Raw genomic sequence first — 72,089 nt, 5'->3', positions numbered from 1 at the left:
GCAGCATAGCAGAAAATCTTTTTGGGAGCATAGCCTACGATAGCACTCTCTTGTGTCTCTCTTTCCCCCTCTCTTGAATTGACCTCTCTACCAAAGTTATAAAATACGGGAACGGTTAAGGCCAATATCATTCCGTAACGGAGTGGATTGGACTGTATTAAATAGATCTACCCTTGTTTTCTTAAAAAATAAAAAAAGTTTTTATTACGATTTTACCCTTAAAACATACATGTGGAACGAGATTGGAAAGGTCAGGAATAAGGATCGGTCAACGCTGATACTCCAATTATAACATTCCATTCCATTTTTCAGAACCATGCTCTCTACACCTGAAATTGTTCGTTCCGATGGTAATCATTGGGTGTGTCATCTGGCATAAGTTACTATCCCCATAGGAAACTCTCCCAAGTTTCTTAGTTTGGTGTAAACTTACAGTCTTAGGTGCTAGGTGAGGCTGTCGTTGCAGCTTCATGTGGTGGTTAATTAGTGAAGGTGAAGGTGTTCAATTTTTTTCGATCTATTGGAATGTTGAGTAACAAATCAGCATGGGTAAGCCTGAGCCACTAGGAGTGAGTAAACAGAAACATTAAGAGTTATTCTTGTTATATGGCCATTCTTCAATAAGAGAAATTGTTGTTTCATGATGCTCTAATGGGGGGATAGCAGGGCTGTGTAAGTGTTATATTTAATGCTTTCCATTTCTTGGCCTTGTGAAGTAGACAAAGGACTAACTAAAATGCGGAGGGGCAAGACTTCTCTTTACCCACCATTCCCTTAGTTTGCTTCGGATAGAAATCAGACCCCACTAACGTGGTTAGGAGTATGGGATAGAAAGAGATTCAATGGATAGCTAGTTGGCTTAAAAGACAAGCATCCTCCAGGCATTTAAATTTTTTTTTTTTTTTTGAGAAATAAGATACTAGTGCCAAATATTTTTTTTTTTTTTTTTGTGAAAGTACTAATAACAGGTCAATCAGAAAAATACAAAACGAGGGTTCTAATTTTTTGGCATGGTTTTCTATTTAATTATTCATTTTGTCATTTAATTTTAAATAACCAATTAAAAAAAAGAAAAAACTTCTCAGTCCACCAATTGCCCTTTTTTTTTTTTCAAAATTGACAGATTCGTGTCCCTGCCTCAGGGCAGCCATGTGTACAGCCCCAATTTTTAAGGTTGAATCCAAATCTATGGGAACATGCTCCTTAAGCCTCATCATTAATTAATATTTAATACCTACTTTATCCTTTTTTTTAGGTAAAATAAAAATTAAAACCCCCAATCTCCCTTCTGTCTTTTTCTGTCTTCTTCTTCTGTTGCCGATAACCTCTCCTCTACCTCTTCTCTTCTTGTTCTTTTGCAAACAACCTCTGTAGGTAAAGTTGTGTCAGATTATTGAGAGAGCAAACCTTAGTGTCGCCTTTTTGATAAGAGAACTTTCAATTTATCACCTGTATGAAATATTCCTGATACCTAAAACAAAGATTTTTAAAAAATTGGTGGGCTGAGTCGTGTCACTTAACACTGTCCTTAAGACCGTAGATGCCCCTTATGGTGCAACCGGGAATATTGTAAATCGGCCTCCAAGATAAAATGGCCTGATGGCTCATCCAGTAATCGTGCACTCGACTACTAGACCCCTTCGAATGCTATAGGGCTATGCTCAAACTAGAAAACAAAACACCAAGAATGGATATGTGAAATCCAATGAAACTCAAGAAAATCAAAGCTTGACAACACACACTTGAATGCTTCAAGTGACTTGATCCGTGTTTTTGCAAATGCTAAAGCTCCCCCTATTTGTAAGACAATTTGGATGAGGAGTAAAAGAAAGGAATTAAAGAACTTTAAAATCAAAGTGAATAAATTGATACTTAAAGATATGAGATTAAAGATCTCTCAAATTTAATCTCTAAAAAACTGAAGAATTGCTTCCTCAAGAAGCTTCTGTGTAGAGACATAAAGTGTCTCAAAAACTTAAAAGAGAAATTGCCATAAGGAGCTTCAAAGGATAAATTACGTACTAGCAATTGTAGTATTTAATAACCATTTTATGGAGAGACTTAAATAATCTCCAAAACTAAATGAAGTACATAATCCCTCTAGCTTCAACAATAGGCTACATAAATAAACTAGCCAATTAAGAAGCAATTAAGGGGAGATGTAAATAAGCTTAAAGAAAAACTGCAGGGGCAAGTGTTTTGAATCTTAATTTGTTTTTTAAAACTTGCATTAAAAACCAACAATTCCCCCATAAGATTTAAAATACTGGTAAAAATATAAATACAAAAAAAATATAGTTTGAGCACATGAGAATGGTAGGACATATCATTACAGATGTCTTTCAGGCTTGAATCCACACTAGGTCTGATAAGCCACGCTACAGAGTACGGGTGAAATCAGACTTCTTGAATCTTTCTTCATTGGTGTAGCCAACTAACTTACCATCTATATCCTACCATCCGACGCCATAGTCACTCTTTTATATATTATGGACAATTTTGGCCTTTGTCCCCATCTTGGAATCATGAATGTTTAGAGAACCTGCCCGTAAAATTCTCATCGGAGGTGGCCTCACCCCCTACATCCACTTAGGTCGTCAGCCCACAGTATGCACCACAGTTAACATACCCTCATCTGACATGAGCCTTGGACGATTAAGAGTTTTATAAACTCATCCTCCTTGTCATTGTGGTGAGTATTATCTTCCATATCTAATCCGGAATAGGCACATGATAGTACTAATCAAGTCATCCAGTGATTTCATTTTTACCCTTTGAACCTAATTCCAGGTATCTCCTATCACATAGGTTGGGTGTCCATCACTTTGACTTATGACATGGGCTTCACGCCTATTCCTTTAGATGTCTCATGAATAACTTTGGTGGATTGAGGCTTTGTAAGCATGTCTGCTACATTCCTCTCTGACTTTACAAAGTTGATAGCATTGGTACCATTATTTATATATTCCCTCACCAAGTTGTGTTTAAGGCATATATACCTTTTCTTACCATTATACACTTTGCTTTTAGCCTTGGCAATGGTTGCTTGACTGTCACAATGTAGATATAAAGAAGGCACAGGCTTAGGCCATAATGGTATATTTTTGCTACTAGATTCCTTAGCCATTCAGCTTCAGATCCAGCCTTCTCTAAAGCTATAAATTCAGCTTCCATGGTGGAACTTGTACCACAAGTTTGTTTAACCGATTTCCATGAAATCGCTCCACCACCTAAAGTGAACACATAATCACTAGTAGCCAATGTTTCATTTGAATTAGATATCCAGTTAGCATCACAATATCCTTCAAGCACAATAGGGTTACCACAAAAATGTAAATCATAATTCATAGTACCCTTTAAATAACTTAACAACCTTTCTAAGGCATCCCAATGTTCCATTCCTGGATTCTTGGTATGTTGGCTTAATTTTCCAACAGCAAGAGCTATATTAGGTCTTGTGCAATTCATTAGATAAGAGACAGAACCAATAATTTGGGAATATGCTTTTTTGTGAAATTGGTTCTCCCTTATTTCTTTGTATATGACTTCCAACAATTAAAGGTGTTTTCATGATTTTCCTATCAAAATAGCCATATTTTTTTAGTAGGTTTTCCACATAATGGGCTTGAGATAAAATTATTTCACCTTCTTTTCTAATAATATTGATTCCTAAAATCACATCAGCTTCTCCCATATCTTTAGTATCGAAATGGGACATTAGAAAGGTCTTAGTAGATTTCACTAAATCAAGACTAGTGCCTAAAATTAACATATCGACAACATATAAAACAATAAAAACACCTTTGTTGTTATGAAACTTACTATAAACACACCTATTAGAATCATTTACCTGAAAATCATTTGAAATTAAAATATTATCAAATTTTTCATACCATTGTTTATGTGCCTGTTTTAAACCATATAATGATAGCACAAGTTTGTAGATTTTATGCTCTTGTCCAAGAATGACACATCCTTTTGGTTGTTTGATATAGATTTCTTCCTCTAAATTTCCATTTAGAAATGTCGTCTTTACATCCATTTGATGTATGATAAGCTTATAGATTGATGCAATAGCAATCAATAATCTTATGGTTGCAATTCTAGCAACTGAAAAAAAAGTATCAAAGAAATCTATATCCTTCTTTTGCTTGAATCCTTTGACCACTAATCCAGCCTTAAACTTGTCAAGTGTACCATTAGGCTTTAGTTTCTTTTTAAATATCCACTTGGTATCTAGAACCTTAGTTCCAGGTGAAAGATCAACTACTTCCCAAGTGTGGTTTGCAATTATAGAGTCTAACTCGCTCTTGATTGCTTCTTTCCAGAATATAGCACCAGGAGATGTAATGGCATGTTAGTATATAATAGGATCATCATTGACAAAACATATAAACATACCATCACCTAAATTAGGCTCTCTCCTTTGCCTTTTACTCATTCTAAGTTGATTTTCACCACTACGTTCAACAAGACTTGGTGTCAATAAGTCTTTAGTCGCCTTTTCAAGTGAATCATTATTATTGGCCAAATGTGTATTAACACTTTGTAAATCTTTCCTCAAAGGAAATATATGCTCAAAGAAATCAGCATCTCTAGATTCAATGATGGTATTTGTTTCAAATATGCCATCTATAGATTTACTCACTATGAATCTATATGCCACACTATGTTGAGCATAGCCAATAAAGACATAGTCACAAGTTTTAGGTCCTAACTTCTTTATCTTGGGTTCAGGTAATCCAACTTTGGGTAAACAACCCCAAACTTTTAGATATTTAAGGTTAGGTTTCCTACCATGCCATAACTTAAATGGTATAGAGCCAGTTTTCTTATGAGGTATTCTGTTGAAGACATAACAAGCTGATAATATGGCTTCCCCCCACAAATTTAGGGGTAATCCCGAACTTATAAGCATAGAGTTCATCATCTCTTTCATAGATCTATTTTTCCTTTCGACAACTCCATTTGATTGAGGTTGATATGGGTCCGTTGTCTCATGAATGATTCCATTATATTCACAAAATTTTGATAGATATTGGGTATCATATTTTGTCCCTCTATCAGTTCTAAGTCTTTTTATTTTTCTTTCCAACTGATTTTCAACCTCAGCTTTATATGTTAAGAATGCTTGTTTAGCTTCATCTTTGGTTCGAAGAAGGTATGCCTTAGTATACCTGGAATAATCATCTATAAAGGTTACAAAGTACCTCTTACCACCTCTTGACTCATGTGATTTGAAGTCACCTAAGTCACTGTGAACCAATTTCAATAGCTCACTTTTTCTTTCTACAGAAGCATGAGGCTTCCTAGTGAATTCCGCCTCAATACAAATGGGACATTTAAATGATGGAGGTTCTGGGTTACCATCTATCAGACCTAGTTTGCATAACTTCTTTATGTATGATGCATTATAATGTCCTAACCTATCATGCCAAATATCATACGAATCAACCAAGTAAACAGAACTATTAGCTTCCTCATTAATAATATTGGCAACATTCAAAACAAATAACCCACCTGAGTTATACCCTTTACCAACAAATATATTGTTTTTGGAGACAATAGCTTTAGCTGCCTCAAATGATAACTTAAATCCTGCCTTGATGAGAACAGCACTAGATACAAAATTCCGTTGAATGTCGGGCACATGCAACACATCCTTGAGAACAAGGGTTTTTTCTGAAGTTAACTTCAATTGAACCTGCCCCTTGCCATAAACCTGAGATGACTGAGAATTTCACATGTATACTTGTTCACCTGATCCAACCGTTGAATAGTTGAAAAAGACATTCTGATCCCCACAGATGTGCTTGGTAGCAACTGTGTCTATGATCCATTCTGTTGGTTTTTCAACCAATTTTACCTCGGTCACCATGGCAATGAAGACATCAACCTCAGTGAGGTTGACTTTAGTTTTGTTCTTCCCTTTTCGCATTCTTTCTTGTGGTGCCTGGGTTTGTCACATACGAAATAATTTCCCTTCTTTTTCTTGAAGGAAGTCCACTCCTTGGTCTTTAGACTTTTCTTAAATTGTTTGTGTTTTTTCGACTCAACCAAATTCGCTTTAGATTGAAATTCTTTAGCCTTTTTGGTTTTGTCATTTTCCTGGTTTTTCTCTTCAATTTTAATCCGGACTAAGATTTGATCCAGGGTCCAGTCCTTCCTTTTGTGCTTCTTATTCATTTTGAAGTCACTCCAGGATGATGGTAATTTCTCTAATAGAGAACCAACAATAAATTCATCTGGAAATACCATCCCTTCTTTGGCCAATTTTGCCACCAGGACTTGGAATTCATCAACTTGGGCAGATATGTTCTTGTCATCCTTTATCACAAATTCTAAATAATTTGCAACAATATATTTTTTGTTTCTAGCATCCTCTAGGGTATACTTTTTATCCAATGCAGTCCAAATAGACTGAGCCAAATCATAGGATGCATAGACATGGTAAAGTTCATTGGATAAAGAATTCAAAAGGTGGTTTTTGCACTGATAATCTGCTTGGATCCATGCTTGTCTATGAGCTTTGAGGATATGATCATCACTTTCAGCAGGTAAGGGTGAGGTCATAGCAAATGACACATTTAATTGTTCTAGGGCAAACAACAATCTTTGTTTCCACCTCTTGTAATTTGAACCATTAAATGGTTCAACTTTGTCAAGGTCAGAAATGATCCTCTGGTTTTCCATTGCCGACACAATATTATTAGCCATATCAAATATTTGGTTCTCTCAATAAACTGGATCTACGGTCTTAAGAATTGTAGGTAAATTTGTGTCAGATTATTGAGAGAGCAAACCTCAGTGTTGCCTTCTTGGTAAGAGAATTTTCAATCTATCACCTGTATGAAATATTCCTGATACCTGAAACAAAGATTGTTAGAAAAATTAGTGGGCTGAGTCATGTCACTTGACACTGTCCTTAAGACCGTAGATGCACCCTATGGTGCAATCGAAAATATTGAAAATCGGCCTCCAAGATAAAACAGCCCGATGGCTCCCCCAGTAATCGTGCACCCGACTACTGAACTCCTTCGAATGCTATAGGGCTGTGCTCAAACTAGAAAACAAAACACCAAGAAATGGACATGTGAAATCCAATGAAACTCAAGAAAATCAAAGCTTGACAACACACACTTGAATGCTTCAAGTGACTTGATCCGTGTTTTTGCAAATGCTAAAGCTCCTCCTATTTATAAACAATTTGGATGAGGAGTAAAAGAAAGGAATTAAAGAACTTTAAAATCAAAGTGAATAAATTGATACTTAAAGATATGAGATTAAAGATCTCTCAAATTTAATCTCTCAAAAACTGAAGAATTGCTTCCTCAAGAAGCTTCTGTGTAGAGACATAAAGTGTCTCAAAAACTTAAAAGAGAAATTGCCTTAAGGAGCTTCAAAGGATAAATTACGTGCTAGCAACTGTAGTATTTAATAACCATTTTATGGAGAGACTTAAATAATTTCCAAAACTGAAGGTAGTACATAATCCCTCTAGCTTCAACAATAGGCTACATAAACAAACTAGCCAATTAAGAAGCAACTAAGGGGAGATGTAAATAAGCTTAAAGAAAAACTGAAGGGCCAAGTGTTTTGAATCTTAATTTGTTTTTTAAAACTTGCATTAAAAACCAACAACCTCTCCTAAAGGTTTTGTGAAGGCTTGAAGGCTTTTCATTAGACCCTGTTATTGAACTTGGCCATTCTTGTTATCTTTGATGCAATGAGTCTACTGTTGTTGTTTCTGGTTGTGGTTGGATTTCGCAGACCAAAGCTCTATATGTTTACCTGGTTGCAGTATCAACAATTCTTGAGATGTGACCTTTTGTTACTCTGCATTTATGCTTACTTTAAGAACACCTGAAACCAAGCAAAAGAAATAAGTTAAAAAGAATAATCATAAACAGTTTAAACATTAAAGTCAAAAGTAACAAACAAGATGAACAATACTACAAAACAACAATTACCTAGCATAGTTGGTGAATTGTGGTGCCCAAAAATCCCATACTCACTAGGAGGTCTCAAGTTCGAGCCTCCTGACTGTTACCTACTTCCCTTCCCTACCTATCAAAAAAAAAATAATAATAATAATAATGAAGAACAATACTACAAGGAAAAGGAGAAGAATAAGGAAAAACATTTTGATTTTATGACATCTTTGCACTATTCTCGGTCATGTGCTTCTTCAGTGACAGGAAAAAAAAAAATCGGTTCTAAAACTCAAGAAAAATCTAGTCCTCCAAACGTTTGCAAAAGAGTAAAATAGGTATTAAATACTAATTAACGATAAAGGTCAAGGAGATTGTTCCGTTAGGTTTGGTTTCAACTTGGGATTGTATACCTGGCTGCCCTGAGGTTGGGACACTTACGGGTAGTAGCTTAAGAAATTATTTTCCGGCCTTATGCCAAATTAGTTCCTTATCAAGTTCTGAGTTCTGAAATTAAATTGAAGAACTCACCACCATATGGTTCCATACTCCATGATCTCCATTTCCAGTATTGTTACTCGATCCTCCTTAAATTATGGAATGAATCTAAAATTTGATGCATTAACATTGATAGATTTCTGTATTTCCATGTTAGTTGAGTAGTTTTGTTTTCATTTCTATGCTTATGACTGATTTCTTGTGGGATATGACTGGAAAGCCAGAATGGATATATATAAGTGATCATGAAAGCATGGGAGATTAGAATTTATTATAAATAAGCTTTAGATCATTATTAATACTAGATTAAACCCATTTTTTTGCTCCTACGTGTTTATAGAGAAATCGTATTAAACATGTACTATGTCATTACCGTACATATTTTATTGTGTCAGATTTCTAAAAGGTACTATTGTCGCATAAGCTGTTTAATTGCCATACATATCTCCTCCTCAATTTTTGTCATTCTCAAATTTACTATGTGATAAAGAAAGATTATGACAGTAAAATGCCCTGTAACAAAAGGCTGCAGATGACTCCTCTATTTTCGTCACTGAACTTTACGGTGGTGTTCCCTAGTGTCCAGGGAAGGCAGACTTTTATCATTTCACTTCCCACATAATGTAGAAAATTCAGGGGAAACTCACCTCCCTTTCCAGGAAAAGACTTCTGACAATGCAGTATTTTGATGGACGATCAGGATCTTATATCCAATTAATTTTAATTTTCCAATGAGCAATTAGCAATACTCACTAGGCCTCATTGGCATAAAGTCCAAATCAAAACAATGTTTTTATTGAAAATAGAAAAAGAGGCCAATCCATACACAACTCAAACATCTCAACACTTTTTTTCTTGGAGGGGGTAAAAATGTATCTTGACACCTTTTTATTTTTTTCCATGGACAAAAAGGATTCTGCTCCGCTTCATCGTGCTGATTATTCAGAGCTTGCCCATAATTAATTGGACGACCTGACACCTATTCCAAATGCATCGAATGTTTGTTGTTCTATTCCAAAAAAAAAAATCCATCCATCTGAATGGATTCAACTCATACCCGATTGAACAAAATTGGATCCCTGATGATACCATTTATTTATTTATTTTTTATTTTTTTTTTTTTTTTGAAATTATTGTTGTAATATTCATTCTGCCACTTTTTGTTTTGTTAGCCATGGCACATGGGTCATTACCAGAGTCACACTCTTTACGCTTCAGAGGACTTTGTCTTTGTCATGTAGGATTCAAACCACTTGGTAGGACCTGTCATTTATCCAATTTGGCTAATATTCTTTGCCATTATCTCTTTTTCTTCTTGATGATATAGCTACTCTTTATGTCTCCTTTCTCTCATTTTCTCTCTCACGCTGACTTTATTTGGAGGAATCGGATCGGATGGTTACGATTAAGGTAGTACGCTTTTCTCGGTTTATTTACCCTTTTCTTTTTTCTTTTTTATTTTTTTTTAAATTATTGTTTTTCGATTCATTCTGCCACTTTTGTTTTGTTAGCAATGGTACATGGGTCACATGATCAGAGTCGCATGCTTTACATTTTAGAGGACTTATTCAAGTCAAGTCAGATCCAAGCCAAACCACTTTATTGGACCTGTCTCCTAAAGTCACAGGGTTTTGGCCAGCTAGCTCTTCCCCTCACTTACCAATTTGTTAATATAATTGGCCAGTTAGCTCTCACTCTTTCTTTCTTGATGACAAAGTTCCTCTGTCTCTCTTTCTCTCGGGGTGAAGTTAAAAAAATGAGATTTCACAAATAAAATAAAATAAATAATGGGAGAAAATCTATGGTTAATTCTGCCTTCTCTTGATGGTAATGTCAAGATGAATAACCATATAATTGGTTCTCACATCATGGGTTCTGCAGGTTCACTATCATTTGGAGTTGACGACGGAGGGTTAGGACTCGTAGAGAGAGAGAGAGAGAGAGGGGAGGGTTTTTTTTTTATAGGATAAAAGGAGGAGGGGTATTGTACGGATTGATCGATGACTACATACTTATCTCATGGACAAAGTAAGAAGTGTAATTAGTTTCTTGGCTAGGGGACCAAGTACAGGGTGGTTATTTTGGTCTTTTTCGGTACTTAGCTTGAGGACAAAGTATGAGGGTATTTTGATAAATTTATCCCTTACTTCTGGGACAAAGAAATAAGAGTATGGTAACCAAATCAAAACCATTTACCAATTACACTAAAATTGTGAAATTGTTTAAGAAATGGTTCAGTTTAAACCAGTGAAGGTAAACTTTGTTGTTAAACAGTTTAAACTAAATCTAACCGATGATGGTAAACCATTAAACTGATTAATGTATATACATAGTAAGTTTGGGTATAATGCTTTGCGAAAAAGGACAGGAGATGCTCTTTTGTCAGCTGATATTGGTTCGGATACTTACTCTTCTCGGAAAGAAGCCTAATCGAAGGAGTTGTTCCAGTCGTCAATCTCGGGTTGGTAGGCTCATCGGTATGGTGGTATGGAATAATCGATTCACTCGACTGGCCTAGTACGGTTCTGTACGGTTAGATTCACAATGAAAGTCATTCAATGTTTAGTTTACATCAATTTCCAAAAAAAAAATAAAAATGTTAACATTAAACAATTATATAAATAATAAATAATTCAATTCAATGTTAGGTTTACATGAATTTCAATAAAAATCGTTTAAATTGAAACCACTTAAAAATGGTTCCAATTTCAATATCTGAAATTGTTTATTAAATAGTTCAATTTTGATTTTTCCTAAAAAATCTTGCATTGAATCAAACCAAACCGCTTAACATCCTTGTAAAGAAAAGAATGAAGATGTGGCAGGAAGAGAGAGTAAAAGGGCGAAGGGTGATGTGGCTGCACATGCATGCACATAAAATATATGGGACAGCAAGCTGTTGGGTTTGTTGGCCTGTAGCCTGGCTGCATGGGCTAGGGCATGTGCTAGGTCGTGGCTTATGTGTTGGGCTGGTTTTGGGATGCTTTGGTTTGGGTTAGGTTTGGTCTAGCCTTGGTTGACTAAGGTCAAATCATATTATTAGATATTTATTGGAAGAAAACGACTCTATCCCAGATTGCGGCACCTGTGCCCAGACTCACGAGGGGGCATAATGACCGCTCCACCCCCAATGAAAAGTGGAAATTCTGCCCAACTGATAACTCCCAATGTGTTCCCATTGGCCCCTACATTGGTGCAACAGGGCCATGCTTCTGGATAGAAATCTCTCCCCCCATATTTATTTGTGTATTTATTTTTTATTCTTCCCCCTATTGCTTTTGTTTCATTACTATCCCTGACTTAAAAGAAATTCATATCTTCTCAACTATTAGTCCAATTTTTGGCAGCCAAGTGTTGTTGGAAAGATTTTGATGAGTGCTTTATGTAACAATTGGGCACAGATTTGGTTGGGAGTTAAGCTCAATTGATCAAATTTGCAATCTCTATCTGCTTCGAAGTAGTATTGATGACAATGACAAACTAATACTCAGATATTCAGGGATGATAGCACATTACAGAGGCTTATCAATAAGGTTTGTACCATGATTTGATACTTAACAATGTTTCAATCAAGGTTTTTGGCGAATGCGAGGAAAATTCACAAATTCTCACTTTCCTTATCGTAAAATCTCAATGAAAAACTAAAAGGAAATCCAAAAAAAAAATCTTATTAATGCTGACATTTAGAAATACTTCAACAGTTCCTCAGTTCTTGGCTATATTTGTAAATCCAATAATGTAATAGAATATTGTAATTCAAATAGCTTTGACAGTTGAGAAATTTAAATACTTGTGTATGAGACTGCCTATGGAGCACCTAGAGGAGGATATAGATCATTTTCCTTTCTGATTCTTTAATATGTTGTATAGTATGGATAGATATGTATATATGATACGTCATGTTATTGAATAGACTTTCGTGTATATTTATAACTTATCAATAGATGATCACCAATTGTGTTATAATTATAATTTCATATATATATATATATATATATATTAATGGATTTTAGTTCATTTCATATAATTGAGACATTAAAGTACTGCATTGATGATCCTGAAAGGATTGTTTGGATATAGAAGTATGTCCAAGTCACACGCCTTTAGGAACGTGAAGGTGGGGTGTGATGGGTACAATGGAGAACAATTATAGTTATTCATTTTTCTACTTCTTCCAAGCGTAGGATAACCCCAAGGGGCTTTAGGTTGTTTTCGACCAATTAGGCCTTCCCTTCACCACCCCGAGAAAAAGGATCTCTTGTTTCTGGTTTCCATTCCCATAAGAATGAATACTATGATTCACATTTCTAACATGCATGAATACGTCTATAGGATAACTTCCTTCTTAAGAGTTATTGAAGTGTTTTCATACGATATCTATGATTCCTCTCAATTTGTAATCCAATACACAAATTAATTGAGTCTATCATGCTAGCTATATGCTTTGTAGTATCAACTATCCACAGAAGACAGTAAGATGCTGTCTTGAGCAGTTACTACTATCCAGGACCCCCTATTAAATGCACTTGGTTCAACTAAGGTCTGTAAACTGACAGGTGAGTATAACTCGTTCGATTGCCACAGCTCATTCAATTGCCGAACAAAAATCCACTAAGACCTGCCTGAAACAAGAAACGCATATGAGAAACAATGTACCATAGTTCCTCTATAAGCTTTTCATACACCCTAAGACAAATGCTACATCTGGCTTTATTAGAGAATGGCGAAATCCCTTACTGATTAGTAGCTCCACCCAAAACTTCCAAAGCCGTACTGTCCTAATTGGATCCCCTACCCATTCGGTCTTGGAAGGCACCAACAGCATCACCGTCTCTCCCCCCCCCCATTTGGCTTCCTCATGCTGTCTTTTAAGAACAGCAAATTTGGCATGGATTAGGTACCAAGTACTAACCTAGAAGAGGAATGTTTCACAAAATTTCTATGCCCAAAGGGGGAAAAATAAAAACACCTATTTTGTTATAGATGCTGGTCGGTGGCATAGAGTGTAGCAAACAACAAATCAAATCAGCAAAATGTCAAACAGCAAAAATTATCACTCACAAGTGCAACATGAGAAGTAGACATTTAAAAGACGAAAGGAAAAAAGCAAATGAACAACAAATGTTGGCTCTACCTGTGATCAGATTGCAACCAAAGGTGGCAAAAAACACTTGATACCTTATGGACAACCCAAATAGAGTGATTAATACAGTATTTCTACACTAAAATGAAGACATTAGGTATTTCTAGACAAAAATGAAGACATTTTATAAACCTTATATAATCACTCATTTTTTCAGATTGCAATAAAACATGGACCAAAATGAAATCTATGGACCATCCACTGAGCTAGGCCTATCACCTATGCGGTGCTTCTTTTAAACTTAGGTCAACTTTTTATCTCCATTAGAATAAATAGACTTCAGTTTACAGAAATATTCAATCACCTTATCATTGTGACACTTGTTTTACCTATGAATTTAAATTCTGCAGACTAGTTACATAAGCAAAAGCACAGCTTCTATTCAGTAAATTCTCTCAGCTGTACATACTGGACGGAGGAAGATGACGATGACTGTAATGTTATCTTTGCTCCCACGTTCAGCAGCTTCTGTTGCTAATCTCTTGGAACACATTCCAGGCTCTTTAACAGTGTCTCTGATTATTGATATGACCTCCTTATTACTCACCACATCCCAAAGCCCATCACTAGCCATTACCTGACAATTCAAGCAACACAAAAACCAGTTAACCCTTATTTCATATATCTTTGTGTGTTCAGAAGCCATTTTAAGGCATCAGACATGATAGTAAACAAGTGGGCGAGCCTGTGGCGCAACAGTTAAGTTACACTACTGCAACAAGTTGGTCACAGGTTTGAAACTTGGAAACAGCCTCTCCTCCAAAGGAGTAAGGCTGCATACATTATTTGCCCCTCCCAGTCCCTGCAGTAGCAGGAGCCTCGTGCACTGGGTTGCTCTTTAGACATGATAGTAAACAAGTAAACGGATGCATTACAGGAAACTTCTTATCTATGTGAATCAAGGAAATGCAAAAAAGAAAGGTCCATATAGAACAAAGTAACACAGTCAACTCATAATATCAAATGAAAGTCCAGAAACCAGTCAGTAGATCATGAATTCAAATGTGAAACTATGATTTTCAATATAAATCTTTTTCTTAAGAATACTTTACTTTGAAGTGGCCAATGTGGTTTCCCCCCACAACGCCCCCCAAAAAAAAAAAAAATGGTTAACAATAAGTGGTTCTAGAAAATTGTAGAGTGAGCCACGATGCAAGAAGAAGTAATCTATAGCTATTTTAAGAGCCAGAATAAGTAATGTTTTGATTTAGTTATAGCCAGGAAATCTTCCACCCCTTTCTACTGGATTGGCCAGGTTCTGATGTAAAAGAGAATGGCGTCCCACCATGCCTATACATGGAAGCCGTTTCACCACTCTCAACAGCTGCTACATAGCAGTTCATTTATGGCCCAAATTTGGTGGACATATCGTCCACTTCATCCAACCATGACTAAAGTTTGAGACCAATCTGACATATCAATGATTAATATTGAGTTCTAAAAACTCAATAGGAACTATTGGAAAGCCCCATACACGAGCAGACCATACATAGGAAAACAAATACCCAGATGGCACATCCAAGGCATCCCCCCCATTTATAAGCAGAAAAGTAGTGGGCAAGTTGGTAAGGCTTTTGTGTATGTCATGGCATAAAATTTTGAACCGAGTTTTCCTTGAGCCACGTCCCGTGACCGTTGGGGCTTCAGACGCGCATGGAAGGGTAATTTGGGGAATATACTAAAACCGAACCTTAGGACTAGGATGGTGTGGAGAACCTTCCCACGCGGTGGAGGAAAACTTTCTTTTAATTTTTTCCACAAAAATAATACAAATTCCCTCTTATAATCATCAGAAGCGCATCTGTTCTAGTGATTCAAGTGAAAGTCCATTGTACAATTTAAAATTACAAAATAAATGATTCATCAAAATATCCACTATTAATTGCAAAATCTTTAAAGCCATCAAGATTATGTCCTTACCAGGAATTCATCCTCAGCTGACAAATTAATCTCAGCTATCTCAGGTTCCGATGTTACAGCAGGCTTCAGATCATCATCACCAATAGAGCGCGTAACCTGTCATATAAAACACCTTGAGAAATGTAATTAGCATATAAATTTGGTAATGACTTGGGTTTTTTTTTCCCTATTTTGATATTGCAAAGACCTACACTTGACAAAAAGACAAAGCCCATAGCACTACAGCAGAAAGATCCAGTGATCTTATTTAACAACATATTGTTATTATTTTAGTGGTGTGCTACTGAAATGTGAGTATCATCATGATCATAACAAGTGGTGTAGGGTAGCCGTTGCATGGATAGTACATGATATGAAAACCATGACAACCAATCTGGAATAACATTTGCCCCCAAATCATCCTCGGTAACAGTGAAGTCCACTCCCCTCAACCCCCACCACACCCCCCAACCCTCCCCCCACCCCCCCCCCCCCCCCCCCCCCCCCCCAAAAAAAAAAAAAGCCACTCCATTAGTCTGTTAGAAAAGAGGTTAAAAATACAATCTGATGGTTTGACCCAAGAATAAAAGCCTTGATGACCACCTCAAGGGACTAAATGTATTCCAATATAACTTAAAACATGAACTCTATTTTTCAATAAACTACCAGACTTATGACCAAAATATAAAAATTGAACTAAAACAGTCAAATTTCTAATATATAGTGGTGTCGATATACTCTAAATAATATTCTCATTTTTTTCTCCAGATCTATGTCAAATGGGTTTAGATATCGGTGTTGGGTGAGGGGGGATAAGGAGTTGGAACCAATTGACTCCCAAAATCTAGGAACACGAACTTGGCTAAAATGTATCAAAAGTTTTAGATACTAGCACTTGGAAACATGTACATTAAATAAATAAATAATGATATTACTAATATTAATATTAATGCATACACAGCCCAAAACTCTGCAAGTAGCATGTCAGATGGGACCCAAATTTTGTGAACAGGTAAAACTTCCTGGTCTCCTACTCACATGTAAAGTTTCAGTCCAAAAGGAGTTTGCCAAATGAAAAAATAGAGTTTAGAAAATTCAGGACCATAGGAAAGTTATGACTTTGTAATAGCTAGTCTATATATTGAATGAAGGGGGCAATCCCAACCACACGGTTGCAACTCTCAAGTTACAGCTATCACTTGTTCTCTTCTCTTTCTCTTCCTCTTTCTTATTATTTACAGTTTCAGAATACAACTCTCCAACATGCCTCCAGGCCTTCAAAACCCCCCAAATCCTATGTCAATAATATAGAGCGTTGGGGTGGGGACAATATTGCTCATTGGTATGGTGACGATGTGCTTGGGACCGGAGAAATGAGCACCTAAACCAAAGGACAAGCATTGACCATGTCATCCACTACTTGAAGAACCTCCCAAAGTCCATAACAGCCCTATGATAGAATCTCCAAAATATGATAGGCGACCCAACCTACCGTATGGACAATTGGGTCATGAAAAAGACAGTGCATATGTAAACCCACCAGAACTGCTAGGAAAAGAAACCAACAATGGTGCATATATATACCCATCCTGAAATTTTTTTTTTTTTCTACTCCTAATTTATTTTCCAAATAAATAATCTTTACAAAATTTATTCAATAATAATTAGCTAGATATAAAATTTATTAAATATGGGGCAGCACTTGAATCACCTCAATCAATTGCATAACATACAAGATATTTTCGCACTAATTGTCACACATTTTCATACCAAAACCAAAATTTTAAGGCCTTTATCAATAATTTCATTTTTTTTTTTTTAAATCATCTTTAATAGAAACTATAATAAAAAATTATTTTAGGGTGAAAAAATCAAGATATCTACATGTTATAGATTGGCCTAATGTGGCTAACATATAAAATTATTGGCCTCAACAGCTCCTTTAGCCCAATTTTTGGGAAAGATGAACTTCAAGCAAGTTGAGGGTTGCAACCAATTCCCACCACCATAGAAAAGTATGATTTCATGGCAATAGATTGTTGTTTTATTGATCTTATAGTGTTTCATTTCAAATCAAGCAAAAAAGTAGAAGAAACTTGGAGGACTTACCTCCAACAGCTCAAGTTTGGGTCAAAATGTGATGTAATCAACCTTCAATCCCCATGTGTTCTTTCATTTGCAGCTCCAAAATAGGATTGTTAGATCTCAAGAAAATACCCAAAAATTGAAATAATTTGACCCAAAATGGAGTTAGGTGTGTATTTCTCTCATTTCAACAGTTTTACTGTTGAAATCATCGAAATGGCATCAAAATATTGCAGTTTATGTTACTTGAGTATTGACGAAGACTCCCCACTTTGGTGAAACATTTCACCAAACTACTGCATCCCTTCTATTTCTACAGGAATTTCGTTTCAAGGCCTTGGGAAGAAAAAAAATCTCCCAGATTTTGATCCATTTTGATTGAAATCTCAAAACACTAGGCCTTAAAGAGCAGAATGACAAGGTGCTGGACCACTAAACCAGCAGGTACCCTTTGACTGCTTTCCTGTTCCCCTTCTTCTCCTTCATCTTTGGTTCTCATTCTTTTCATTTTTAACCCTCCTCAATGCATATGAATGACCATATCTATGTATATATATATATATATAGTTAGTCCATAAGGATCGGACACCCATATTCTAGGACCATACAAGCCTGTTACATGAAATGTGCCAAACCTGAAACAAGCCACCCCTGAAAGAAATAAATGAATTCCAAAGATCTTGGGCAAATCCAAAATTGGTTCTTGTTCCCNCCCCCACCCCCACCCCCACCCCCACCCCCACCCCCACCCCCTTATTCTCTCTTACAACGTAAACTATCTCCCTGCATATTTCAGGATTCTTGTGAAAGAGCTTGTACTTCAAGTCTTCCACAACGGAATCCTCGCAGCACCACCCTGCTTCTCTGCCCCCAGGCCTCTTTCGGTCTTTCGGTCATCTCCACAGCCCCCCTGCTCTGGTTCTGCCTGCCCCTCCCCTCACCGCCGAACCCTGCCTTGCCTCCCTGGCTGAGACACTGCAGGCTTCCCCTGCCTTGCCCCCTCAGCCCCCGGTCTCGACCTTCGGCCTAGACGCACTGCCACGACTCCTGGTCTCCTTCCAGGACCTCCTGCCACAACCGCATACGTCTCTGCAGGCGTCAACACCGACTCTTTCTCCTTAGCTCTCCCTGGCCCTCTGCCAGCCTCGTCTTCTGGCTCCATCCCAGAGCCCCCTACCACATCTGCTACCTCCGCTACCGCCTTTGAAGGTGTCAACTCCAGCTCTCCTTCCTTTGCTCCTGGTCCCCTTGCGAATGCTGCCTCCTCAAGCTCTCTTGATATTACCTCCCGGCCTTGCATGCTTGCGCCTCTTGCCACGTCTGCTACTGCCTTGGAAGGCACCTCGCCCTCTTTTCTGCTTCATCCTGAGCCCCTACAACTGATGTCTTAGATGGCCTTCCGCCATCCCTTGAAGATAATTTGGAGGACTTTCTAGATCCCAATACACCCAATGCCAGATAGCTGCCAAGAAGCACAAGCCAGAAAACACAATATGTGCTCCGGCCACGCCTTCGTAACTCCATATATATATATATATATATATAAGTTCTATGGCATGGTCATATCTTTTTTCCTTCACTCAACCCAGTTATTGCACTGCTACCTCATTCAAAGACTTTTATCAATAGTTCATTATCAGAGCAGTTCACTTGCCAGAGAAAAATGAAAGTAACCAAAGGCATTTGTGGATTCCATCACATAGGAATAGAGATACTAAGGTCAGGCCCTTCCTCAGATTCGATCGTGAGTTCACCAGTATAAATTCTATCAAAATCACAGAACACCTAGACCATTGGCAAAGAATATAGTTTGGATGCCATTATACAGATGTTATTGGGTCCCATTAGAAGGCGTGGCTCAGTGCAAGCATACACCAAAGCCCTCCTTTTTGGCTAGAGACTATCCCCATCTCATGGAGAGTCCAAAGTTTTGAGTGTGAAGATCATGGAAGGGGGATTTAGCAGCCACAGGTTGCTATTGGAGGTTCCCTTGCCTTAATGATGCGGCCTATCATTTGCTATTGGAGCTAAACACCAAAGCCCATTTGATGCAAGGTCTTGAACATTGAATAAAATGATTAAGCCAAGAAAGAAGATTTATGAATTTTGTCAGTTATGACATCCTCATAGATTCCACAATATTATTTCTTTTATGCCTATTAAGGAAAAGCAAAAAGGCTTTAGTTTCTACTTTTCAGTGTTCATTTTGGATTTCCTTCTTTTTACGCTAGTCTTTTACTCTTTCTATAAACACATCTAGTATTGCATCGACTTGAGTAGATGAACTCCTTTTATATCAAGAAAATATTATATCTTCAGGAAATTCGCTGATCAACCAAATTGTACCAAGCACACAGTAACTTTTGAAGCAATGTCAAAGAAAGCACAGGTCAACTACTAATAACAGATTTGGGAAAAATGTGTAAAACACTATCAAGAAGAAAAACAATACTTGCCTCACTGAATAACAATCTGTTCACACTTTCCATCACCACTTCCACTTTAAGTAAGCATCATTATAACCATTCAACTCTCTAAGCATCATTATAACCATTCAACTCTCTGGACTCAATACAGCAGTTTTCACCCAAAATCTTAAGGGTACAGATACAAACCTGGAGAGCAGCTGGCCCAACCCTCCATGTGTCCGACTGCCATTTGACTTGCCCCCCCTCTCTGATGACGCGCTCTCTCTCCTCAGGACAGCTTGCAACATGATCCTATTTTGAAATTTTTTACTTTAACAGTACAATTTACAGGAAAACAAGCACTCTACAAAATTAGCAGGTAAATAAATAGTCAGCACCACAGTAGGATTGCCATAGAAGCATATATTGTTTTCAGCTCACCTTAGTAAGGGAAAAAGGAAAACCATCCCGACATAAAATGGTCCTGCAATCACCAGCATTAGCAACAAAAAGCCTGTTCCTGATAATTAATGCTACAACTGCAGTGCATCCAGGATGCCAGTCTTTCTGAACAACTCGCTTTGAAGTACGTTGAGCTACCAACTGATTCCTGAATGTGACATCTGTCTCCCTAAATGCTTCCACCAATGCATCTGAGGGGCTATTTCAACAGAAAATTAACCTAAATAGGAAGTAACACAATAAATAAAAAGGAAAATAAGGTAACAAGAACACAAACCTTCTTGTAAAACCCAAGGTTTGTAAGAAACCAGGAAGTGCTCGAGAAGAAAACTCGGCAGCTTCTGAACCTGTGCATATGTACTGATATATACTTCATTCTCATATGTAAACTAAAAACAATAGTGGATAAAAAAGTCACACAATGCACCTCGATGACCATCAAAGATCCCAAACACATGGATATCCTTCTGCTTACACATTTGAGGCATCAAAAAGTGTGTATCTTCCATGCTCTCCCGTCTCCCACAAGTAGCGAAGGAACCCCAAGACAGTACTGGCTGGTATGCCAAAGGATCATTTGAAGAATCAGACCAGATTATTTGAATTGAATTATCTGCGAGCGATACTCTTTTTGACAACTGCTCTCCTTCAATGAACCAGTTTACACTCTCTTGATAAATTGGAGGGTTACATCTGTAGTCTGGAAGCTGATCACTGATAGGAACAGAAGGATTTCCATGGAACTTTTCCTCCTGTTTTACATTGTTCATTTGTTTTACAATTGAATCCAGTTCTGCAACTATATTATCAAAAGAAGGCCTATTATTGGGATAGGCATCCCAGCACCTCTGTATTAATGACAATAAACTTTCTGGAGAACCTGACTCAGAACCAGTAAGCATTGGACGCAGTCCTTCAGACACCACAGCTGCTGTAAGTCTTTGCTCAGTATAGCTCATTTCCAATACAGTGTGGGCCTGTAGGTTAAGTAAACTTGATTATACCATTACAGACATCAGATGAACAATACCATAAGCATGTATCTGAAAGGTAAAAAAATTAAAAGATGTTGGATCTATAGATGCTATGAAAGTTTCATATGACATGAACCATCAACTTAATGTATAATTCTGAAACTACAGTACTCCAACTAAAACTGAATTTCAAAAATGTAATATAAAAAACGAGCATGTACCAAACCATAGCAGAAACTAAACACAGCCATGGCCCATCCCTGATGCATGTCCTTTTCATCAGTGTAACAGATCTGAACACTGCTTGAGAAATTGAAGGAAGACAGAGGAAAGAAGAGAAAGGTTGACTCACATTGAGAGGCAACCCTATATAATCCACTTTATTATATTAATCATAGAGTGATGGCAAGTGTACGCCCCTATTAACAATGATGTGATTCAGCACAACTCAGTAGTGCTCCCCTCAAGCTGGAGCATAATCATCTCTCATTCCCAACTAAAACACATAATTAAGAACAGATGTACACCCCTATTAACAATGATGTGATTCAGTACATCTCACTAGTGCTCCCCTCAAGCTGGAGCATAATCATCTCCCATTCCCAGCTTGAAACACAAAATTAAGAACAGAACGACCTACAGGCTTAGTAAACATGTTGCGTGATTGATTCGAAGAATTGACATGAGTAGACATCACTTTGTTCATAACTGATGAATTTGGGAATAATGATGTATCAAACTAGAAACTGGCCTTTTTCTATTTATAATAATATGGATATGGGTACAATTACAGTTCTGCCCTTATACCCATAAAACCATATTACAACACTCCCTCTCAAATTGATGCATGGATATCACACATGCCCAACTTACACAAAATCGGATGAAACGGTTTACTACTAAGACCCTTTGTAAGGACATCTGCCAATTGATCTCCAGATCTTACACAAGGAATACAAATAAGACCCCGCTCCAGCTTCTCCTTGATGAAGTGTATCAATCTCAACATGCTTTGTGTTGTGCTGAATAGGGTCATGAGCAATGTTGATTGCTGACTTTGGTGTCACAATACAACATTATAGGCATTGGAATCAGCATACCAAATCAAAAAGAAGTCCCTGAAGCCAAAGTAGCTCACAAACACCATGTGCCATAGCCCGAAATTTTGTCTCTGCACTGGACTGGGCCAACTACTGCCTGCTTCTTGCAATGCCGTGTGACAAGGTTGCCACCAACACAAGCACAATATCCTAACGTGGATTTTCAGTCATCTAGAGAACCAGCCCAACAGCATCTGTATATACCTCCACACACATATGATCAAAAGAGGAGAACAGAATGGCCTTCCCTGGTGCTGATTTCAAGTAACAGAGAATGTGGAAAATTTCCTCCATATAAGAAGAGTACGGATCATGCATGTACTGACTCACCAAATTGACTGTATGGGCGATGTCAGGTTGTTGGATGGGGGTAGTGATTAGGGTCTAATATGACACCAACCCACTTTATTATAATAACAAAGAGAAAGTTCTAGAATATTACAAGAACAATTAAACCCCTTAGGGACTTAAGGACCCGTTTGGAATTTGACACTTTTCGTAAAACCCATTATTACAACACTCTCCCTCAAGCTGGTGTATAGATATCACATATGCCCAACTTGCAGATAATAGGATGAAACATCTTACTACTAAGACCTTTAGTAAATACATCGGCCAGTTGTTCATTACTGGGAACAAAAAGCACAGTGATAAGACCCATATCCAGCTTCTCTTTGATGAAGTGTCGATCAATCTCCACATGCTGGACAAGGTTGTGGGCAATGCTAATGGCAAATTCTCTGTCACAAAATAGCTTCATAGGAAGGGTAGCAGGGACATCCAAATCTGTGAGAAGACTATGAAGCCATAGAAGCTCACAAATGCCATGAACCATAGCACGGAACTCTACTTCAGCGCTTGAACGGGCAACCACGGCTTGCTTCTTTCTTCGCCATGTAACAATGTTATACACCAACAAAGGCGTAGTAACCAATAATAAACCTATGGTCATTAGGATAACTTGCCTAATCAGCATCCACGGAGGCCTCCACCCTAAGGTGATCATGAGGAGAAAAAAGGATGCCATGTCTTAGGGCAGATTTCAAGTATAGGAGAATACGCAACACAGCTTCCATATGTGTCGAGTAAGAATTATGCAAGTACTAACCAAGCTAACGGCAAACACTATGTCGGGGCGTGTGTAAGAAAGATAGATCAAGTACCCCACTAATCTCTGATATCTCCCCTTATCCACAGAATCACCTTCCTTACTATTCAGGTGACTGTTAGCTTTAATAGGAGTATCTGCCGGTTAAAAAAAGATTCCTAGGACAGAGAAGTTTACCCTTTTGTTAGTGGAATTTGTGGAATACAATTGAAGTGCGTAAGAGGGGTTGTATTTATTAAGCACATGTAGATATCACTATCTGCAAATTTCCTCTTTTATTGTAGTTTTACTCGAAATATGTCTGTCTTAGAAAGAAGGTCAAGCACATACTTCCACTGAGACAAGTAGATACTATGAGAAGACTTGACAACTTCAATGCCAAGGAAGAAACGAAGATGTTGTAGATCTTTGATCTCAAATTCCTCACTTAAGTATCTCTTGAGGCAAGAGATTTCTGCTAGATCATCACCAGTAACAACAATATCATCTACATAATTATAAGGATAAAAATCTTCCCACCAGATCTTTTGATGAACAGAGTGTGGTCGGCATTGCTTTGAGGGTAGCCTATAGCAACCATAGCCTTATGGAAATGCCTGAACCAAGCATGAGGGGATTGTTTCAGCCCATACAATGCACACTTCAGCTTGCATACCTTCCTTTGGGTTTTGGAGCAAGTGAACCTAGGAGGAATGTCCATACACACTTCCTCCTCAAGTTCCCCATAAGGGAAGGCATTTTTCACGTCTAGCTACTGGAGATTCATATCTAAGTTAGCTGCACAAGCTAAAATAACATGGATTGTGTTCATCTTAGCAACAGGAGAAAAGGTCTCCTGGTAGTTAATCCCATAGGTCTGAGTGAAGCACTTGGCAATAAGACTGGCCTTGTACTGATCCACTGTACCATCAACTTTCTGTTTCACTGTGAAGACTCACTTATACCCAACTGTCTTCTTTTGTGAAGGAAGACACCAAATCCCATATGTCATTATTCTTCAGAGCCTACATCTCTTCAACCATAGCTGCATGCCATTGTGAGTCTGCACTCGCTTCCTGCCAGGTATGAGGAATGGACACAGAGGAAAGAGAAGACACAAAACTATAATAGGAAGGATGTAAAGTACAAGGATGTAAACTATAATAGGAAGGATGTAAAGTACACAGAGGAAAGAGAAGTAAGTGACTTGACCTGCAGTTAAGTTCGAGATTTGTTGCTGCTTGTTCAGTTCCATAGGTATGGGCGATCTTTATTCTTGAATTTTAGAGTCGATGGAGTCTAATTGCAAGAGCTGCCCTTGAGTTCCGCTGGTTTCTGGTTCTCACAACAAGGACGAGAAGATGCAAGAGTCGTGGGCTGTTTGGGGCTTTAAATCCCTGGTTTGACCATATTGCCCTTCACTTACTTGTTATTCTTCGCGTCCTAATTTTATTAGTAATTTCAGAATACCCCTCCCCTTCTATTTTCTATTCCAGTTTGACCCTATTAATTATTTTCCACTCTTTCAAGTGCTTGAGCATAGTTGTCAAGGCGTCGCCTAGGCGTCCAGGCGATTTGCCTGGGGCCTAGGCGACAGCCGCCTTGTTGCACTGCATGTTGCCTTCTGTTTCAAGTAAATGTTTTTAATATTTGTTATTTCATTTACTTAAGATATTATTCATAAATAAGCAAATACCCCCTATTTGAATCCAATAAAAATAGTTTAAAAATCAAATTCCAAAAGGATAAAAAGTCAACCCCCCAGTCCAAGAACAAAAACTGGATGTTGGTTATATGGACGATTTTCAACTTTTAAATGCTAGGGTTTTTCTCAATTATGAAAATTTTATAAATTCTATCATGTTAAAATATTGCTAAAAACCAAAAGTCCGGTAAAAAAATATTTTGTTTTGATATTCATAAAATTATTTTCATTCAGGCGATTTTAACAGTATTCACGCACTTAAAAATAAGTTTGACTGAAGCATTACTTTGTCATTGCAACTCAGATTTAAGTAATCTTAGACTTGTTAGAAAGCTGGCTTTATATTATAACTAATACAAAAAGTCTCATGTAAAAATAAATCCTTTGACCAGTCAAACTTATTATAGAATTAGAGCATTTTTCTAAATGTTGATTTTTTATAACTTAATATGACTTAATGTTAATTTTTTATGATTTGATGTGGCTAAATGTTGATTTTTAATGACTTGATGTGGCTTAATCTTGATTTTTTATGATACAATGTATATATAACTTACTAAATAATGTTAGAAAATTGAAAAAATAAAAAATAACACTGGTTCGCCTAGTTCGCCTTAAGGCATGCGCCTTCTCGCCTAAGCGCTTAGACAACCCTCCACCGCCTTGGTTCGCCTTGCCGCCATGCCAACTATGTGCTTGAGTGTTCCTGAATTTACAAGATTGCCCCCCAACCATTAAATTGAGATATTTTGTCATTCTTGTGGGCCCAAAGCGATCTGATTTCAGTCTTTGGAACCCGGATCCGCATCAAGTGGTATTAGAGCCAAAGGATCCATCTCCTTCGTTCTCTTTCCCTGTTTTTTTTTTCTTCCCCCTTCCAATTCTCTGTTCTGGTTTCTATCGTGACAGAGAACAACCATTGAAAAAAAAAAAAAAAGGAAAAACTCAGTTCAAACAGAGAATCTCACCTTTCCCTAACCTTGCTGAAGCAACCATCTCCCTTTCCTTTTCTTATTGTTTCCTTCTACTTCTTCCCAGTGATATCTCTTCTACTTCCTTCTATTTCTTTCTTTTTTTTTTTATTCCCTGTTATTGCAGAATCAACTGGTAAAGTAAAGAGACTTCGATCTCTCACAGGGTTTCCCTTCTGACAGCCTCAAGTCTTGGGATTCAATTACATACCTTAGGGCGACACTAGTTGTGGAGTCAAACAGTGCTACAGTAGTGAGTTGCAGAACCAGTTTCAGATCAGATAAGCCCTCTTCCTCCAGTTGCAGTTTCAGACATCAATATGTCTCTCAGGTTTATTACTTGGGCTGGTAATGATGTGCCATCAATTGATATCTTCAATATCGATTTACCCATGAAATCGCAGGACCAACAGAAGTCATATTGATGGAGTTCTTGGACCCAAACCAGTGCTGCCTTCCTTTTCTATTTTGAGCACAAGGTCGAAGACGATGCAGACTTCGATCTCTCACAGGGTTTCCCTTCTGACAGGATTCAATTACATACCTTAGGGCGACACTAGTTGTGGAGTCAAACAGTGCTACAGTAGTGAGTTGCAGAACCAGTTTCAGATCAGATAAGCCCTCTTCCTCCAGTTGCAGTTTCAGACATCAATACGTCTCTCAGGTTTATTACTTGGGCTGGTAATGATGTGCCATCAATTGATATCTTCAATATCGATTTACCCATGAAATCGCAGGACCAACAGAAGTCATATTGATGGAGTTCTTGGACCCAAACCAGTGCTGCCTTCCTTTTCTATTTTGAGCACAAGGTCGAAGACGATGCGTGGTTCCACTTCTCTCACGATAGTTTAGGTCTTTGGGTTTGTCCTTTTGTTATCATTAACTTTCTCTTTTCTTGTTACATATCTACCCCAACCGCTTTGATCGATTTTCTCTCCATTATTATTTTTTTTATTCCCCTTTTATCCCTCACATCCTATCTTATTCTTAATTAACCCTTCTATTTCCCATATTACTCCACCCTTTTCTATTTATTATCTTTTGTCCTAATTTTTACTCACTTCCAAGTTTACCCTTCCCACACATGATATATTTTTGAGAGACAATTGGACTTCAGTTATTTACAATTCTGCCACCCACTTGATTATTGGAGTTGGTGTCTTATTTTTGTGAGGCCATAGCAATTCCGACACAAGATTGGTCATGTAATCTCTTGTGTTCAAGTTCAGAGTTCGCTTGCCCAATGGAAAGTCTGCTAAATTGTTAATTGATGAGTGACTACATGACAATTTTGTCTCCAGATCTGTGGTGAATATGTTGTCAGAGACCAGTCAGATTATTTTTGAGACAGAGAAAAATGTATTTTTTGAATTTTCTGTTCCTCCTTATAATGATGGTGCTTTTTGTGAAGTGTTTGACTCTCCTCAGTGCTGGTTGGAACAACGGGACGGTATTCTTGATCGTGACAACAATGTATGCACCCTCCAAACTTACCACATGCATCAAAAATTTAATCTTCATGGATTGGTTGTTTCAAAGAAAGCGATACCCCTAGTACAACCAGAAGACAAACTTGATGCATCAACACAAGAGGAAGACCGTCCTATTGTGGAACAGGTGATAACAGAAAGTGAAAAAATTGTGGATCAAGCAATGAAGGGCATCAATGCAGTGCCACTTGTTCACCATCATGAATTTGTCCGTCCCTATGATTTTCCGGACTTGAATGCACTCCAAAGCTTCACATTATGGATTTTGTTCGTGATGCAGACGACGAGCAATTCACCCCCATTCGTGAGTTTTTATCATTCTATAAAACTCATGGACGAGTTTTCTCAACATCAGGGGAGTTGATGCAGAATCGAGGCTGAACCAGGTTGACACTTTGGGAAATCTCAACCGAGATGAACCAGGCTCAATTGGATTTTTGGATTCATTAGGATCTTCAGGATTTTATTTTATTTGGGGATTATTTGCAATCTTTTAATTTGGTAGTTAATAGTCAATCAGGGAGTTAACAATTTGAGTTTTATTCTGTTTCTAATTTCATTAGTTAGAACTTATGAAATAATTAGCAGTTGCTAATTTAATTTAGATTTTAATTAGGCAAGTTTGAATTTTCAGTTTCTTATATAAAGGCATGTAACCGATGGGTATTAATATGGTAAAAAAAAATATATCTTTTGATTTGATTTTCTTTTGTTTTAAAAACAATTTCTTTTGAAATTAGTTAGCTTCCAATTTTAGAGTAGTTTCTTTTTAAGAAGTTTCCATTAATTGTTTTGATTTTTCCTTTAATTAGTCATGTAAGACCATAAGAAATTTCAGTTTTAGTTTTTGAAGATTTTTGAATGAATTGAAAGATTTTTGGGTGTGACCCATGGTACTAATTTCCTCTTTCTCCCCCTCTGAAATTCTTTTTCCCTCTTCCCTTTCTTTTCTTCTTCCTCTTCCAATCCTCTTCCCTATTCCCCTACTATATATTTTCCATACCTGAAATAGCAATAGGTTGTGTATCAAAGGCTTGCAACTACCGCTGGTTTCACTACCAGAAGCAAGTGACTCGACCTGCAGTTAAGTTCGAGATGTGTTGCTGCTGGTTCAGCTCCATAGGTATGGGTGATATTTATTCTTGAATTTTAGAGTCGATTGAGTCTGATTGCAAGAGCTGCCCTTGAGTTCCGCTGGTTTCTGGTTCTCACGACAAGGACGAGAAGATGGAAGAGTCGTGGGCTGTTTGGGGCTTTAAATCCCCGGTTTGACCATATTGCCCTTCACTTACTTATTATTCTTTTCTTGTCCTGATTTTATTAGTAATTTCAAAATACCCCTCCCCTTTTATTTTCTATTCCAGTTTGATCCTATTAATTTTTTTCCACTCTTTTAAGTGCTTGAGTGTTCTTGAATTTATAAGATTTCCCCCCAACCATTAAATTGAGATATTTTGTCATTCTTGTGGGCCTTAAGTGATCCGATTTCAATCTTTGGAACCCGGATCCACATCAAGAAGGAGAATTACCTGGGTCTAAGGGAACAAGATCAGGCTCGAGAGGAGACAACTGGCATGGTAGGGTAGATGCTAGATGCATAGTGGATTGAATCTGCTATTTACGACTATAAACACGTATCTCTAGCCGAGGTGAAATAGGAGTATCACTTCTTCCCCTGAAGAGGTGTCGCAGTGTAGTATGACGCAGACTCGTGAAAGGCAACATCCATAGTCATAAACCAACATCGAGTGAGATGATGAAAACACCGATAGCCTTTCTGAGTAGGAGCATACCCCAGAAAAATTCATCGGAGACCACGAGGATCAAACTTTCCACTAGGATGATGATCGCGAGCATAACAAACACTAATGAATACCTTAGGAGGAAAAGGAATTTTAGAGAGACCTTAGAGAAGATCCAGAAAGGAGCAGAAGGAATGGATCTGAGAAGTCATTCGGTTGACAAAGAAAGGCAGCAGTGAGAATCGCTTCAATCTATTATTGAGGAGGAACATATATCTCAAACATAAGAAAGCGTGCTACCTCACAAAGGTGGCAATTCTTCCACTCAGCAACCTCATTTTGAGTCGGAATATCCACACAACTAGTCTGAAGGATCATCCCATAATCGGAAAGGTAAAAGCCTGAAAGACCCTTTGAAGTATTCACGACCATTGTCGCTTCGAAGGATCTTATTGATAGCACCAAATTGAGTCTGAACCATACGGGGAAACTGCTGAAAGTAATAGAAGGTCTCACGCTTAGTTCACATCATATAAACCCAAGTAGTCCGAGAATGACAATCAATAAAAAAGAAAAACCACCGATAACCATTAACAGACACATAGCGAGGTAGACCCCAAATATCAAAATGTATTAATAAAAAAAGAGTGGCACTTTTATTTTTAAAAATAGAATTAGTAATGTGAGTTTGTTTGGCCGATACACATTTCTAAAAAAAAAACTGACTCGAATTACAATTTTTAAAAGAAAAAAAAAACCCTAGCTAAAGTTCCCAAAGGGGGATGTCCCCACCGACGATGCCACTGTAGTTCACTCAAAGATGGGAGATGACGTAGAAGATGTCTGAAGATCCTGACTTGAGACTAATGCCGAGTCATCATCAAGTAGATACAAACCACCACGTACCCTACTAGAGCCAATCGTTGCCCTTGTCACCAGATCCTAAAAAACACAATGAGACAAGAAAAATGTGACTTTGCAATTAAGACTACTAATAGACAAAAGGTTAATGGGAAAAGAAGGAACATGCAATACTGTAGAAAGGGATAGAGAAAGGGTACAACTAACAGAGCCTTTTCCCAGAATAGTGGAATAAATCTTGTTAGCCAAGTTGACCTTATCATTACCGGGGCAGGTAGTGTACTGTGAGAAAAGAGGCAAGCGGCCTGTCATACACTCATATGATCAGAAGCCCTAGAGTTTATCATCCAAGTGGTAGAAAGGATAGACATAATATGGCCACAAAGGAGATACCTGACCCAAAAGGTGCGGAATGAGCAGAGCTCGCAGTGGCTGGTACAGGAGATTCTGGACATGTCAAAAGGCGCCGGAGGGCCAAAAGCTTATCAGATGATACGAGGCTACTGAGGTGCTAGGACTAGAGTCAAGGCTCTCAGTATAGTTGGCCTACCCAGGAGTACCGGCATGACCATTCCCTCTCCCTTTGCCAGATGTATCAGCAGGACGGCCATGAAGCTTCCAACAATGCTCCTTGGTGTGATGCTCCTTCCCACAATTGGAGTCCTGGTAGAGGAGCCACTAAACTGTGGGGCTGCACTAAGGGACTGAGTGCCAAAGATAAGTGCAGATCTCTTAGTAGGAGTGGCAACAAGATGAGGAAGCATAGTGGTACGTCGGTTGTCCTCAAGATGGATCACAACATAGGCTTGATTTAAGGTATGAATGGGAACACGGCTCGAAACCTGGGACCACAACTGATTAAACTCCACATTCAGACCTGCGAGAAAGTCATAGACCCGGATCTTATATCCTCTCTTCTAAAAATTGGTGACATTAAAGGGGTGGAAGGAGTATACTCTTCACTGTCCAGCTCAGTCTATAGTGTCTACAACTCATAGTAGTACTGTGACAGAGTGAGCCTTCTCTGCCTCAGATTAAGAACATTCTGGCGAAGCTCAAAGACATGAGCACCATTCCCCGCCTGGGAATAAATATCCTAAATAAACTTCCAGATCTTCGCAACAGAGTCAAGGAGGAGATAGCCACGTGAAAGTGTGTCAACATAAAGTTAACATGGCCATAACCAAAGAGTTGACACGGCCATAACCATAGAGTTGACACACTCCCACTTGTCAATCTCAAGACCGTTGGTTGGACGCTTCGAGGTTCAAGTGAGGTACCTGTAACAGCCATTGGACTTGATGGAGATAACAGATCGAGCATGACCACATAAGATAGTTTGTTCCATCAGTACATAGAGCCGTGGTGTCTTTTCCAGTAGAAACAGACAAGCTGGTAGACATGGTTGCCACTCAAAAGGGCTATGCAAATAGAGGAGACGCTAACTGGAGGTAGAGAAAGCACAAAAAAACTAGAATGCTAGAAAACCTAAAAATCGATAGAGGGTAAAAACCCTGAGAAATCGATTTTGGGGATAGCTTTAGACAGAGACTTCAAACGGAAAAAGCGGTTGGTACATACCACTATAAGGATAAGGAGCATCAATCGCAACAAACATCAAGACGATCGGAGCATTGAGCACGGAAAAAGCATTATGGCAATGAAAAAAAAAACGATTTTAGGGGGAAAACCCTAAAAATTGATGGAAAAATAGTATGGGTCTCTCAGATTATTGTAGAAGAGAGTTTGAGAGCCCAAGGGAAGGATAGATGGAGGCTAAAAACTCTCTTGGTGGTTTAAGAAGCTCCCACCACGAGAGAAAAGAAGATGAAGAGAGATGGAGGGAGATGCTAATGGAAGGAGGTGTTGGCAAAGAGAGAAACAAGAAAGAGAGAGAGATGGAGAAGAGGAGAGCCCTTAGAGTTTCAGAACCTCTGGCTCTGATACCATGTTGGATGGGGTAATGACTAGTGTCTAATATGACACCAGCCCTCTTTATTTATAATTACAGAGAGACATTTCTAGAATATTACAAGGAGCATTAAACCAATTAGGGACTAAGGACCCAATTGGAATCTGATGCTTCCCCTAAAACCCATTATTACAACACAGGTGACAGGTCTAATATGAGATGAATAGATGTGTCACCCAACTAGTCTTTGGTATCAACCTCTATCCATTGGTTCAATATCCTTGATTCTCAAGTGACCATTAGCCTCAAAAGGAGTATCTGTTGGCTTGCACCCTAACATTCCAGTCTCAGAGAGGAGATCAAGAGTATACCTTCACTGGGAGAGGAACACACCTCTAGTAGAACAAGCCAGCTCAATTCCAAAGAAATATCTCATCTTACCCGGATCTTTAATTTCAAATTCTTTACCTAGATAAGTCCTCAACCTTGCTATTTCAGCCTCATCACTTCTAGTATTGACTATGTCATCAACATGTACAATAGCAATGGTAATCTAATCACCAACTCTCTTGATAAATAGTGTGTGATCAGCATTACTCTGCTTGTATCCAACTGAGACCATAGCCTTATAAAAGCGACCAAACCATACTCTGGAAGACTGCTTCAGCCCATTCAAAGTTTTCCTCAGTTTGCATACCTTCCCCTGTCTTTTTGCTGGAATAACCTAGAGGAATGTCCACGTACACTTCTTCCTCAAGTTCCTGTGGAGGAAGGCATTTTTTACATCAAGTTGTTGCAAATCCCACCCCAAATTAACGACACATGAGATGATGACTCTAACGGTGTTCATCTTGGCACTGGTGCAAACATCACTTGGTAGTCAATTCCATAGGTCTAAGCAAAACCTCTGGCTACCAATCTAGCTTTGTACTTGTCCACAGTTCCATCTGCCTTTTGTTCGACTGTAAACACCCATTTGCATTCCACTAGTTTCTTATGAGGTGGAAGAGATCTCAACTCCCACATGTTATTCTTTCTATGAGCCCTCATCTCTTCATCCATTAAACTTTTCCACTATGATTTTGCAAAAGATTATTGCTAGTTTTGCGGAATAGAAACAAAGGACAAGGAGGACAAGAAAGCTCGATAGGAGGGATATAGGGAGTAGTCATAACATTGGAAATAGACGTTGAGTACAAGTCCTACTTCCTTTACGGACAACAATAAGGATATTAAGAGAAGGATCAATGACATCAGAAGGAAAGAGATTAACTGATGGTATGTTTAGACTCTGGTGGAGAGGACAATTAGCAAGGTAGAGTCGTGGTGGTTTCTTTCTTCTTTGACGAGAGTACACCCAACCCCTCTGTGTAGATTTCGGCTTCCCTAAACAAAACTCTTTGGAAATCCCTTTTCAACAACAATTTCCTCCTCTGCTGGAGTGAAAGGAATACCAGCATCAAATAAGGCAATCAATGTCACATCTTCACCAGCATTGCCAGTAGTACCAAACTCCCCCTGAAGAGGTGCCAGAGCAGGATAGTAGGCCTCCGTCTCATGGAAGACTACATCCATTGTGACAAACACACACCAAGTGGGAGGCTGATAACACTAGTAACCCTTCTACGTGGGAGGGTAATTAAGAAATCTACACCGGAGACCCAGTGGATCGAGCTTGCCATGTGGGTGGTGATTATAAGCAAAGAAAACACAGCCAAAAACTTTGGGAGGGACCACAAAGGAGGTAGACCCAGTAAGGACCTCAATGGGACAGCGAGAATCCAATACACGGGATGGCATCCTATTGGTAAGGTAGGTAGCAGTAAGGACAACATCACTCCAGTATTGTGGTGGGACATGCATCTCAAACATCATAGACCGAGCAACCTCCAATAAGTGTCTTTCTTCCGTTCAACAGCTCCTATTTGAGGTGGGGTATCCGCACAGCTGGTTTGATGAAAAATTCTACTGGCAACCGAGTAATACTGAAAGGAACCTTCCCTATACTCCATGCCATTATCAATACCCAATACCTTTACCTTGGCAGCATACTGAGTATGAACCAATTTGTGAAACACCTAGAAGCAAGTAAAGATCTCATTCTTATGGTGCAATAAATAAATCCACGCAAGGCAGTATGGCAGTTAATGAAGGTAACAAAACAATGATATCCATAGATAGAAACATGACAAGCAGGGCCCCCACACATTAGAATATATCAACGAAAAAGGAACAGTGCATCTATTATCGGAAGTAGAATAAACATTTTGAGTTCTCTTGGAAAAAATATAAGCATCACAAAAGAACTGAGTCAGATTACATTTCTTAAACAAAGTAGGGAAAATCCTAGTTAAAGTCCCCAAGGGGGATGTCTTAAACGACAATGCCACCCATATTACTCTAACAAAGCCATAATGGATCCATGTGATGACCCTGTGTAGAGTGAACTGCGGGAGATGCACCATCGAGCAGGTATAGACCACCACTGACTTTACCACTGCTAATCGTTGCCCCCCTCACTAAGTCCTAAAAAAGACAATAAGTAGGGGAAAAAATAACTTTGCAGTTCAAGTCCCTAATGATACTACTAATAGACAATAAGGTAGTAGCAAGATTGGGAACATGAAACACGGAAGAAAGAGGCAATGAAAGGGTATAATTCTATCCCTGAAACAAATGAGAGGGAACCATTAGTGGCCCTAACTTTAGTTTTACCCGAAGAGGGACTATATGTGGAAAAATAACTAAGAGAACCTGTTATGTGATCTGTTGCACGAGAGTGAATAATCTAGGGATGAGACACAATAGTTGCACAATAACCACCAAATGAGATAGCTGAGTGGGCAGAGTGGGACTTTGATGTAACCAGCAAGAATGCAACAAGTCAACAACAACAATGGAAGATGAGGGTTCCATCCTAGTCATCATGGGACGTAGACGAGTCATCTCATCTAGAGAAAAAGTACTATTAGAGGTAATAGCTTCTGAAGCATTAAAGATCTCTAACTGGTTTGCCTAAGACTTATTGGAGTGTCCACGACCCTAGTCACGCCCATGGGAATTAACAGGACATCCATGGAGTTTCCAGTAGGTCTACTTGGTGTTTCCTTAACACAATAGTCATAACAGAGTGGTTCCCGCACAGCAAAAGGATGATCAACGGGTTTGGTGGTACCACCATGAGACTGGGTGCCCGAACCCTAACCAGAGTATAGGGCAAGCACACAGCGGAAGTAGAGGGAAGCATAACACCACGCCTAATGTCCTCAGACTGGACCAATGCATAAGCCTGCTCCAGAGACGGAAATGGATCATAATTAACAATATGTGTCAGAATCTGATCAAACTCCGGATTCAAACCAACCAAGAAATCATACACCCATCATGTCTTCCCTCCTTTTGAAACAAGGATCATCCGTGGGACAGGCAGGATGATAGGTCTCATAATAATCTATTCCTGCCACAAACCGCGCAACTCAATGTAGTACTGGGTAACGGTGAGCTCCTTCTGGGTGGTACACCGCAGTTTTCGTCGTGTCTTAAAGCACTGAGCATTGTCCCAACATGGGAATATGTCTCCTTCGCAGCCTCCCATATCATACAGCAATATCCAACAATAAATATCTACGAGCAAGAGAAGGAACCATTATGTTAAGCAAGAACGACATAATTAAATGGTTGGAAGATTCCCATTTGTCATAAGAGGAACCAGCAGTGGTAGGATAGACGGTTTTACTTATGAGAAACCCGGAGAAGCCACAGGAACTGACATCAAGTAGTTACTCCCATTTATCATGATGGCGCTTGTAGGGAAGGTAGGATAGTCACTATGGGAACCACGACTCCCTCCGTCCAAAATAATTGACGTGGTTGAATCTTCCGTAGTGGCCATAGCTGCTGATCTTAAGAGAAAAAAAGAAAAAAGCTTGGGCAAATCAATCTCAAGTAACTAAGAGCATACAAGAGCTTAAAGTTTTAGGGATCTAGAAAAACATCACAAATCAAACATGAAGAGGAAAAAAAAGATCCCTCGATGGGAAAAACTCACCACCGAGGGTAAAGCTAGATGCTGCCCAAAACAAAAGAAAGAGAGGCGAAAAAGAAAGAGGTGAGAAGAAACAGAGGCGAGAGGAAAAAGGGGGAAAAAAGTGAGAGATGCGAGTGAGAGAGGGAAGGAGGTGTGAGAGAAAATCAAGAGGAGAGAGGGAAGGAGATAGGCTTAGGTCATGGGGCGATGGAGAAGATAAGGGAAGCGATAACGGTCGTAGCTGATTTAGGGTTTTGGGAAAATCTCAATGAGGATCTCAAGCTCTGATACCACGATGAAGTTGGGAAGAGTGACTTACATCATACTAGACACTAGCCCTCTTCTATTTATAATAAAATGGATGAGTACAATTATAGTTCTGCCCTTATACCCATAAAACCATATTACAACAGTAACTGTATACTGAACAAAGTGACAATCTACCTCAATATGTTTAGTTGTTTTATGAAAAACAGGATTACTAGCAGGATAAATTACAGATGGCAACTTAATGTCGCAAAACATTTCCATATGTTTACTAATAGGAAAGCCAATTTCACCCATAAATGTCTTCAACCACATAAATTCCATAGATGTGTGAGTTATTGCTAAAAATTGTGTCCGCACTAGATTTAGCAATTGTACTGTACTTAACAGCAACAATTGATGCAGATACGCACCCGTGGACCGATCCATACCCATCTGCATATCCAAACAGAGATGAACCTGATCCTATTTGAGTCTTAGATCTAGTAGGATTTTAGAAGTCCAATTTATTTGGAAGAATAGTATATTTACTTTATTTTATTTTGTGTATTTTAGGAAGTTGAATACGTAGGAGTTAAGAGTCGGTTTAGAGCTTGTTTCCTTTTATGAATTGCTTCCTAGTTTAGGTTAGCTTCTATTTTCTAATTTTGTCTTTTATTTTCCCTATATATTGGTTGTAGCCAATGGACAAAATCAGAGATTGAATGATGAGTGGAGCTTGAATGTTTGAGAGCCTGAGGGTTGTGTGTTTGATTCTTCTCCCCCCCCCCTTCTTGTGTGATTTCTCCCCTCTCCTACATCTCTAAGACCCATCTCAGGGATTTCTTCCCTTCCCCTACTGGCCCTCCATCAACTTGGTATTCGAGTCAAAGGATCCCATCCTTCCTCCTCGCAATTCTCTTCTTCCCTCTGCTCACTTTCGTCCCTTAGTTTGCCCAGTTCTATTGAGGGGGGGGGGAAAGCCCTTCATTGTACCCCTCCCACAGCAACCCTCTTCCCCTTCCATCTCCCACAAAAACCCACCATTGATCCCTTCCTTTTAGGGGGAAAAAAACTTGCAGCCCTTCACTGAAACCATGACCCAACATACCCCACTACCCTCCTTTGTCGGTTGACACCCCCTTTGCTACTGTAGAGCTCCTCCAACGAAGGAAAAAAAAAAAAGAGAGAAAGGAGAGAGGTTGGATCAGAACAGAATGAAAAGGAGAAGGAGCGAGAGACATATAACAAAAGAAAAGGGAAGAGGAATCATACCTGGTTCGACCCTCTTGCTACATATCACTTCTTCAGCTGAAGTTGCAGCCCGCTATTGGTTCCATTCTCGGTAGAAGGTTGCAAACACCATCGCCTCCTACCTGGTTCACACCCGATCTCTTCCTACAACCATTGGAATCGACCTCCTTGAAGCCGACTACCACCATCGAATCTCCTAGTCTTCTATCGTACCCTTGGAGTCTCGCTTTTACTGGAATCCCGTGGTCTCTCCATCGACAAACTCCATGATCTGCTGATTCCAACTACAAGAGGAAGAAAGCCCGCTCTTTTTTGTTGGTAGATGAGCCCCAAGCACTCTCCTATTCCTTCTTCCATTAATCTCTTGTGATTTTCCAGCAATACCCCTCCCTTCCCATATTATTCTTCGTTGTCCCATCTTCTTAACTCACTTCCAAGTTTACCCTTACCATATCAATCCCCTTCATGCCTTGTGTTTCTATTTGAATTTCTAATATTACAATTGTGCAATTCACTAAAGAACTTCTATTTATTTACCATTCTGCCACACTCTTCTTGCTATGAATATCCAACCATAGTGATTAAAAAATAAAAAAAGGAGAAGCAAACCTGGCTGATGGATCAAGATCTTTTATTGGATATCTGTCAACAAATGCAACTGGTATGAGAGAAGCTTGAGGAGACTCAACAACTTTGCCAAGAGATTCAACATTAATGTAGGGACCTTAAAGACTAAACATTGATCACATCTGATTGTATGCACTCTACCATCAACGACTTGATCTCAACCATTGAGCAACATGTGAAAGAGTAAGAAGATGAGTCACTAATGATGGAAGACGAGATAGAGCCATTGGAAGTTGAAAAATCAACTTGTGGAAGAATTTACATCAGTTAATTCTGTGACCCAATCGATTTTATTTTTCCAAGTCATTGCTTCACCAATGAACTTCATGTCATAGATTTCATAGCATTCGATCGTGGTTTCGATGGTGACTTCATACATATAATGATGGATGTTGATCGATTGGTGTTAATTCCCTCGTTCTACAAAACTCATGGACAAGTTTTTCTCAACACCGAGGGAATTGATGCAGATACAAACTCGTGGTCTGATCCATACCCATCTAGGTATCCAGACAGAGATGAACTGGATCTTATTTAAGTCTTAGATCTAGTAAGATTTTAGAAGTCTAATTTATTTGGGAGAATAGTATATTTACTTTATTTTATTTTGTTTATTTTAGGAAGTTGAGTACGTAGGAGTTAGAGTCGGTTTAGAGCTTGTTTCCTTTTATGAATTGCTTCCTAATTTAGGCTAGCTTCTATTTCAGTTGCTTTCTAATTTTGTCTTTTATTTTCCCTATATATCGGTTATAGCCGATGGACAAAATCATAGATTGAATGATGAATTGAGTTTAAATGTTTAAAAGCCTAAGGGTTGTGTGTGATTCTCGCCCCTTGTGCGATTTCTCCCTCTCCCTGCAACTCTGAGACCCATCTCAGGGATTTCTTCCCTTCCCCCGCGGGCCCTCCATCAGCAACACCAGCTCAATCAGCATTTGAATAACCAACAATCTCAAGAAGATTGTGTCATCTATAACCAGACACTTTCCTAGAGCACTCTTCAAATAACTCAATATAAGACAAACAGCCTCCCAAAGAACCTCCTTCGATGTCTTGATAAACTGCCTAACAAGGCTTTCTGCAATACTATAAAAGAAATATCAGGATGAGTGACAGTTATATAAATCAATGTCCCAACAAGAAACCTATATACCTTTGTTTATTTACAAAACCAGCACTGCTTTCACCATCAAAGTTAGCATTAGCATCCACAGTCGAATCAACTAGTTTTGCACCCAACAGCCTTGCCTCCGGGAGAATATCAGGAACGTATTTCTGTTCGGATAACTAATACCAATTTTTCTGCTTGAACTTCCAATGCTTAGAAAATATCCTAGATGTCTCAAACCCTTGGCGTGGAAGAGTTCCTCAAATGTGATAATAATCTATTCATCCCATAAACATCATCACATGAAAAACCAATGTCATTCACATATACAATCAGCACAACACCACAATTAGCCCATCATCGAACAAACACTGCATGGCCAGAGTGATAGAGGTAGAATCCACAAATAAGAACCACCAAGCACATGGAGACTACTTCAGTCCATAAATGGCTTTTATTAAACAATACATCTAAACTACTATACTCTCTTTAAGCAACATACTCAAAAGGTTGCTCCATATACACCTCTTCCTTCAAATCAACACACAAAAAGGCATTTTTCACACCTAATGAATACAAATGTCAATCCAAATTAACAAGAACAGATATCAAAACACAAACAGAAGTAAATGGGCCATTGGAAAAAGGTCTCAAAATGCCCACAAGTACGTGTTAGAATGTGTATTAGGGGTATATTAGGAACTGTTTTATCTTAAGTTGTCCTTACATGTAATTTCTTATTTTCCTTATTTCTCTTTCACCTCCCTAAGGGAGGAATATGTAATTCCCTAAACTAATATTTAAATGTCATATGGGTGAGATTAGCAAACAACTCATTCACGATTTTGTCTTCACTGTATATCTCTTTTTCTCTCATCTTCTCTCCTTCTTCCTTCCTCTCTTCCATCTTCTTTCCACATCTTAAACCCTAACATCCTTTATTTCTAACTTGGTATCAGATCCTACAAAGGTTTGAGAGTCGACTTCTTCTTCTTGCTCCATTCTTTAAGTCTCTCATGGAACCTAAAAGAAAGAAGGGTCCATTAAAGGCTATAACATGTAAAAGAGTATCCAAGAAAGCTCAATGAAGCTGTGAAAACCAGTTGAAGACATTTGGAGAGAGATTTGAAGGCAGCAAACACGGTTTGGAGCTCACACGGAGAGAAGTCCAAAACTGGATCACCGACCCTCCCTGGTTCGACTCCTGTTTTCTCTCTCATCCCTGCTGAGTTGGGAGATTGGACTGGCTCAAAGGAATCACCCAGGGGTCCCCTTTTTGACCCCCCAAGCCTTGCTTCCGGTCATTGGGTGCTGTTGGAGTAGTAAACCATTTTCCACCTGCTGCTAGGTATCGCCAGATTCTGTTTTTTTTCAGAATATAAGGTCTGAAATGGATAGTAGATTATGTATTGGTTGTGTTTGCTAGAAGTTCCCACTCCTATAATGCTTGTGTGTGGTTGTTGGATGAAGCTCCATGGTTGAAATGGTGTTTTATTGGCTTTACATCAAGTCTATGTGGCTTACTGGCTTCCTTTTTTGTTGAGTTCTGAGAAGAAGTTTTTCTCTCTTTGGGGCTGGTGTTCCCCCTTATCTTGGATTTTTTTTAAGGGCATTCTTACATTATGTCTGATCTCACTGAACCTCTGGAAGCTACATCGGGTGGGTCAAGTCGTACCAACCCCAGTTCAATTGTCTTCAACAATCCTAACACCCAAATTTCCCTTGTGAAGTTGGATAGCACCAACTACTTGGATTGGTCACATTCTGTGAAGCTATCCTTGCATAGTAGAGGGAAGCTAGGATATATTACTGGGGCTATCAAGGCTCCTGTTGTCACAGACCCAGGATACCAGAAATGGGAAACTGCAAACTCTATTGTTATAACTTGGCTTCTTTTCTCCTTGAAACCTGTGATTTCGAGGAGATTTATAATGAAATTGCCAAGGATATTTGAGATAGTGTCTCTAGAACCTATGACAGGGTAGGTGACTCTGTGAAGGTTTACCACCTTCTGCAGCAGGCACTCTCCATGAAGTAAGGGACTAAGTCTGTTTTTGAATATTATAATACTGTTGTAGGACTCTGGGAGGAGTATGACCATTATCGAGATCTTCATTTGACCAATCCTGATGATGAAGCCAAGGTTTATAGACCGCTTGAAAAAGAGCGTGTTCTGATACTTTTAGGAGGGCTGAATTCAGAATATGAGCAGATCCGGATACGGATTTTGGGCTAGTCACCCCCACCTACACTTAATGAGGTGTGTAGCTACCTTCTGAGTGTGGAAACCAAGAGAGGTGCCATGGCTTCTACACCTTCACTTGAGAGCTCGGCTCTTTTCTCCACTACTCACAGAGACTGTCGTGGAGGCGGCCGAGGTCAAGGGCCCTCCCGTGGAGATGATAGGGATAGATGATAGTGTGATCATTATGGAAAACCTGACCACACTCGAGAGAAGTGTTGGGTCCTTCATGGTCATCCTAGTGTACGTGGGGGATCTACTGGCACACGTGGTGGCCGCAGAGGTGGGGCTACTGCCCATGCTACTATGGCAGAGACTGATACTAGAGGTCCCATACAGACAGATACCAAAGCCTTCTCTAAGGATGATAATGCAGTGCTTCGCCGGTTCATGTCTCAACTTGATAGCTCGTCTACTTCACAAGATGCCTCAGCATCTACTATGTATATCACCACCTCGGCACCTTCCGCCACTCTGTCATGGTTCATCGACTCTGGTGCCACTGACCACATGACTGGTACGTCACATTATTATGATTCCTACTCCATTTGCTCTGGCAAGGATAAGGTCCGGGTTGCTGATGAGACCTTCTCCTCTATCTTTGGTAAAGGACGTATTCCTCTTACCCCTTCCATTTCACTTACTTCTGTTCTTCATATCCCAAACTTTACTTCAAACCTATTGTCTATGAGCACTTAAACTAAAACCTTGAATTGTTGTATCACATTTTTTCCTTCTCATTTTCTTTTTCAGGATTTGGGGACGAAGAGGATTATTGGCAGTGGATGTGAGGGCGGCCTACACCGTCTTGAGCCGCAATTATCTCTTTTGACTACACCACAGTCCTACGCATGTGGCCGTAGTGATACTAGCTCTATCGACTCTGTGATGCTTTGGCATCAGCGTTTGGGACACCCATCTTTTGTTATGAGGAAACAATTACCTTATTTGTTTACATCTTTTTCTTCCACTCATGTATTTCATTGTGAACCATACTTTTGCTAAACATTGTCGCTCATTTTATCCTTATTATGGTAATAGATCTGTTGTTCCATTTCATATTGTGCATTTTGATGTTTGGGGACCTAGTCCTACTACCTCCTTGTTTGGCCACCATTATTTTGTTTCTTTTGTGGATGATTTTTCTCTTTGTATTTGGACCATTCTTATAAAACATAAGAGTGATGTTTATGATGCCTTCAAAAACTTCTATCAAATGGTCCACACCCCAGTTTGAAACTAGGATCAAAATTGTCTGATCTGATAAAGGGGAGAAGTACATGTATGGTGGTCTACAAGACTTCTTTACTGACAATGTTATTATCCATCAGCTTGCTTGCGTTGATACACCCTAACAAAATGGGGTAGCTGAGAGGAAAAAATCATCATTTGTTAGAAGTTGGTCAAAGTCTTTTATTTGGTATGCATGTTCCTGAAACTTTTTGGTCTGAAGCCGTTCTTGCTACGGCTTTCCTCATCAATCGCATGCCTACAAAAATTCTTGGGTCTCAAAACCCAATTGCACTCTTATCTCCTCAGTCTTTTGCTTTCACTCTCCCACCAAAGGTGTTTGGTTGTGTTTTTTATGTGCATGTTAATAAATCCTCCCGCACCAAACTTGATCCCAAGGCTTTAAAATGCCTATTTCTTGGGTATTCTTCCACCACCATAGGCTATAAGTGTTATCACCCTTCTTCTCGCAGACGATTCTTTCCAAAGATGTCACCTGAGTCTGCCCCTTACTTTGCAGCTCATCAGCATCCTTTTTAAGGGGAGAATGGAAATAAAAGTGAAAAAGGCTACTGATGCCATCCCATTTCTTATTCCATTACCTCTTAGTCCTTTTTCCATTGATATTGGTAAAAATAAAGAGGTGGATGATGTTGGTACTGTGGATGAACCTTGTACAGAGAAGGCACCTATTATTGTGTACACAAGAAGGACAAAGAAGACCTGCCAAGAGTCCTCCTTTTCTCCACATCCTAAGCTTCCTCTTCCACAATCAGATAACATCTCCTCCCCTCATTTGGAGTTGGATCTTCCTATTGCTGTTTGTAAGGGTAAGAGAGCTTGTACTAATCCTATAGCCCAATTTGTTTCTTATGATGCTCTCTCTCATACAGATGTTGCTTTTACAGCCGTTCTTTCTTCTGCTTCCATCCCCAGAACTATTACTGAGGCTATATCAGACCCTAGGTGGAAACAAGCCATGTTAGAGGAAATGATGGCTCTTGAGAAGAATTGTACCTAGAAACTGGTTGACCTTCCCAGGGGGGAGAATCCCAGTTAGATGCAGATGAGTCTATACGGTAAAGTACCGATTAGATGGTGCTATTGAGAGGTACAAGATAAGATTGGTGGCCAAAGGGTATAGTCAAGTGTATGGAATTGACTATCAGGAGACCTTTGCTCTTATGGCCAAACATAACTTTATAAGAGTTCTCTTATCTATGGCAGCAAACAGAGATTGGCCCCTATATCAGTTAGATGTGAAGAATGCCTTCCTCCATGGAAATTTAGAGGAAGAAGTGTATATGCAGCCTCCTCTTGGCTTCAAGTTTCCAGTAGCAGATGGGAAGGTGTGTATCCTAAAGAAAGCACTTGATGGTCTAAAACAGTCACCAAAGGCTTGGTTTGAGAGGTTCAGACAGACTATTCTGAAAAATGGATACTCTCAGAGTTAAGCAGATCACACATTATTTACCCAGAGAGGTAAGGGCACCATCACAGCACTGATTGTATATGTTGATGATATTGTGGTAACTGGAGATGATAATGAGATAACTAGGCTGAAAGTTTATTTGGCTAAACAGTTTGAGATCAAGGATCTAGGACACTTGAAATATTTCTTGGGTATTGAAGTTTCAAGGTCTATGAAGGGAATCAATGTATGCTAGAGAAAATTTGTTCTAGACCTGTTGAAGGAAACAGGAATGCTGGGTTATAAACCAGCAAGTTCTCCTATTGAGCAGAATCATAAGCTAGGAGAGGATTGTGGGCCTTCCCTTGTTGATGCAGGGAAATACCAGACGCTAGTGGGGAAATTGATTTATCTATCTGTGACTCGCCCAGACATTTCTTATGCAGTGGGAGTTGTGAGCCAGTTTATGCATGCACCCAAGAGTGGGAACTTGGACGTGTACCTTATCCTTAGATACTTAAAGTCCTCTCCAGGAAAAGGACTTTTGTATGCCAAGAACAATCACTTGAGGATTGAAGGCTATTCCGATGTGGATTGGGCTGGATCCATTTCTGACAGGAGATCTACATCTGGTTATTGCACATTCGTGGGTGGCAACTTGGTTACATGGAGAAGTAAGAAATAGTCGGTTGTAGCCAGATCCAATGTAGAGGCCGAGTACAGAGCAATGGCTCATGCTGTTTGTGAGCTCACTTGGTTGCGTCGATTGGTTCTCGAGTTGGGGTATGACACTGAAGGACCTATGAGACTATTGTGACATCAAAGCAGCAATAAGCATTGCTCAACAACCAATACAACATGATAGAACAAAGCACATTCAAGTAGACCGGCATTTCATCAAGGAGAAGATGGTCTGGTAATATTTGCACACCCTTTGTGAGGATAGGTGATCAATTGGTGGATATCTTCACCAAATGACTCATTCCTCACCAGTTCAGTACTCTCTTATGCAAGCTGGGAATGCATGATATTTATTCTCCAGCTTGAGGAGGAGTGTTCGAATATGTGTATTAGGGGTACATTAAGAACTGTTTTATCTTAAGTTGTCCTTACATGTAATTTCTTATTTTCCTTATTTCTCTTTCACCTCCCTAAGGGAGGAATATGTAATTCCCTAAACTAATATTTGAATGTCATATGGGTGAGATGAGCAAACAGCTCATTCACGATTTTGTCTCCACCGTATCTCTCTTTTTTGAGCAACCAGCTCATTCACGATTTTGTCTTCACCGTATCTCTCTTTTTCTCTCATCTTCTCTCCTACTTCTCTTCCATCTTCTCTCCTCATCTTAAACCCTAACATCCTTCATTTCTAACTGTACGAGTATACCCACTTGATAGTACCACCTGAATGACTAATAATAGTGAAAAACCATCTACACTTCACCAGTTCTTTCCACTCTGATAAGGAGCTAAGCTCCCAATGATGGGATTTCTAAGCACCTAAGGGGCCTAGGATTTAGAAATTTTCACATAAAACCAGAATCTCAGGGATGGGAATGGTAAACCAGCAAAAAGAAAACCAGATAATGCAGTTTAAACAGGTCAGGTCATGCAGAAACTAAGGCCAGTGATCCAGTTCAATACAACAAAAAGCTCAGCCTTATACTAATTTAATGGGGTCAGCTACAGGATCTGTGCAATGCAAAGAATAGAAAACTGAGGTCCAAACATGAAAAGAAATGAAGAAAAAGAGAAAATAGGAAATGATACAGATAAATGACACAGAGGTGTAAATAAGAGGAAAGAGACACAGCCCGGCAAGATATGAAAAACTCAGCTAAATGATCCAGTTTAATATGAGGAACAAAACTGTGACATAGGATTTAAATCCAATGGCCATAATTCAAGTAATGCAGGTTCCTTCAGAAAGTAGGAAACTCAAAACTCATGCAGAAACACAATTCAATAGCAGGGTTTTCAATGGTTCAAAACAGATTAGAATAAAAATCTGATTTAATGAACAATTCAGTATTATGAATCCATAAGAGTAGCAGAAATCAGAACCAGGTAAGTCTTTCCAGAAATTTAGATTTTAACAACTTGAATGCAAATAGGATTCCTGAAATTTCTGACAAAAGGAGGGTTTTGTGAGCAAGTCTCAAGCTAGACTAACATCCAGAATTCAGACTAGAAGAACTAAGGATTAACTAAGCAAAAATTAACTAGCAGAATAGTGTTTAATGAAATTAAAACAGAAACTAAAATAAGGGAGAGCAGGGTCTAGAATAATACTGACCTCATTATTGATGGAGAAGATACGGAGAGAGTAGAGACAAAGGAGAGAAATAGATAACCAGGAATCCACCAGAACCCTTGCTAAATCCACAGCAGGAAACTCCAAGAATCCACTGAGCCACACATGTATCCACAGATGCATGAGGTCTGAATTCCAATGATTCAAACCGCTTCAAGCTTTCTTTAATCCATTAATTGTGGGGTATGCTGTTAGGCATTTACATATTTATAAAACTGACAAAAACAATTCCAGACAATCTAAAGGCCCTCCCATCACCAGCTTTGGGAGAATCCTAATCTGACAAAACACTTAAGTAATAAATAAAATAAGACTCAAACTGAATAATCGTGGGGTAGGCTGTTAGGCCTTTAAATATTTATAAAACTGACAAAATACAAGTCTAGCCAATCTAAAGGTCTTCCCATCACCAACTTTGGGAGAGTCCTAATCTGACCAAATACTTAAATAACAAATAAATCAAGAACCAAACTGAATAGGGAACCTCCTGCCAGTCACAGGCTGTGATTAGGTGTCCTAAACAGATGAAAAACTAAACAAAATATCCAAACAAAGGCTGGACTTACAGAATTTTAAAGCCTAACTGAAACAATTTATTTAATAACCAAAAAAAAAAAAACAAAAGGAATCAGACTGGACCCCATGATTGGGTGAACCATAACTGGATTATAGAACAAGATTTGAGAAAGGAACTGATTGAAATCAAGAATTGGAGGACCAAAAGTGGATCTGACCTTCATTCAGCAGCAAGCCACCTTCTTCTATTCCTGCCGGCAACTGAATACTGCACCAGTTCTCCCCAGCTTGAGAAACCTCAAACATAAGTTATGCAGCAATGAGGAGGTAATAGCATTTGAATAGAAACGTTTAACAGTCTCAAACAAAATTCTGAATGTGTATTGAACAATAGGAATAAAATTCGCAACTCCGGGAGCTCTCTCTTCAAAGTACTGAGGTGGAAGCAGAAATCACATCACTTCAACATCAAGAATAGTGTTTGTAAGGGTCACAGCCTCATATGGAACATCCTTGTAGTCCTCCAAAACCAAGTCATCATTCTGTTCAACCATTGCTTCAACGTAATCTATACCAGCTTCTTTGATTACTTCATAGTTGTCCTCCTCTTCAGTTTAAGCCAATGGAACCTAGCATAGAACATTAACTAGGGAAAAAAAGGGCTTCCTCTTCCTCAACATCATCTGGCAGCTCTCGTTCATCATCCACAGGCAAACCACCATATTCTTCATAGGTGTAATCACTGTCAACAATAGTATCTGATGTATCGATCTTCCTCTTGTCAGGACAACTCTTGGTAGTGTGCCCCACCTTGTGACTGTAGTAAACACTCAATATAATTATCGCTGCCCATATGTGCCCTTCCCTCATCCTTACCGAAGTCCAGAGGTCTTCCTGCGATAATACCAGCTGTAGATCTCTTGCTGTACTCCCCGGCTTGAGAAGCAAACTTCCTAGAGGAAAACTTCAAGTTCTCTTCTGCCCCTAGAGCCTTCTTAGAAGCAATCCAGCAAACCATTCAAATTATGGATGTTGAACTCCCTCTTGATTTCAAGATTTAGACTTGACTTGAATTGTTAGACTAACTGATTGTCATCCTCACCAATTCTTATATGTAAGAGAAGCGCATCAAACTGTTCCATGTAGTCTACAATTGAAAGAAATTCCTTGCATAGGTACTAAGATGGTCATGTAGTCGTAGCCTTGAACATAGGGGGAAGATACTTGGACCTTCAACTCTTCTTTCATCTCTTCCTAGGAGGTAGGTTCTGTGCCTCAAACTCACAGCCTCTGTTCATATGTCCTCCACCATTACTTTGCTGGTCCCACTAACTTGGCTCACGCTATCTAAAATCTCCTAGCCTCTGACAAGCCATACCAATGAAAGTAAGTCATCCAAAGAAGTATGTCAATCATAGAATAGTTGATAATCGAGTTTCCTGTTGCACTCTTTAAGTTCTAGCTTAACCTTATGGGATTCATTAGTCCTCCTCCTATTAAGACCATTCCCCATAAGGGTACAGGGTATCTACTAGAGAAGCCTCATGTGTAGTGAGTCTATAAGTTTAATTTCTGAATTAGTTTAGTTTCAATAAGTTTCTTTTCTCTGTTTTTTCTTGGACATCAAGCTATTAGGTGGAAGCTTCTAGGAGATTCAGTGATTTGTTTCCTTTTATTTTATTTCCATTTTCATTTTTAAGTTTTGTGTCCTTTTCATGTCCTTCTTATTGACCAAGTATCTAATTTTCAGTTTTAAGAAAGTTAGTTGGTTAGAAGATTCCTTCCATTTCCTTTTTTATTTTCTTCTTTAGCAAGGAAAAAACATTTTTTAGGCCATCGGTTGGAAGGACTGACAAGTAGATTAATGAAAAAAGGGAGTTGGTTTTATTCCATAACTATGAGATGCAGTGAGTTTGGGTAAGAGGCTCGGGAGGGAGTGACAGACTCAATCCAAATCTATCCTTTCTTCTATCTTTTTCTATTTCCTACTTTTCTTCTTTTATTTCCAATCAATTCCAGTTAGTGTTCTGTTCTGAAATTTATTGGTCGTGTTGAAGCTCCTACCTAGGATTGGATCACTTGTGATTCATTTTTGAAATACCACCCGATCGGAATCCAAACCACGTGGCGTTTTTGTAGCCTCTGATCTGGTATCTCCTTCAATTTGCACTCAAGCCCCTCCACGTTTAGACTTGAACTTCCAGGCCCAGGTGACTATTCTTATTTAATGGAAAAACACCTCAGGGCTGATCCAACTCACCAACAGCAACCTTCATGGACCATTCTCTGAGGCATTGTTCCATACAGATGTCGTGCCTTTTGCGCCTTAGTCATTTCTGCACAAAGCAACCAATCAAGGGTGTTAAGCCTTTAAGCACCATGGCCTTCCTAGCCCCGCACGCCACTGCAGCTGCCACTGGATTATGCTCTCTATGCATTGTGCCACTCCTGCCATGCCATGCTGAGCGTGGCCCACAACCATGTGCATGTGCTGCCAAAAGACCATGTTGCCGTGTCTTTGTGCCAAGCTATGCTAGGCCCCATAGTTGTCAAGGCGTCGACTAGGCGTCCAGGCGGTTTGCCTGGGGCCTAGGCGATAGTCGCCATGTTGCACTTATTGCACTGCATGCCGCCTTGTGTTTTGGCACTTATTTAAATCAAATATCATTTAAGTCAATGTTTTCATTTACTTAAGATTTTATTCATAAATAACCAAATACCCCATATTTGAATCCAATAAAAATAGTTTAAAAATCAAATTCCAAAAGGATAAAAAGTCAACCCCCCAGTCCAAGAAGAAAAACTGGATTTTCGTTATAAGGGCGATTTTCAACTTTTAAATGCTGGAGTTTTTCTCAATTATGAAGATTTTATAAATTATATCATGTTACAACATTGCTAAAAACCAAAAGTCCAGTAAAATAATTTTTTGTTTTGATATCCATAAAATTATTTTCATTCAGGCGATTTTAACAGCATTCGCGCACTTAAAAATAAGTTTGACCGAAGCATAACTTTGTCATTATAACTCAGATTTAAGTAATCTTAGACTTGTTGGAAAGCTAGTTTTATATTATAACTGAGACAAAAAGTCTCATGTAAAAATAATATCATTTGACCAGTCAAACTTATTATAGACATAGTTTTTAAGGCATTGTTAAGGCGTCGCCTTACCAGCGCCTTGGCGTTGATGCAGTCTAGAGATGGTAAGGCAGTGCTCCGCCTTATGTGAAGTGGTGCCTTATGGGGTTTTTTTTTTATTTTTTTATTTTTTTTTTTTTAAACACATTTTAAAATTACTTGATGAAGATTCCAAATATAGATTTTTTATTGGTAGGTGTATAGTTTTGTTAACACTTGAGATGTATGGTATCAACTTTTCTCCACCAAAAATAATCAAAACAAACAAAACAAATACACGATTCACAAAGAGGGTTTGGATTTTGTCAAGGGTTTTAAGAAAGGGCTTTGAGAATGAATCAAGGAACAAAGAAGAACCACTGATCCAGGCGACCATTTTGCTCTGGCAGCGGTGAGCTTCATTCTTCTTTGACATGAGTAGAAATATAGTGGATGACCTTAGGGCTTAGGCACTCATTTTGGCATCATAGAGGTAAGTATAATAAATACTTGTATTTTTATGTCTTTTTTTCTTTATATTTATAATTTTGTTTCATAATTTTGTATTTATATTATATGTTAATATGTTATGATGATTGATGATTGATGATTGATGATTGATGATTGATGAAGATGAACTTAGTTTATTCATTTTATTGATTTGTTTTCTTGATGAATATCTTACATTGGTATGAATATGAACCTTTAATATTTATTTAACATATGAGTAATAGGATTCAACTAGGATTTGAGCCAAATGGATTGGTTTTATAGAAAAATTACACAGGAACGCTTTAGTCGATAAAGCGATGCTTTATGCCCACCTTATCGCTAAGGCACTCCGAAAGACCCTCAAACGCCTCCGTCGCCTTACCACCTTAAAAACTATGATTATAGAACCAGAGCATTTCTCTAAATTTTAATTTTTTATAACTTAATATGACTTAATGTTAATTTTTTATGATTTAATATGACTAAATGTTGATTTTTAATGACTTGATGTTGTTTAATCTTGATTTTTTATGATACAAGTAAGGATTAAAGTATCGGTATCGGTCGATCAAAATTAAGATACGTATCGGAGGGTATCGTATCGTATAGGAGATACACTAAGATACGCAAATAAATGGATATGAAACACATTTTTAAACACTTTTGCATAAAAAATTTGTTAAAAAAAACTATTGATAGCATGTATTATGCATAAACACTAAATTGAGGGTATCGCACTAAGAATTCAAGGTTTGTAGTTGTTCCATAAACGTAAAATCATTGTTCTCAACCTTGATTTCCACTTTAATTAGAGATAAATATGGCTGACAGCAATTTTAGAACAAAAAATCGTGGTTTCTAAAAAAATATCCATTTTGGCCATTATATGACCGTAGCGCATTGTATCGGTACATGTCGATACTCACCGATACGTACTGATCGATACATTCTGATACTCACCGATACGTACTGATACTCATTGATACATACAAATACTCACCGATACGGACTGATACATACCGATACATACCAAAACGTATATTTCACCTCGATTCTATATTTTTCATAGAGTATCACTACGTATTGATAGTGTATTGGTGCATATCGGTATGTATCATAGGATATATATCGATACGAAAGGATTTTAAAAATTTTATGTATCGTATCGATGTGTATTGTATCGGTTAGCTAAATTTACGATACGTATCGGAGGGTATCGTATCGGTATCGGAGATACTTTAAACCATGGATACAAGGTATATATAGCTTACTAAATAATGTTAGAAAATAGAAAAAATAAAAAATAACAATTGGTCGCCTTGTTTGCCTCAAGGCGTGCGCCCTCTTGCCTAAGTGCTTAGACAACCCTCCACCGCCTTGGTTCGCCTTGATGCTGTGACAACTATGCTAGGCCCTGAGCCTCTTTTGCCAAGGTGCCTTGAGTTCCATGGGTTGCATGCTAGCTAATGGTGCCTTGAGCCTCTCTTGGATGCTCTGTGGTCGATACCCTTGTGCCCTTGCATGCCTTGTGATGCAGATACAGTTGCACTTACATGGTTGGACTAGCATGACCGGCTTTGGAAGCCATGAGACAAGAAAAACCGGTCCAACCCAGGGTTTTGGTCCAACAAGCGTTGGAAATAAAATTAGTAGTTTACTTGTCTTTTGTTTCATGCTTTTTATTTTCCTGATTTGAACGTAGGAGCTAGAATTTCTTTCCTTTTGCATTAGTTTCCTTCTATGGTTTTTTCCTAGTTAAGTTAGTTTTTATTTAAGTTTTATGTTTCTATTTTCCCTATACATAAGGCTGTAAGCGACGGACAAGTTGAGAATTGGTTACAATTTGTGCATTGTGAGAGCATGTGTTTCCCCTTTCCCCCCTGCTACTTTGATCCTCCCTTTATTCCCTAAGGCCCTTCATCACCTTGTGTTGCAAACTTTGTGGTGATGCCGAGGTTAATGCCCATGCCTTGCATGGTGCTAAGACCCTTGATATGGCACAGCCCTGTGCAGTCTGTGCAAGGCCCCATGGCCTTGTGTGCTTGATCCTGTTGCAGCCACAACCACCCATGCTGTTGTGGGGCTATTGTGACTACATGGCCAGCCCTTGCTGGCTGGTAGTATTATACAGTGGCCCTTGCTGGTGAACTGGACCGTGACATGGTGCCTTGTCACTCAATGATGTCATTATCCCATGTGGCATCATCATGCCACTACAACATCATCTCAGACATGTCATCCACATTTATGGCCATGCATATCATGCATATCATGCTGATTAACTCGTTCGTTTTGGCTTGGCGAGATAAGAGCACATGTAATATATAAAATGTACAATATTTTGGTTGAGATCTTGGTGAATATATTAGTGTTGACTCGACTCAAGTCTAAGTCACATGGGGTATATACATGATTTCGACCCTCAACTCGACCCAATTCAACATAACTCGACATTGCTCACCTATCTCGTCCTGTTGTGAAGAAAAAGTGAACTTTTGGCTGGTTTTCTTGCCAAATCTCTCCTCTACAATGTAGATTAACAACTTCAACACTTGTACATTGGAAACTATCACTTTATCATCAACCTTTGGAGATCATTTTCTTCTCAAGAACAGTTTTAGGTAAAAACAACTTCTCAAAACCATTTTTCATAGAATCATGGTCAATAGTTGTTTGTTTTTATTGTGAAATAGCCTAAGATGAAGGGACCAAAGACTACCTACTCTTTTGGGTTTGATTTAAAAATAAAAAATAAAAACTTAGGTTTCTACTATGTTTAGAAAGCCTAAAATAGGGTAAATGACAAGGTTCAAGGGCTAAAAAGCCCATATGACCACCAATACCAACCACCCAGATGACCAAGAAAAAATACCATATCTTGGTGACATCTCAGCTAGATCCCACCACAACTTAGTATTTTTACGCAGTGAAACCTGGGAGGCTAGGACGAGATCAAGATCTTATACATTGCCTGATATCATGTGCTTCATTACTATGCCCATGCATGCACTATCCATCCAAACATGACATCTTGCATCGTGTCATTATTTGTAGCTTCACTGGTGACACATAGGCTGCCAACTAAACCTCTACCATGTGTCAAAATATAAACCACCTCAATAGTTGTGTCCCACCCATTATGCTGATTGGTCTTAGAAACCTTAGAATCATATAATGCTGATCCTGACTACCATGTCACCGCTCAACCACTGCTTCCACCTCTATGGTTCAAGGTTCCCATCAATACCGTCAAAATTTCCCATGTTCCCATGGTATCCCATGGCTTCGATACCAATTACCATGTGACTTTTAAAAGTCACTGGTTTCGACTAGTTTCGACCAAATTTCCCACATTTCAACCAAAATGTGGCAATTTTCCTTGAAATGTCAGAATTTTCGATTGGACCAATGAGTCAACCTTTATAAAACCTTCTTAAATGGGAAACCAAGCCTTCTCATTTCAAAATTTTGACCCTCTCCCGCTATTTCTTATCTATGAAGTGGAAAACTTGGGAAAACACTTAAGATTTTGCCTTTGTGCCATCAAATTTTCATTCTAAGCTTGGATCTTGCACATTCATAGCAAATCTACCTAAGGAATGGAGCTTGGACCAAAAAGGTAAATCCCATCTTCCCAATCCTTGTGTGCCATCCTTCGAGAGCACCAGTTCATTTGGATATGCTGGGGGATGTAGATAGTAGGGTGGACCTTCTAATTCATTTGGACAGGAGGATAGTTCAAGGGGTGGGTCATCTTTTGTTAACAATATCTTTAGATATCCATCTCAACCTTGTATGCCACATCCACATCCTATCACTACGATCTATGACTGAGCCACTCCCTAGGCTGGCATACCTAGCTAATGTTCATGATGCATCTTATAGATGGGCAATAACGGACTACCAAAACAATTGGGCTTAAAACATGTCATTGGATTATATTGGTGCATTCAAAAGAGCAGCTATGACATGTGCAGAGGTAGCTCATGGACTGGAACCGCCTAGACAGTCTACTTGGAATTGGTTGAGTGTTGAGTTTTGACTATCGAAATTTGAGACTTCAAAGATAACTCACATTATGTAATATTATTTATTTTGGATCATTGACATACATTACCAAACTTTGGCCAACACCACAAGTATGAAATTAGGTGTTTTCCATGAAATTAATTATGTGAATGGATTAGAAATGTCTAAAATAGGAAGTACACAAAAAATTAGGCATAAAAAACACATGTTGGGGGTCGTAACCAAAGTTTCCACCAACCCGGGAAAATTTCTTTGGTTTCCTCAAAATTTTCCAGGTTTTGACCGAAATTTCGGTCTCCCCAAGGGTTGAAACCTGATATTTTGAACCTTGGCCACCTCACTAAGAACCTTTGCCAAGTCACTCTAAGCACTCCTAACACCACCAAGTCAATGTCCTCTCTGTACTGCCCTCTGTGCAACTGTCAAGCTGTACATAACACTGCCACTGCTCTATGTCAGTGTGTTGACCAACAATGACAACACTAGTTGCATGATGCCCTCAACTGCCATTGGACCAACATAAGAGTTTCTATTTTAGATTCCTTTCTATTTCCATTGTAATTGTTTCTATTTATTTAATTTCTTGCGCCAAGCTATTCCCTATGCATATGGGAGTTTCTTTTCCTTGCAATGCTTCATTGCTTATTATTATAAAGAAGTAGAGCTACCAGTACCATAGCTGAGATTTTAGCCATTTAATAAAGTTTTCTCCCATGAGTGAATGTGTTGTTGTGAATCAATCACAACCAAGATAGTGAAGCCTTGGAGGGAGGGTGTTGAAGCCCAAGACCCCCTAGGTTTTTTTTTGGGTAAAACCACAGGCCCTACTTAGTTTAAAGTATCTCCGATACCGATACGATACCCTCCGATATGTATCTTAAATTTATCCGACTGATACGATACATTGAATTTTTAAAATCCTTTCGTATCAATATATATCCTATAATACATACCGATATGCACCGATACACATTGATACGATACGATAAGCACTGATACTCTATGAAAAATATAAAATCAAGGTGAAATGTACATATCGGTGAGTATCGGTATGTATCAATCGGTACGTATCGATGAGTATCGATACGTATCGGTGAGTATTGATACGTATCGGTGAGTATTGGTATGTACCAATACAGTGCACTACGGTCATATAATGGCCAAGATGGGTAATTTTTCAGAAAAAACACGATTTTTTGAGGGGTTTTTGTTCCAAAGTTGCTGCCAGCCATATTTCTCTCAAACTAAAGTGGAAATCAAGGTTGGGACCAAGGATTTTACATTTATGAGACAACTACAAACCTTGAATTCTTAGTGCGATACCCTCAATTTATTATTTATGCATAATACATGTTATCAATAGCTTTTTTTAACAAATTTTTTATGCAAAAGTGTTTTCTATTCATTTATGTAGGTATCTATAGCGTATCTCGATACGATATGATACCCTCCGATACGTATCTTAATTTTGGTTGATCGATATGGCGATCGATACCGAAACTTTAATCCTTGGGCCGCCCCTACATGGTGAAACCTATTGGTCATATATTCTTCTTCCTTCCTTCCTTTCTTATACTGCTTTTTTATCATTTTTCCAGAAAGGTATACCTTTCCCATCCTCTTGGACTTTCTCCCTTTCATTTAGAGTTTCAATGATTGTGCTAACATATCGATTTGACCATTAAAGTTTCTGCAGGATTCCAAGCACAGAAGTCATCCACTGTTTCTATGATTCCTGTTTCTTTTTTTCTGTTTTGTAGTTCTTTTGATAGATCATGATTCCTAGGATTGTGCTAGATTTCTATCTTTTCTATCTATTCCCAACTATTCTAACAATAAATTGTCAGCATTACGTACTGATATGCAGGTATGATTTTACTGTTCTGCTGCTTTTGTAATTTCTGGCTGCAGGGAATGAAATTGTTATTCTAGTCAATTCAGCCCTTGGATCCCCTTCTTTTAATATTACTTCTTCCCTATTAGTACTATATGTGACCATAATTTGAGGATCATTGGACACAGATTTGGAGTCATTTCTGTTTTCTATAGTTACTAAATACTGTTGTTCCTTGGGTTTCTATTTTCTGCCTACTTCGTTATAGTAGATCCAACCATTGGAGGGATTAACTGTTACACCCACACCCAAAAAGCCAGACTAATTTTAAATTTTGACCCTAGGTGACGCACCACCGATGTTATCCACAGGTGATTTATGGTGGGCCACGTCCTACTGCTTGGAAGAAAGAGACGACCCTTCGTGTCAGTGTAGATTATGTAAATCGACTTGGAGGAATTTCAGAATCTTGGACTAGTACATACCTTACAAGTAACAATACAATATCATCCACAAATCACTGATGAAGCCATTACTTATCTGAATAAAAGCATCAGAAGAAGGCAGAACTGACTCTGCAGGGTTCACCAGTGACATCCATCGGTGGTACTGTATTGTCCAGAATACATTATTTGATTGCGAGGCCCAGGTCCTCACACTCTTGTACTCCGAACAAGGATTAAAGTACTGGGGTATCGGTCGCCGTACTGGTGGGCCAAAATTAAGATACGTATCAGTGGGTAGCTTATCGTATCGAAGATATGCTAAGATACGATACGCTGAAGGTACGCACATAAATGGATAGAAAACACTTTTTCCAGAGGGATCAACTGGTGGACAAAATCTCAGGACCCTGGCCTATTGTTTCATCCTTCGGTGGCACCTACTAGAGGGATACCATCCACCGGTGCCATCCACCGATGGCACTGGCTGAACCCATATTCCAAGAATTATTTAGGGACCATTTTGGATTTAAGTTTGACCTCACCTATAGATTAATTAACAACTTATGTTCACCCCATTGACTAGGAGAAATCATGATTCATGGTGAGGCTACGCAGTAAAGGGATTTTAGTCGTTTTACCTACTTTTATAGGAAAGATGAGTGGGTGTCTGATTTAATTAACGGAGTGTTTTCTCTTATTTTAACTTGTGTATGAATATGATATGCTTGATTTATTTATGTTTTATTAANGAAACCTATTGGTCATATATTCTTCTTCCTTCCTTCCTTTCTTATACTGCTTTTTTATCATTTTTCCATAAAGGTATACCTTTCCCATCCTCTTGGACTTTCTCCCTTTCATTTAGAGTTTCAATGATTGTGCTAACATATCGATTTGACCATTAAAGTTTCTGCAGGATTCCAAGCACAGAAGTCATCCACTGTTTCTATAATTCCTGTTTCTTTTTTTTTGTTTTGTAGTTCTTTTGATAGATCATGATTCCTAGGATTGTGCTAGATTTCTATCTTTTCTATCTATTCCCAACTATTCTAACAATAAATTGTCAGCATTACATACTGATATGCAGGTCTGATTTTACTGTTCTGCTGCATTTGTAATTTCTGGCTGCAGGGAATGAAATTGTTATTCTAGTCAATTCAGCCCTTGGATCCCCTTCTTTTAATATTACTTCTACCCTGTTAGTACTATATGTGACCATAATTTGAGGATCATTGGACACAGATTTGGAGTCATTTCTGTTTTCTATAGTTACTAAATACTGTTGTTCCTTGGGTTTCTATTTTCTGCTTACTTCGTTATAGTAGATCCAACCATTGGAGGGATTAACTATTACACCCACACCCAAAAAGCCAGACTAATTTTAAATTTTGACCCTAGGTGACGCACCACCGATGTTATCCACAGGTGATTTATGGTGGGCCACGTCCTACTGCTTGGAAGAAAGAGACAACCCTTCGTGTCAGTGCAGATTGTGTAAATCGACTTGGAGGAATTTCAGAATCTTGGACTAGTACATACCTTACAAGTAACAATATAACATCATCCACAAATCACTGATGAAGCCATTACTTATCTGAATAAAAGCATCAGAAGAAGGCAGAACTGACTCTGTAGGGTTCACCAATGACATCCACCGGTGGTAGTGTATTGTCCAGAATACATTATTTGATTGCGAGGCCCAGGTCCTCACACTCTTGTACTCCGAACAAGGATTAAAGTATTGGGGTATCGGTCACCGTACTGGTGGGCCAAAATTAAGATACGTATTAGTGGGTAGCTTATCGTATCGAAGATATGCTAAGACACGATACGTTGAAGGTACGCACATAAATGGATAGAAAACACTTTTTCCAGAGGGATCAACTAGTGGACAAAATCTCAGGACCCTGGCCTATTGTTTCATCCTTCGGTGGCACCTACTAGAGGGATACCATCCACCAGTGCCATCCACTGATGGCACTGGCTGAACCCATATTCCAAGAATTATTTAGGGACCATTTTGGATTTAAGTTTGACCTCACCTATAGATTAATTAACAACTTATGTTCACCCCATTGACTAGGAGAAATCATGATTCATGGTGAGGCTACGCAGTAAAGGGATTTTAGTTGTTTTACCTACTTTTATAGGAAAGATGAGTGGGTGTCTGATTTAATTAACGGAGTGTTTTCTCTTATTTTAACTTGTGTATGAATATGATATGCTTGATTTATTTATGTTTTATTAATCAATTGCAATAGTTTATATTGAGATGGAATGAGATGATGTGTATGAGAGATGGCGCATTATGTGCATGTTGAGTGAGGAGATCATATGTATCAGAGTTGGTGTACTAGGTGAGATGTTGGGTGAGGAACATAGTGTGGCCGAAAGAGGATTCCGATACTGTGTTCCCACATTCCCTTACGTGTTGATATGTGGATAACATGTAGATGCATGCGGTCATAAATAGTTGACCTAGTGCTACGACCCCTTGCCAACAAGGGGTAAGGTGTTGGATAACATATTGTAGTAGGTCCGATGAACTTTTCTAGATACCACATCCGCGGTACGATGTGATTCTTGTAGGAGGAGGATAGAGCCCGGGTGACCAACGTGTGAGTTCTGGGGCCATGACGCTAGGAAGGGGTTATTAAGGGTTTGCTGGGGAGACCAAAGGATGCATTCCAGGTCCGGCATGCTTTCAACCGCGACTAGGGATATTACCTAATGTGTTGTAGTAGCACTTATACCATTTTAGACTTAGTTTTATTGTTTAGGTTATCTAATTAAAATGAATTCATGCACCGCATCATATTATCTATGATTGAATTATGCATTGTATCATTATTGATTGTGTATGCTTACATGCTCCCCACACCTCACTGGGCTTAGTGAATGTCATCCCATGTTATTTTTTCCTTTTAGATGTTGATACAAGAAGCTTGGTGGCGACTACTTTTGAGATGTCCACACCGGTAGTCAATGACTCGTGGCAAAGTTCGAGGAGCATGTCCTTGACTGCACATGTGATGATTGTGCGTACGGAGCACCTTTATGAGGATGAAGTGGTCCTTAGGATTTTTTTTTTGGATATTTTGTGTATTTTATAATATAATCACTTAAAACTGATGTATATATATGTAAATGTAATTACATATTCTGAAATCATCCAGTGAATATATGATATCATTAGAATTACCAATTTACAGATTTAGATGTACAATTATATTTTCATTCCGTTGAACCTGATTTTAGTGAATCTTGTAATTAATTGTGAACATCAAATTACTGCATTGAAATCCTGGATGGGTCGGTCAGGACATCGGTATGTTTCCTAGTCATATGCCAGTGCCTTAATGACGGTGGGGTGTGCCATTAACTATCCTAGTAAGGGGTTTCATCGATCTAAATGTCAGGCCCAATCTATCCGTTGGATTATGATTTATTTGAATTTTTCTATTCGCCATATTGCATACTTACTTGGATTATTGTTTTTTTGTCCTGTGTGTGTTGTGTTTTCTTAATCCTATATGGTCTAGCCTAGAACACATTCGAGAGGTTAAAATAAGGATTAAAGAGGATTAAAAGAGGAGGGAAGAATATAATTGGAAAGAAGTTATGAATTAATTAACCAAACAAGTTTTTCTTCTTCCTTGTGTCAGGTAGAACCAGCAGAGAACTAGTTGGATTAAGGAGGACCAACTCCCTCGCAAGACCTCGGATCGACCTAAATCTGGGATAGAGAGTCACAATTCACTGTCCTCTCAGGAAGAAAAGAAATGAAGGAAAGAGATATATTCCCAATCATGGGTGACAGTAGTGCCACAAGTCGCAGGCTGCCTCCCACACATGGTTCGGTAGTCTCTTCTTTCTCTCGCTTCTTCTCTTTGTCTTCTCTTGGTTTGATTACTTGGATTCTGGTTTGCAAGAATGGAGAACTGCAGCCACCAGTAGGCCACATAACATACCACACTCATAAGGTAAAACTCAAAGCTCTTGTTCATTCAATTCCCAAAATCCCATCGTGGGTTACATCCAGATATATAAAGAAAAAAGAAAAATGCTAAATAAACTAAGATTGAACATAGAGTTCCAGGATAATTTGGACTCTCACTCCTATGTAATCTACTAAAAGTAGGAAAAAAGAAGAATCTAAATTGCAAAATAAATAATAAACTACTACTCGCCCTTATAAGACCAAAAATCTGGGTTGGGCTGATCTCGTATGGGGTTGGGCTTCCAAACCTGGTCGTATCAGTCCAACCACTCTAGAGCCACTGCATCAACCATCCTCCCCATGCCCCCCCACACAATTTTTTTTTTAAATCCTCCTTTGAATGCAAAGATGAATTCAGGTTGCTCACTTGCCCTGAACCAGCAACAAGAGACTGCTCACTGATGCAGTTCCAACAAGGGTTTACACAAGGAGAACTAAGACCAAGGTCAACCCAAGTGGCTGACTGGGTCGACCCAGATCTGGTCCAAGTCAGCCCACGGTTTGGGTTGCTGATGGGGTTACTAATTAGTTATTTAGTTTCTATTTTGAAGTCCTAAATTAGTTTTTAATTTCAATTCATTGTTAGTTTCTAATTTCTATCTAGACTAGTTTCTATTTTCATTAGATTCTAATTTCTAGTTTTTAGTAACTTCTTGTAATCAATTTTTAGTAACTCTGAGTTACTATTACTTGTAAACCCTCCCAATCATTATAAATAAAGATGATGGCTCTTTTAATGAGCCATTATTTGAATTTAAAAAAAAAAACTCTCGTTGTTGCCGCTGGGTATCAATGGTGGTTCCTTGTGTTTGATCAAGGCCTAGGGGTTGGTGTTTGATCCAATCGACACTTTGCGACGAGAAGTCTGAGTGGGTTATTGTTATTTCTGGTCTTTTTTATTGGTTCTCTTCTTCAGCGGAACACGTAAGTAATCTGAACTTTTTCGGCAAAAATTTCTGGGTTAAATTCTCTATTTTCTATTCTGTCGGCCTAGTCTATTTTGGAGTTCTGGCCACTTGATGGCTTTGAGATTTTGGTCGATTGTTAGGACCATTAAGAAGAGGACTCAATCCTATTTTGAGGTAGATCAGACCTCCAGCTCAGTTGCTGTGTAGTAATCTGCAGTCCTGGCCAATATTGATTCTGCCCAAAATTTCTTGTCTGATTTCTGATGCCTGTTGAAGTTGGTTGTTGCTTATATCTTCTCGATGGATTAGACCTTCTAATTAGTATTTAGACTTGTTACTTGTTCCTTAAACATCTGCTGCTGAAGTTTCTGAAGTATTAGGATCGATGGTCAGAATTCAGAATCTGCTGTCCAGAATTGAGTTCTGATTTGATTTGTCTATTCTAGTGATGTTTTGATTTTGATCATACTTTATCCATACTCTATTTCTGTTATTGGATATCCTATTTGTTGGTGCAAACTCTGCCCTTCGAAATTCCAGATTCTGAATTTGGTAATTCTGGGTTTTAAGGACTGTTGGCTGACTAGTACTGGACTGTTGTTGTTGTCTACTGTTGGGTGAATTTTGGTTGTTCTTTGGTTTATAATTTCCTGCAGTTTTGGGACTGGTTTGGTTGTCAAATCTGTCCCTACATTACTCACATGGCTAGGTTTTGCACTAATAACCTAGCGGGACCCTACCTCCAAATACATCCTACCTTTCTATTAAAACCTCTTGCATACTACATAGTTAGTCATGGGCTCACGACCACCAGGAAGAACAGTGGATGTTTATGCCATCATATGCAATTTCAACTTTTCTTTGAATATCTTCTACCTCCCTTGTTTTGGATTCTTGTGGACACTTGCACACATCTTCTCAGGGAGCATTAATTTTCCTACTTACAAATCTCTGTTTTCAAAATTTTTTGCACAAGCACGTGACTCAAAGCCAACTTACCAGAAGAGAAGACTCACAGCCAATGCCACTCACAACAGCAAGCAATTTGAATGTACCTTAGATCAATACAGCCAAATGCAAAATGTATAGTTACATAATCTTAACTGTCTTAATGACCAGCCGAAGAAAAACTGGCAAACTTACCGAAAATGTTGGTTCTAATTAAGACACATCTCAAAGCCTACTTCCCCTGAATCTCAGGTGCCTCTGTGTTGAAGAGGCCTCCCTTAGTTTGAGACATCCTCTCCCTTTCCATGTGACAAAACATGGTGCTCGACAAGAGATACATTTTACACCACCAGTCTAGAAAAACTTTTGTTAAATAGTAAAAACAGAGAGTTGGAACGAATAAGCTATAGCATATATGTCAAATAATATTGTACAAAGCAATAGCATTTAATCATAATTATCATAACGTAGTACTAAATTCTTTGAATTTAAACTCTTAAGTGCTCTGACTATGGCAATGAGTGCCCCATATGATGAAGCAGAAAACAATTCCAGACAAATTGGTAGAAGCACCAAATGATAAAAATAGATAGAAAACCAGTGTATTCTGAGCTCTAACAATTAAATTAATTAACCAATAACACCATAGAATAGGAGAAATACATATTTCAATAAATATCCAAATATAAGCACTGGATAAATGGATTGATTCTGGATTGCTAAATTGGAGACATTTTCATGTGAAGTTTCACATTTAGTAGGTACAATGCTTATTGGACAATTTCAATCCTAAACTCAGTAACATTAAGGGGTGAAGCTCCATTATGGAAGATGCATGCTAGCAATGTTAGTAGCTATGTGTAAAAGTTCTCGGTGAATATGAGTGTGTAATTAAGACTGTTAAGAGTTTGTTTAGTAAATGAATACTGGTCCATATATAATTGTTTCATTTTTCCTCCTCTCCAATGATGGCCTTTGGCAAAAAAAAAAAAAAAAAAGGTGTACGCAATGCATGAGGCTCCCGCAACTGTGAGGTCTAGAGAGGTTCATATTGTACACAGCCTTACCCCTGCTTCATGGAGAGGCTGTTTCCTAACTCAAACCTATGACCACTAGATCGCAATGGAGCAACTTTAACGTTGTGTCGAGGCCCACCCTCTAACACGTGTACCTAATTCTCTCATAAAGGAAAAACCGTTGGGTACAGTGAATTATGAAGCCAACAAGTGGGGGTGTCTATGTTCATATGATTGATCTTTTAATCCAACTTGAAAGGTACATTGCGAATATTTATGGAATTCCATCACGTTAAATCTTTCAAAAGATTTCCGTCTGCCTGATACTTGCAACAAATTTCTTAGTTATGATAGATTCACAAGACCAAGGAAATCGACATTTTGAAGTTTGGTTCATCTGGAGAGATGAATTCAACTCCACTTTTTCTTCAATTTTTGCCTACAAATTCAGACCGAATGAGTCACCCAGCAATGCACATGAGATAGAAAAATCACTTTTGCTATAATATGAGGTAGACTTCAAATTTTAGAATAAATCAACCTTAGCAATCAATGTGACATTTCACATCACACGTTGATTTAGGAACATAAAGAGGGACCCTAATGCAGGAGTAGATTACAAGAAGCTAACTCCTACAAGTATACCCCAAACAATACAAAAGTGCACCTCACAGGGTAGAATAAAACCAACTCCCTTTTTTCATTAATCTACTTGTCAGTCCTTCCAACCGATGGCCTAAAAAATGTTTTTTCCTTGCTAAAGAAGAAAATAAAAAAGGAAATGGAAGGAATCTTCTAACCAACTAACTTTCTTAAAACTGAAAATTAGATACTTGGTCAATAAGAAGGACATGAAAAGGACACAAAACTTAAAAATGAAAATGGAAATAAAATAAAAGGAAACAAATCACTGAATCTCCTAGAAGCTTCCACCTAATAGCTTGATGTCCAAGAAAAAACAGAGAAAAGAAACTTATTGAAACTAAACTAATTCAGAAATTAAACTTATAGACTCACTACACATGAGGCTTCTCTAGTAGATACCCTGTACCCTTATGGGGAATGGTCTTAATAGGAGGAGGACTAATGAATCCCATAAGGTTAAGCTAGAACTTAAAGAGTGCAATAGGAAACTCGATTATCAACTATTCTATGATTGACATACTTCTTTGGATGACTTACTTTCATTGGTATGGCTTGTCAGAGGCTAGGAGATTTTAGATAGCGTGAGCCAAGTTAGTGGGACCACCAAAGTAATGGTGGAGGACATATGAACAGAGGCTGTGAGTTTGAGGCACAGAACCTACCTCCTAGGAAGAGATGAAAGAAGAGTTGAAGGTCCAAGTATCTTCCCCCTATGTTCAAGGCTACGACTACATGACCATCTTAGTACCTATGCAAGGAATTTCTTTCAATTGTAGACTACATGGAACAGTTTGATGCGCTTCTCTTACATACAAGAATTGGTGAGGATGACAATCAGTTAGTCTAACAATTCAAGTCAAGTCTAAATCTTGAAATCAAGAGGGAGTTCAACATCCATAATTTGAATGGTTTTCTGGATTGCTTCTAAGAAGGCTCTAGGGGCAGAAGATAACTTGAAGTTTTCCTCTAGGAAGTTTGCTTCTCAAGCCGGGGAGTACAGCAAGAGATCTACAGCTGGTATTATCGCAGGAAGACCTCTGGACTTCGGTAAGGATGAGGGAAGGGCACATATGGGCAGCGATAATGATATTGAGTGTTTACTACAGTCACAAGGTGGGGCACACTACCAAGAGTTGTCCTGACAAGAGGAAGATCGATACATCAGATACTATTGTTGACAGTGATTACACCTATGAAGAATATGGTGGTTTGCCTGTGGATGATGAACGAGAGCTGCCAGATGATGTTGAGGAAGAGGAAGCCCTTTTTTTCCCCGAGTTAATGTTCTATGCTAGGTTCCATTGGCTTAAACCGAAGAGGAGACCAACTATGAAGTAATCAAAGAAGCTGGTATAGATTACGTTGAAGCAATGGTTGAACAGAATGATGACTTGGTTTTGGAGGACTACAAGGATGTTCCATATGAGGCTGTAACCCTTACAAACACTATTCTTGATGTTGAAGTGATGTGATTTCTGCTTCCACCTCAGTACTTTGAAGAGAGAGCTCCCGGGGTTGCGAATTTTATTCCTATTGTTCAATACACATTCAGAATTTTGTTTGAGACTGTTAAACGTTTCTATTCAAATGCTATTACCTCCTCATTGCTGCATAACTTATGTTTGAGGTTTCTCAAGCTGGGGAGAACTGGTGCAGTATTCAGTTGCCGACAGGAATAGAAGAAGGTGGCTTGCTGCTGAATGAAGGTCAGATCCCCTTTTGGTCCTCCAATTCTTGATTTCAATCAGTTCCTTTCTCAAATCTTGTTCTATAATCCAGTTATGGTTCACCCAATCATGGGGTCCAGTCTGATTCCTTTTTTTTTTTTTTTTTGGTTATTAAATAAATTGTTTCAGTTAGGCAAAGAGACCCCTTTAAACCAAGCAGGACAGCCCTACATTACAAGGTTTAAAAATCCAGAAGAAAACTACATTCTATAATAAACTTTGAACTCAGAATCATCCTTCACTAAACTATTCAGCTCCTCTGGAAATTCTTGAGTTTGAATAATAGTCTCTTGCTGGATAGTTGCATATGCAGCCAAAAAATCAGCTGGCCTATCCACCTCTCTCCATACATGCTTGAGCTCCTTCCTCACTATAGACCTTGAAGTACTCTGAATTTTACTTTTAAGAAATTTGATTTGCCAAGGTCCTTCAACCACACCATTTAAGATGTCTATAGCCACTTTAGAATCTGACCGAATAAACACCCCCATAATGTTCTTCTCCACACAAATGGTAAGCCCTTTGAGAATGGCAAATAATTCCAGCCACAAAATATTGAAAAATATCCCAAACTAACAAAAGCAAGAAGGGGGACCCCCATCCATCATTCCTCCATATGATGCTCTATCATGTGTAAGGAAACCATCACAATGCAAAGCAACCATATCCTTTGGTGGCTGAAACCAAGAACAAGCTCTAGGGATCACTACTTTCCATGTGACTTTGACTTCCCAACTTGCTACTAAGAACTGGTTTCTAGAGTTACATTCAGCCATAAAATTCATGATTGAGCACTTTACTTTTACTTTTGAAATTATAGCTTCCATAATCTGAGATCTATTTCGGATTTTGGATTTGAAAATTCTAAAGTTCTTTTCTTGCCATATGTGTTGAACAGTGGCACAGAAGGCTAACTTCCCAACAACTCTTAATAAATGATTCCTACTTTCCATACCTGCCCAGCAGAAGATGCATTGAGGATTTATATTAATCCTTCTCTTGATGAGTTGATCCTTAATTGGAAGAGCATCAACCAAACACCTCCATGTTGTAAATGAATGCCTTAGAATATTGCCTTCAAACCAAACAGCCTTCTTCCCGCCAATCTTCCTCTCTTTTCCCCTCACTAACTCCCATGCTGATTTAGTAATAAAAATTCTTGTAGGATCTCCTTTCCACACCACTAAGTCATCTTCCTCATAGTGAAGTCTAGGGATAGATTGCAGACATCCCCAAGCTTTAATAAGATCAAATGTTGTAGCTGGAGTGGGTTGCCATTCCCCATTTCTTAAAATTTCTTCAACAGTAGCAAGATGAGATAAACCAGAATCATACCTTATCTTGTTCCCAAATCTTTTAAGGATAGGCCCCCTTGAATGCCAATTGTCCAGCCATAACTTAGTGGATCTTCCATTTCCCAAAATATGCATGATAACATCTTTCACTTTATCCCTATATTTCAGAATCTTTCTCCATACCCAAGAAGCTTCAGTAGTTTCCATCACAGTCTAAATAGTATCCTTTTTCAAATACCACTTGTAGATCCAATCCACCTCTAAGCTCTTCCTATGAGAAGCAATCCACCATATTTGCTTCATAATACCAACCATATTCATCTCCTTCACTCTTTTCAACCCTAATCCCCATTCCTCCTTTAGTTTACATAAAGTATCATAAGCAATATAATACAACTTCCTCTCTAAAGAGGGACCAGACCAAAGAAAATTTGAGAACATAGACTCCACCTTTGCTATAAGATTACTTGGTAGGGTAAAAATTCCTGACCAATAAATATAGCATCTATAAAGCACTGAGGATGTCAACTGAAACCTTCCAGCATAAGTGAGAAATCTAGCTTTCCATCCTTCAAGCTTCTTTCTGATCAGGTCCAGTATAGGGTTGCAATCTCCCAAAGTCAGTTTTCATGCAACAAGAGGGACCCCAAGGTACCTTATAGGTAACTTGGTTTCCTTAAAACCCATTAATTCTAAAATTTGCATATTGCTAGCTTGAGTAAGGCCCCCTAAAATAATAGAGGACTTAGCTCTATTGAGATGCAACCCAAAGAAGGCTGCAAACTCGTCTAGAGCCCCCAAACTAGCTGTGACTGAGTCACTAACAGCCTTTACAAAGATCATGAGATCATTTGCAAAGATTAGATAGGACAGTTGCACTGATTTACATCTAAGAAGGATAATGATTTTCCCATCCACTACAAGGTTCCTCATAATTCTAAAGAACCCCTCCATTGCCATGGTAAATAGATAAGGTGAAAGAGGATCTACCTGTCTAATCCTTGTTCCTCCCATAAAGTATCCAGCTGGACTTCCGTTAACTAGCACAGAAAAAGTAGGAGTGGTGACACAAGCCTCTATCCAACTCATAAACATTGGTGGAAATCCCATCCTTCTCATAATCTCCAAAAGGAATTTCCTACTCAACAAATCATAAGCTTTATATAGGTCAATCTTCAGCACTGCAGTAGGGTGAGCTCTTCTTCTCTATTCAATTCCTCTAGCAAATAAGAATATTATCAGTAATAGATCTCCCTTTAGTGAATGTTGATTGATTCTCACTAACCAACCCTCCAATCACTCCTTGCAATCTATTTGAAATTATTTTTGTAATAATCTTGTAAATGATGTTGCATAATGCTATAGGCTTAAAACCAGCAAAAGAGGCAATGTCACCTGTCTTAGGAATAAGGCTGATAAAAGTGGCATTAATTGAAGATCACTGAATTTCTTAAGAACCATTTGATAGCCAGTGTTAAATCCTCCCCTACTATATTCCAAGAATGCTTGAAAAAACTAGCACTAAAGCCATCTAGACTAGGGGCCTTAGAATTTTTCATTGCAAAGACAAACTTCATTATTTGTTCTGATATTGTTAAAGGCATTGAACAAAGAAGAGCTCACCCTACTGTAGTGCTAAAAATTGACCTTCATAAAGCATATGACTCATTGAGTAGAAAATTTCTCTTGGAGATTATGAAAAGGATGGGATTCCCTACAATGTTTATGGGGTGGATAAAGGCTTGTGTTTCTACTCCTACATTTTCTATGCTAATTAATGAAAGTCCAGCTAAATACTTCATGGGAGGAAGGGGGATCAGACAGGGGGATCCACTTTCACCTTACCTATTTACCATGGCAATGGAGGGATTCTCCAGAGTTATGAGGAAGCTTGTCTTCATTTGAAACACTTTTTTTCAACATCTCTTGTTGTTCAAATGTGAGAGTACTCCGAAGAGGAAGATCATTAGGACAAAAACCCACATCCACTTGATCAGCACCAAAAAGATTCTGATAAAATTCCACAACCTCTTTTATTAGACTAGGATCATTATAGGATATTTTTGTGCACAAAGTGATAACTCTTGTACCTTTATTAGATATTTTTGTTTTTTATTTTCATTTATTTAAAAAAAAACATTAATGAAAATCATTTTTGATCTAAAAATAAAATATAGTTTGTTAACTGCTAAACATAATATATTATAGAATAAGAAATAAATTTGGTATTCCCACATGCAGAATGATTATTATAACTTTAAAACTTCAATTCTATGCATCCCTTTGAATATTAGGATGACTTGTCTTTCATAAACATTAAATGATTATAGAAATGGTTCCAAGAATCCCTAAAGCTGAAACAAAATAAAAGAATGTTGCAATCAAATATGTTTGAAGAAAAGGAGCAGGCTTATGATCGTTATTTTTTTTAAATCCCGAATATTATTTCTTGGGACCTAGGAAAGCCCCTAAAACTTTATTACCATCATAAATCAAGAGAAGTGAGTACAAAGGGGGACATAACCCGCTTTACCTCATCCCAGAGTAACAACCAGTCTCTCACTCTTGGAAACAACCAAATAAACCACAAACAAAGTGACAATAAGACGAGATAATTATAACCGTAAAACTAGACCACTCGCTCTGTCTTCCTTAATAGTGTGGAAAAGCTCAAGTGGAATGATTTCATTTGATATAATGATAGAATTGTTTGAAGCTAGATTCACAAGCCAAATTGGCCAACCAGTCAGCTACTCAATTACTTTTTCGATACGCTTATTATGATTATCATGCTCAAATGACTTCCTTATCTCGAATCCAGGTTTCTTGCAGCTCCATTTCTTTTGGGCCATCATTATCTTTTTTCAAAGCTTAGATCTTAAACAATAATCTTCCACTAACATCATTAGGCAAGGAAAACTAATGAAATCAGAATAAAGAGTAGATTTTAACAAACAAAGCAATTGAACCATAAATTCGTCCTAGATATTATCAGTTAAAGCCCTTCTCTTTTTATTTATTATTATTTTTTTAATTTTATTTCCTCCTCCTCTACTCTATTCAACTTCTTTCCTTCTTTTGTTTCTATTTAGCGGATATAATGATACAACAATTCAACATTTTTCCAACTAAATGGGTCGGCTACATGGAACTGAGAGAGGGTAAAATTAAAAGCAGAAAGGAGAAAAGAAAAAATAAGAGTAAACAAAAATAGAAGAAACAAAGCAACACCACAAGAACATCGCACCTAAAATCAGTTGGTTACATGGATCTTTGCCCTCCAAACAACTCTATTTGAGGTCATATTAGAGTCAAGACCTAGCATCTGCATATATTTTCTTACGCCATCATCTATGGTCATTTTAGGTTTGCCCATAGCTCTTTTTTTCTTATTGCATCTAGATCTAGTCATTCCTCCTTAGTCCGGCATCCCTAGGTCTCCATTGAACATGGTCATACCACCTTAAAATGACATTCTTGGAGTTTGTCCTAAATTTAGGCTACTCACAAATAAGCTCTACCACGGTCATTCATTACTCTATCTTTTCTACAATCATTGCTCCCGCCATACCCCCTTAAGAAAAAAAAAAGGAACCATTTCTCTACACGTTCAATGGCTGGCAGTGTTGGTTAAATGGGTCTAAAGCCTGGAATCCCGTAGGTGCATGTGGCATTGCCAGGATGGTGATGGTGGGTAAGTGAGGTGAGGCTATGAGAGAGGGTGGAATTGTAGAGGGAGGAGGAGGGGCAGGGTGGGGGTGGGCCATGATAGAGGTGGAGGGTTAGGGTTGAGGAATAAGAAGAAGAAAAAGGAGCGGGGTAGAGTTTTATGTGTTAGAATACATTTTTACCTTTTTTTTATGTATTTTAGCTATTAGAACATGTATTCTTTAGAGTTGGGCACATAACGAAAGAAAAATATGTTTTGGCTTTCTCTTACAGGTTCTTTTTGGTATCATCTTAATTTTTGTTTTTGATCTATTTATAAAAGAATCATTAATAAAAATCATTGTTATCCAAAAATAAAAATCGATTGATAACTACTAGACATAATATATCATAGAATAAGAAATATGTTTGGTATGCCTCCATGTAGAATGTTTTTTATAACTTTAAAATTATGTTTCTTTGCATATCTTCGAATGTTAGGATGGTTTGTCTTTATAACCATTGGTGTTCATAAAAAGGATTCCTATGATTCCTTAGGCTGATGAGACATAATTGAAGGCGTTGAAATCTAAATATCTTCAAATCAAAGGAGTAGGCTTTATGATTGCCATGCTCAAATGACTTCTTGGCATGAAATCCATGTATCTCCCAGTTCCATTCTTCTATTACGTCACTATTGTATTCCCAAACCCTAGATCTTAAACAATAATC

General features: G+C 38.5%; 1 protein-coding gene across 2 annotated transcripts; it reads right to left on the bottom strand.

Moving 5' to 3' along the window:
* Positions 1-13,813: 13,813 nt before the first annotated feature.
* On the bottom strand, positions 13,814-47,593 carry LOC122081993 (protein kinase and PP2C-like domain-containing protein). 2 transcript variants are annotated; one of them, XM_042649459.1, is made up of 8 exons: positions 47,468-47,570; positions 46,716-46,861; positions 20,854-21,403; positions 20,704-20,773; positions 20,406-20,625; positions 20,172-20,276; positions 15,493-15,588; positions 13,814-14,149 (listed from the first exon to the last, which is right to left on the bottom strand). In XM_042649459.1, the coding sequence occupies exons 1-8, from the start codon at positions 47,553-47,555 to the stop codon at positions 13,955-13,957; spliced, it is 1,470 nt and encodes a 489-aa protein (XP_042505393.1). In that variant the 5' UTR covers positions 47,556-47,570; the 3' UTR covers positions 13,814-13,954. The 2 variants fall into 2 exon arrangements, with proteins under 2 accessions (XP_042505393.1, XP_042505394.1); XM_042649460.1 differs by lacking the exon at positions 46,716-46,861 and having other exon boundaries at positions 47,468-47,593.
* Positions 47,594-72,089: the final 24,496 nt, after the last annotated feature.

This window comes from Macadamia integrifolia, chromosome 6 (assembly GCF_013358625.1).
Source record: "Macadamia integrifolia cultivar HAES 741 chromosome 6, SCU_Mint_v3, whole genome shotgun sequence".
NCBI lineage: Eukaryota > Viridiplantae > Streptophyta > Magnoliopsida > Proteales > Proteaceae > Macadamia > Macadamia integrifolia.
The sequence above is the reverse complement of the archived record's forward strand: the minus strand, read 5'-3'. Positions and strand labels throughout refer to the sequence as shown.

What these genes read in the sequence shown, in the direction of transcription:
- LOC122081993 (XM_042649459.1), bottom strand. Translation starts at nt 47,555, where the DNA reads ATGTTTGAGGTTTCTCAAGCTGGGGAGAACTGGTGCAGTATTCAGTTG. An exon ending in TGGCTTGCTGCTGAATGAAG is followed by an intron (nt 46,862 to 47,467) that starts GTCAGATCCACT and finishes ATTGGAATTCAG; the next exon opens with ACCTCATGCATCTGTGGATA. An exon ending in GATCTTTGATGGTCATCGAG is followed by an intron (nt 20,774 to 20,853) that starts GTGCATTGTGTG and finishes ACATATGCACAG; the next exon opens with GTTCAGAAGCTGCCGAGTTT.